The sequence below is a fragment of the Euphorbia lathyris genome, chromosome 8 (genome assembly GCF_963576675.1).
Source record: "Euphorbia lathyris chromosome 8, ddEupLath1.1, whole genome shotgun sequence".
Classification (NCBI taxonomy): domain Eukaryota; kingdom Viridiplantae; phylum Streptophyta; class Magnoliopsida; order Malpighiales; family Euphorbiaceae; genus Euphorbia; species Euphorbia lathyris.
The window spans coordinates 54,709,674-54,781,762 of NC_088917.1; the positions used below are offsets into that span (position 1 = coordinate 54,709,674).

The following is a 72,089-nucleotide window of genomic DNA, read 5'->3' on the forward strand; positions in this document are numbered from 1 at the left end:
TTCTAGAGATAGAAAGGAGAGGCTGAGTACTCGGTTTTAGTACTCAGCGAGAGATTAGGATTGAGTAGAGGTATAGAGGAAGGTACTCTTATCATACTCAGTTGCTGATATTGTAAAAGGTTTGAGGCTCTACCTTTAAAGAGCTCAGTAGAGGATTCGAAATCTCGGAACGTGTTCTGGGGACAGGACGTAGGCTTAGAAGAAGCCGAACCTGGATAAATCTGCTGAGTGAAGTATTTCTTACCTTTAACTCCTTATTTATATTGCCTGCTTAAAATAACCAAAACTGACCAAGTAAAGAGGTCAAGTTGAGTTGTGCGTGTTGAACGTCTGAGCTCAGGAATAGACTCTAAGTGCTATCTCCTGACTCAAGCTAAGAAACTGACCTAGTCACCAGTTGACTAAGCCAGTATCTTGCTGTTTACTCAGCGCCGCTGTTAAAACCTTTTTCCTTAGAAAAAGAAGTCTTCCCTAATTGCAAAAAAGTTTAAATAGTTCCTAACCCCCCCCCCCCCCTTGGAACTATACTTGCAACCTTTCAAGGGACCAACACAGATAAGCAAAGAAAAATGCTAAACTCGCTGGAAACAACTTGTTTAGCTAATGCCAATGAGGAGTGGAGCCTTACTGTGTCCAGCGGTTAAACGCCGGATTATCCAATGACGGACAGCGACAGATCGTTGGTGGCAGTGAAAGGAAAGCGACAGGAGGGGCAGGTGAAAGTGTGTGGCGATGGGATTGCCCAAAGTAGCATGATGATTTGAAGTCTCACCCCCTTGAGTGTTCAAGGGTTAATCTAAAAGTTAATCATTTCTTTAGTTTGATAATTGTAGTAAGTAGTTGACTTTGTTGTAAGAAGGGTACGAAAGTTGTACCAATTTTGGACAGTCTCGGTCTTTTCCCTTTAAATAGGAAAAGCAGAGAAGGTTTAGGGATCGGATATTTTTTTCTTAGCTTTAGTTTTTTAACAAGTAGAATAGAAGGAGAAGAGAGCTCTCATGGAGTCTCAAGCTGTAACAACAACCTTCCTCTGCTCACTGCTCGATATGAGTGAGTAGACATTTTGAACGGGCACGGCATGGCCGGCCCGGTGATGTAAGTTTTACAACGTTTTAATGATATTTAGTATTTTGCCAATGTTGTGATCAATGAGGATTTAACTTTCTTGCGTAAGCATGTATGTATGTGTTAGATGAATGTTAGGACACTGCTTTCATCTTCACCGATATCTCTATTGATCTCCCAACTTCGAAGCTGACAAGTTAGAAGGTTGTGTCGAGGGTTTTCTCATCTAGAAATGCAGTTTTGTTCTTAATGCTAGAAAGAACGTATCTTTAGGACGCTAAAGATGTTAGTAAATCTTAGGAGTTTGAGAACACACGACAGTTGACTCAAACTCACTCGAAAACTGATACTTTGGCTTCGTTGGCATTATCTTTTATTCATCGAATGTTGTAAGATGTAACACACCGTGTTCGGTCATGTAAAGCCTGTTCTTTTCCTTTAATCGTTGAAAAGTAACCTTATTTCCTTGATTGAGTATCCTGCCTGAGTCACTAAAACAACCAATATCAAACAAACAACCATAAAGGAAGCCACTTGTATAACACACACTGTTTAGCAACAATTTCTCTTATTTATTTGTATCACAATCCCTGTGGAGACGATACTCACTTATCACTTTATTACTTGTATCTAGTGCACTTGCTAGAGTCTGTTTATAGGACAACACTGGTTCGAGTGGGCGCTGTTAAACAGTAAGAGCAACATAAAAGATTGGATGGAACTTTTCCTGGTGACCTGCTGGCTTATATGGAAATGGAGGAATCTCTTCATGTTCGACAGGGCCGGTGAGATTCCCATGGATAAAGTTAGAAACATTCGCTCTACTACTATTGACTTCATCCATGGCTGGAGGGAGGCAGATGCTGTTATGGAAGGGAGAAGAAAGACTAGAATACTTGTCGGGTGGAACAGACCGCACACAGGGTGGTGGAAATTGAACACTGATGGGTCGAAGGCTTCGAATGGAACTACTTCCGCTGGGGGGGGGGGGGGGGGGGGTTGTCAGAAATGATCTAGGTGCCTGGACTGCGGGCTTTATGCAAAATATATGTATTGGGAATTCGTTTGACGCAGAAGTTTGGGGAATTTTGACTGGAATCGAGATGACGAAAGAGTTGGGTATTAGGAGGCTCGAGGTGGAGTCGGATAACCAAGAGCTGATTCGCTCTATTAACGCTCATTCATCCCTGTTGGGTAGTACTAGAAATATAATGCAAGGGATTAAGCGGACTGCTGCTTCCTTTGATGTTGTGACTTTCAAGCATGTGTATAGAGAGCAAAACCGAGTGGCCGACAAACTCGTGGCGGACGTGCAGTGCATCCCCATTGGTACTTCAAAGCTTCGCTCTCCCCCACCTGGTGTTGTTAATCTGCTGCAAGAAGACTTGCGCGGGGTCTATTTCGAAAGACTTGTTTTAGGTTAGGTTTCCTGGTTGTGCTGTTAATTTTGCTAGTCTGTTTTCTTTTCTTCTTGTTTTTTTCTTCTGGTTTGTAATGTTGCTTGAGTTATCAAAAAAAAAAAAAAAACAAAACCATACAATACAATATATATCATAAAAAACAACTTTCAATAAAAAATAATTAAAAAAAGTTTAAAAGAAATAGAAATAAGATTTCCCAAAAATACATTAGCTCATAATTAAATAAATTTGGGTAAAACCAAACAAAAATGAACACATGTGTACCTTACAGCTCTATCCGATTTTCTTGTTATCACATTTACTAGAATACTTAATCAGTAGCATTATTGGGTAATTTCTTATGTTTGATATTTTTCTTAATTTTTTTTTATCATAAGCATGCAATTCTTTCAACGACTCTTTCTTCTACTTCTTTTAAAAAAACTCATCACTCTTAAAAATATTTTTCTTTTTTTCCAACACCAGAAACATATAAAGGAATATACAAATTCTTCATCACATCAACCAACGTTTTCCCTTCAAAACTAGAAGAAGTAGAGCTTCATCGAATTAGAAGGAAGATTTAAACGAATTTTTTTACTGCATTTTGTCATTGGCAAACTCCAAAAACCAAACAAATCTAAATAACGAATGACAAAAAGAACAAAAACCGTACACACCGAATCAACTGAACAAAAAAGAAATAAATTACTTGATAAGAAATAATAAACACCAGATTCAACACCAGTCAACAAAAAAGAATAGAATAAACAAGAATAAACACGCGAAATGAAGAAAATGTGTGAAACAAAAAGTAACATTAAAAAGTGTAAAAACTAGATAAAATTTTAAAATAAAAGCGCATTCAACAATAAGAAAATTATGGACAAAATGTCTTTTTTTAATGAAAATTCGTATATCATTCCATTAGATGAAAAAAAAATATAAGTACATCAAGCAAACAATCACAAACAAACGATAAGTTATATACTTTTCGCAAATTCAAATTTGCAGGAAAGTAGCCGAACATTCGAATATGGTTAATTTCTTTTATTACAACAACATAGATTTTAATCTATGGACAAAGATTAATCGTTCTTGCTATTGCTAAATCCGAAAAAGATACAAATAAAAGAATAAATAAAGCAGATACATTTTAGACGGATAAGATATGATAAAAATATATCACTAAGATCTAACATAGATTTTTTTTTCTTTAAGAACAGAGAAACCACTTTTAAAAAAGGGAAATTTACATAGAAATTCACTTTTAAAAAACTATTTACAACTATGTCAAATTATAATTTTGAATTATGTCAAACTAATAAAATCATTATTTTTAAATATTAAAGTTTATAAATTAGAGGTCTAGAATATATTGTTAAGAGTTTAGGATTTATGAATTGAGGTTTAAACTTTTTAAATTAGGTGTAAAAACATATTTTATTTAGTATATATAGAAACAAATGACATATTGAGAATTAAGTTTGATGATATGATTTAGTTGTAATTTTGTAGTTAATTATGATATTTATGTAAGAAACCGTTTACAAAAAAACCAAATTAGTTCATCTGAAGCCCAACAGCTTAAATTATTACAGTAAAACATCTATATAGGAATACACTTGAGACCGGACTATTTCTATAACAATTGGAATGTTATTACTAAATAGAGTTTGATATAATAAAATTTCTCAACACATAAAATTTTAAATTTTTATCATAGGTATGCATGGTTTATATATAATGTATAACGATAGACATTAATAGAACAAATTAAATATTTAGAATTTCAATTTAGAGTTTAGGTTTTCAATATATAAATAATTGGAAGAGTTTTACGGAAAAAATGTAAACACCAATAAGAATACTAAATATTTATAATTTCAAGTTATAGCAGGTTATGTTTCCAACTCATAGATAATTTCAATAATTTTTTTATAGGCATAGGCCATGTTTGGTAAAGAGCGTTTTGGGATAAAAAGAGCGGTTTTGACCAACTTTAGAGGTTTGACCACTGAAACCGCTAATTGGAGTGTTTGGTGGAGAAAGGTTTGAGAGAGAGTTTTGGGATGAAAACGCTAATTTAGAAAAAGCTCTTAAAAGGAGCTTTTTCAATTACCGTTTTGCAATATTAAAATTAATGGACTTCTTTAACCCTAATAGATAGACTCCCTCTTCTCCTGCGCCAAAATTAATGCCCTTATTCGTCTTTTTGCACAAACCGCTATTATCAATCAGCTAATTTTTACCAAACAGGTCTACACAAATAGCTAATCAAATCAGCTAATGTAATCAGCTAACAGCTAACAGCTAATTTCCAAACAGGGTCATAGTTTATAAATGTTGGACTTAAAAAGTGTATAACAAAAACGTTTGAAAGGTTATTCCTATTTATTTTTTTGGTTTACATGGAAGGCGCAAGGCCCGAGAAGGGGGGAAGAGAGAGAGAAAAAACTAGACACGAATAGTTCTACTAATAGTCGAACCCTGACAGTCTTCACTGAGGATTCCCTGGAGGCCTGCAGGAGGTATATCAAATTCATGAAAACCTAAGTGGCAAGAGCCTGCGAAGTTCGCCAACCAGTCAGCGGCACGGTTGCCCTCACGATAAGTGTGTTTGAACATGATTACCCAGCTTCTCTCACGTAACTCTTTACACCGAGTTACAATCCACGCATAAGGGTGGGAGGTTCCCATCTCTTTCGTTAACAGGTTCATAATAACACACGAATCAACTTTCACAATCACTTTTCGGAATCCCTTGTCCCACGCGTGATTCATTCCGTGGAACAGGCCCCAAAGTTCTGCTAGTGTCACTGTGCACTAGCCAATATTAACTCCGAATCCCCCTAGCCATTCACCGGATCTTCCGCGAATCAAACCTCCAGCGGCGGCGCTGCCCGGGTTCCCTTTACAGGAGCCGTCTGTATTCACTTTCACCCAATCCTCCTCGGGAGGCTCCCAATGAATCCAGACTGTTTGAAGGGTCGTCATTCCCGAATCCTTTAGCAGGGTCTGAGCTTGCTGAAATTCAGTGCACTGCTGCATAATGCGATCCGCTCCTCTGTACTGGCTACTGCTGCCCCCAAAGATCAGTTTATTCCTGTCTTTCCATAGTTCCCAAACCGTCTGCGTGAAGACACTCGGCCAAGGCACATTCTGGACTGAACGAGTGCAACAAATGTTCCGAGATATCCAATCCCTCATATTACCATAGAAAAAAGTCGTTCTCAGGTTCCAGGGAATAAGGCGGGCCCATACTCGGCGAGCAAGAAAATAATCCCGTAAAATGTGAAGTTCTGTTTCACGCTGTCGACAGCTTTGGCAATCTTCAGAGCTAGCTATGCCTCTTCGAACTCTATTACTATTACAGAGGATACTATTGTGCATAGCCGTCCATAAAAACATTTTGACCTTCTCTGGAACTGACAGTTTCCACATTTTGTCCCAAATCCGATCCTCGGTCTGCTGCATAGCATTTACTTGAATATCATACCCGGATCGGACTGAATAATTTCTGGAGGCACAGTGAGGCCAATACCAGACGTCCGGCTCGTGCCTATCCGGACTCAGCGCATACGCTGTGACTTTCAGCAGGTCCGTCGAAGATAACAACCTATCAAGTTGATCCCAATCCCAGCTGTTTCGCGAGGAGTCCCAGTAATCCCTCACTGTTTTATCTAACTCCTCTGTCCTTATACCTGCTGTATTATGTGGCGTCAGTACCCCTAGTCCGCACCAAGCGTCTTTCCAAAACTTCGTTTCGCTTCCGCCATAGACTAGTTTAGCAGCTCCTTGCGTAATAATTGAGCCTCCTGCAACGACACTCTTCCATGTCGCTGAGCTTGAACTTTGGGCCTGTAGTAGATCATGCCCGAGTCTGTTTCCACCATATTTAGCACGAATTACACGAACCCATAGTGGGTCAGTATCCGTGAGCGCAGTCCAGCTCAGTCTTGCAATCATTGCTAAATTGAATTCTCTCATTCTTCTAATCCCCAATCCACCTTCACTTTTCTTCTTACTAACCACATTCCAATTGATCAGATGCATCTTTCTCTCATGCCCCACTGTACCCCAGATAAAGCCTCTATTAAACTTGTCAAGCCGGTCACAGATGCTTTTAGGTAGGAGTGTAGTTTGCATTGTGTAGCTCGGTACTGCTGTCATGACTGATTTGATAAGCGTCGATCGACCAGCCAGGTTCAGAGCTTTTGATTTCCATCCTGCCAACTTGGTTTGAACACGCTCCACCACTGAACCATATGTTTCCTTGCTTATTCGTTGGTGAATAACTGGCATTCCCAGGTACTTCCCCAAATTTGTAGTTTTTGCAATTCCCAACGCTCTCCCAATTTCTAGGCTAGTTGGATCTGAAACATTGCTTGAGTAGAAGACTCGAGACTTTGTAAGGCTGACTTTCTGTCCGGAGCAGGCAGAGAACTTACTCAAGATATCCCGAATAACCATAGCTTGCTGTACTGACGCCTCTGCCACTAACACAATATCGTCTGCGAAGAAAATATGAGACAAGGCAGGTCCTCCCCTTGACAGCTTAACTGGCTTCCAAGCTCCCTCACTGACTGCATCCGAGATCAAGTGATTAAGCCGTTCTAAACATAGCACAAAAAGATATGGCGACAGGGGATCTCCTTATCTAAGACCTCTGGTTGGATGAAAAGCCGGTTGCGGTTCACCATTCCATAAGACACTCATGCTGGGCCCTGACACACAGGCCATTATTAGATTAATTAGATTGATGTCCAAGCCAACCTCCATAAGAGTATGTCGCAAGAAATCCCAAGAAATTCTATCGTAGGCTTTCTCCAAGTCTAATTTCAGGACCATGAGCCCCTTACGGCCCCTCTTCTTCTTGAGAGAGTGAATAGTTTCCTGCAGTAAGATAATATTATCAGATATTTGACGTCCAGGAACAAAGCTACTTTGAGTGGGGCCAATAATAGTACGAAGCGAGGTCTTCAACCGATTAACGATACATTTCGTCACAATTTTGTACAAAACTGAGCACAAACTGATAGGCCGGAACTGAGTGATCTTGTCCGGGTTTGCATTTTTAGGAATCACCATGATATGAGTGTCGTTCCAGCTCGAGGGAAGCACACCTGTGTTTAATACATCCAGGACCGCATTAGTAACTTGTGCACCGAGAATAGGCTAGAGTCGCTGATACACCCCAGCTTGAAACCCGTCGGGACCGGGAGCTTTAAAAGGACTCATAGCAAACAGAGCCGCACGGACTTCAGTAGCGTTGAACCTATCATGACTCTGAAGAGAGGCAGGTAGCGGTGGAAAAGTACAATTGGTAGTTAGAAGCGGCCGATTTCTCATTTCCTCAGTAAAGAGTGTAGTAAAATGAGTTATGACATGCTCCTGAAGCATACCACTCTCCCATATCCATCTCCCCGCTTCATCCATGAGCCCTTCAATCTTATTTCTCCGCCGTCTGATAATGGTTGATGTATGGAAGAACGTTGAATTTTTATCCCCAAACTGCAGCCATTTAATCCGCGATTTCTGATACCAAAGAGTTTCCTCCTGCAGAAGAGTCGAATTCAGTTCCGATAAAAGTTTACTTTCCAGCCTAGCAAGGCCCTGAGTGAACCGGTTGGCCATGAGCTTTTGAACTCCTGCGAGGCGGTGGTAAAGCCGCTGTATTCTGTGGAAAATATTACCAAAAATATTGCGGTTCCAGCTTCTTAGCTCCGGAATAATAGCAGCCGTCCCTTCCGTGATCTGAACATTTCTCTGCCAAGTTTGTCGGAAGAAGTTCAAGAAATCAGCATGCTAGAGCCATGCAGCTTCAAACCGGAATGGCTTATTAACAGGAGTGGTGCTGTCGAGGTTCAGGCTCATCAGGATGGGGGCGTGATCAGATTTTATGCGGGGCAGATGACGGAGACTAGCATCGGGGAACCAACTATGGAAAGTGGTGTTGCACAGAGCCCTGTCTAACCGACATGCCACTCTAGTTCGCACTGTTGAACCTCTGTACCAAGTGAAGATCGGGCCTTGGAACCCCATATCGATTAATTGCATATTATTAATCCATTGAGTGAAGAAGGAGCATCGATCAAGGACCCCTGGGGCACCTCCTTGCTTCTCCTCACTGCTCTTGATACAATTGAAGTCCCCTAACATAACCCAGGGACCCTGAACCTCACTGTAGATTGAAAGCATGTCTTCCATAAATTCCCTCTTGAAGCTCATTTGGGGTCGGACGTAAACAAAGGTAGCAAAAAAAGATCTATTCTGAAGAGCTCCTCCGGGAAAGGTAATCTCAGTGTGTAAGAACTGTCTGTTTCGGGCAACAATTTGGATGCTAAGTCTGTCATGATTCCAGAATAACCAAATACCTCCACTGAAACCTTCCATGTCAACTGTAGCTACATCGGAGAAGTTCAGTTTGCGACGAAGATCCTCAGCTCGAGTCGAAGGAAGCCTTGGTTCCAGCAAAACTAAAATCTCAGGCTTATGAATCGAGAGCATGTGACGGAGAGCCCGGTGTAGCTCATTACCACTGGCTCCAAAGCAACTCCATGACAAAATCATAACTAAAAGGAATAGCAAAGCGAAGGAACCTCTACTTACTGAGGCGGAATGACAAAGCCAGAACCCTGGCCTATTTCTTCATTTATCACATAGCTGTCAATAGTGGATAGAGGAGACCGATTAGCTGAGCTTGGTCTGCTTCGCTTGTTCCTCCCTGGGGGCTCCGTGGCCCTTAAGCAATTCTCATTTCCCAGTAGGGCTGTAGCTAGATCCGTCGCACCATCACTGACATTATCCATCAGAGTCCCAAAGGCATTGGAATTTACATGTGTTTTTCCTCCATTCAGGCGTGCCTTAGGAGCCTTTCCCCGGGTGCCTGAAGAGTTGAACGCAAAGCTAGGTTCCATATTACTTCTGCTGGGTTCGGCTGCCGCTTCCTGCAACTTAGTAATCTTTTCTGGTTGTAGAGGTCGAGCATTTGTTGGGAATTTGGATTGAAGAGAGCTCGCAACTTGCTTCAGACGAGGTGTGTACTTTCGTTTGGGAACACATAGCCACTCCCCATAGTTTGCTGGGCTGTCATCACTGTTTGTAGCTAGGCTCGAGTCATTCACTGGTTCCGAGTTACCTCTACTTTGTTGCTGTTCCCCCTTATCTTGCATTACCTCATCTATCCCCTTATCAGTAGATTCCAGCTCATGCGTTTTCGACACCACTGAGCGACCGATCCCTGGGTTCCTGCAGCCTTCTTTTTCATGCCCATACAATCCGCACTTGTGACACGCTGTGTATAACCCTTCATATTCAATATGATAGGTATTTCCATTGAGGCGGAATTGTGCAATTAAAGGCTTGCTAAGGTCAATCTCAACACAGAAACGTGCGAACTTTCCTCTTGCCTTTCCTGTGGTGTTCTTATCAGCTCGAATGGCCTTGCCAAAAGAATTTCCGATTAACAGTAGAGCATCCTCTTGATAAAACTGAAGCGGTAGTTCAGGGAAATGAGCCCATACCAGCGTTTTGTCAACCGAAGCCGCTGAAGGCACAAACGTAGGTGACCACTCCCTAACTGTCAGATAGTGTCCTTGCACCAGCCAAGGTCCATCTTGAATAACATGATCCCTGTCAGTGCTCTTATCAAAATTTACTAGGTGAAATCCATGTCCAAGATCGATCATTGTAAATTCGCCTTCTGTCTTCCAGATTTCCGCAGCTCTGTTTCTCAGGGCTATATACCCCACGTTTCTACCAAGGATCTTGATAATCAACGCGTTTGACCATACTTGGGACCATTCTTCTACAAGTTCCGGGGCAATATTAATGTCAGGGAAGAGGGGATCGTTGTTTACAAGGCTGATGGAGCCCTGTCCAGAAACGCGCAGGTCGACTGGGGTTCTTCGGGGTTCTGACATCGAGACGTCATTGAGGATATCCCTGAAGGAGCGGTATCTTGTTGGTGAGTTAATGGGTTGCGAGATGGGTGTATCAGGTGGAATCGGGGGAGGTGGTGGTGGTGCGGCGGCAGGTTGCGGCTGGGTCTGAGGTAGGGTTTCGAGCGACATATTTTTTAGAATATAATAATTTGGATAATTTATTTAATGCTGTGGGATGGGTTACTTAACTTCAGATGTAACAACCAATAATAATAATAATAATAATAATAATAATAATAATATATCTATATATAAATAGTAATAAAATTTTACTTCAAAAAAAATAGTAATAAAATAAAATATCTACTGACAATATAATACAAACCCTTATCACTGTAAAAGTGGCTATTAAATACGGGTGTTTCCTTTTAAAAAAAATATAAAATTAATAATAATAATAATAATAATAATAATAATAATAGATCATTATTGTTTATATATACGGATGAGGAAGAGGAAGAGAAACAAAAGAAAAAGAAAAGATAGGGAAATGGAAAAGGAAGCTCCAGATTTTTGGGTTTAGAGGAGTCAGTGTATAAATTCTATAACTTGTAAGTTGATCCTTTTTTATTTCTCTACTATTTTATAAGTACTATTTTATTTAAAAGAAATTTATGAAAATCATAAATTGACGAGGAAAGGTGCTCTTGTAAATTATGATTTGATGACATAAAAATTTAGTTTTCATTATATATAATAACTACATATTTTTAATGCTTCAAAGCTAATAACCAATAAAACATAAATTTTGGGGTATTATAACTTCTAGATTTATATCTAGTTAAACAAAAAGAGACTTGTTTTATAAAGTTGGTTTTTAAGAATTTTCTTTTTGTATTCTTTCCAAATGAATTTTTTTTATTAAATATGATACATACTTACACATGTATATAAACTCTACATTATGATGATTTCCATATATGCAATTTCAATTTAATTAAAAATTACTCATCATATATAAGTTATTCTATATCATCCACCTAAATTCAATAATAAATTAATAAGCTATTAATTAAGGATAATATATATTAGGTGATAGGTTATTAAGTGAAACTAGAATTTAGTAACGTATCTCATTATACTGTCAAAATTGAACTTAATTAATCTGTTATGTTTAGGCAGTAATGAAACAGTAGCCGGATAGCGAGCAGAAGTTAGCATTTTGTTGGGGTTCAGGTAAGTGATAGTTGATATATATTTGGTTGACCGTTGTTATGCCCTATATATCCATGTGTGTATCTTTTTTTATTTGATTATTTTAAAATACGGGGAGTACCAAAAGAAAAAAAAAATTACAGTCAATTAATTAACGGTTTGCCTTAGATGTGGTATACTCAATAGTGGTTTTGGTATTGGTATATATGATTAAGTTGGGATATACTTTCTAGGCGCTTTCCCTTGAGGCTAGTGTCAGAGTATCTTGGACCGTGGGAGATACTCTGTGCTGATTTGCTACGCACTGCGGTGGTGCGGGGATACCTAGAAAGAGAATGGTATCCTGTGATGCTTATAATTTATAGGCTTAATGCATACCCAACCCCCTAAAGTTGTCCTTTTTATTCATTTAACCCCACCAACTCAAGGGATATTCCTTTAACCCCCTTAACTCACTAAAAACACTAGTATTAGCCTCTTTTAATCCTACGTGGCATTGACTTGGTCGATGTTTGGGTTTCACGCATTGAAGGCGCATGAAAGCCTATTCTTCCCTCTCCCAACAGTAAAAAAGGAAAAACCCTATTTAATACCCCTATCTTCTTCATCAACGGTTAAATCCCTAAAATTCCTTTCTTCCTCTTCTTCTTCTTCAACTGTGATCATCTTCTTCACATCGGATCTTCCTTTTCAAAGCGTCTCTTCTTCACATCGGCTCTTCTGCTTTATCCGTTCTTCGTCTTCACCTTTTCCTTTCTTCTTCACGTTTTCCTTTTTCTGGTTTTTTTGTGTTCTGAAATCGAAATCGATTTCGATTTTCATCCGGTCACCTATTATTGAAAGCAAAACCTGTTCATCCGGTCATTGGGTTTAGTGAAATCAGAATCTTCTTTTGTTATCTTATCGAAATCGAAATCTGTTAATCCGGTCACCATTTCGTTCAATTCTAACACTGTTCCGTTTGTCTTGGATATCCGACACCGATGGAGAGAGACCATGTGTGCTTCTGTGGTGAAGTTGCATACATGAGAGTTTGTCGGAAACCTCCAAATCATGGTAGATGTTTTTTTTATGTCCTAATTATGGCAGTGAACTGTTTTGTGGTTATTTCAGGTGGTATGATCAAACCACTAATTTCCAGACGAAGAATATGGGACATTTCAAAAGGTTCAAAGAAAAAGAAGAGAGTAATTCAAGAAACAACTCAGTGAAGATGGATGAGAGTGGAGAGTGTACACAATGGCTTAAATTGATAGGGATTTTGTTGTTGGGATTTGTTTTAGGATTGTTGTTTAGTTCTTGAAATGGTTAAGTAATGAAATGATTTTGATTATGTAATCAATTGGTGGAATGAAGTTGTAATGCATTATTGTTGATTATGTAATGGCAATTGTTGGAATGAATTTGTAACGATTGATTATGTAAAGGCAAATGTTGTTGTTGATTATGTACTGCTACAAAACAGACCAGATATATGCATTTAGCCAAATGAAAAGGTCCAAAAACTGGACCAGAAATATTCCTACAATCCAATACAAAAAACACTAAGCCAGAAATTGTCTAAAAACAGACCAGAAATATGCATTTAACCAGCTGAAAATGTGTCCATACATAATTGTCCAAAAGTAAGGCATATTCCTACAATCCAAAAAGCACTAAGCCAGAAATTGTCCAAAAAACAGACACCAAATATGCACTAAGCCAGAAATATGCCATAATGTCCAAAAAAAGGCATATTCCTAAAAACATGCATTCTAAAAAACATACATTTTAGTTAAGACATTACAAAACACAGACATAAGACTTAAGGCATCCATCGAACAACATTAGGTTGAGAAGCTGATCAAGCATTTGCTTGTTGAGAAGCATTTGCTGGTGGTTGAGAAGTCATTGCTTGTGGTTGAGTAGCAGTTGCTTGTGGTTGAGAAGCAGTTGATTGTGGTTAAGAAGCAGTTGTGTGTGGTTGAGAAGCCCTATTGAATACAAAAAAGGCAACCAAACAACAAACTTAAGCTACCAAATACAAAAAAGGCAACCAAACAGCAAACTTAAGCTACCAAATACAACAAAGGCAACAAAACAGCAAACTTAAGCTAACAAACAGCAAACATATAATAACCAACTAAGTCCAATTGAATAAAATCAACAAATGCATATATAAGCTACCAAATACAAAAAAAGGCAAGCAACTAAGTGAGCAAAATAAACCAAGAAATAACAAAATTGTACCTTCTACATGTCACTGACAAGTATAAAGCCTTGCCCTTCATCTAGCTCCAAATCTGCCTTAACCAAATTAAGGAACCACTTCCAATAGTGTTTAGATTCTACATCAACAACTGCCCATGCAATAGGATACATCTGGGAATTTCCATCCTTGGTAGTCATAGTAAGTAGCTCTCCTTTGCTAACTCCTTTCAAAAAACACATATCCATACCCATGAACTTCTTGCATCCGAACTTACAACCTTCTTTCATCGCCTTCAAACAGACATAGAAACCTCTAAATATGTGTCTAATGGGTATATCAACTGTATCAACAAGCACAACACATGTTGATCCCGGGTTTGACCTTAATATCTCGTCCCTGTAGTCATAAATCTTCTTGAATTCCTCTTTGTAGTCACCCACTAGCTCATCTAAAACCTTCAATTTGGCTCTTCTACACACTGACTTCCCGACATAAACTTCAAACTTCTCTTTAACCATTTATTGCAGTCTCCAAATCCTTATGCTAGGATTATCAATTATCTTGTCCCTCAAATACTTGGCAATGAATTTAGAGTCACATTGCATGTTCTTGTTTGTCTTAAAGCAATTGTGTGTTGGGTTGTAGGTTCTCACTACAAAATCATGAGTTTCTGTATCTAAACTACCAAACAAATGCCATTTACATCTTTTGCATCTAGCCCGAACCCTGTGGAAATCATTGGGCTTAGTCCTCAAACTTGCTCCCCTCTTAACTGAATACTTTGCAAGTGCATCTCTAAACTCATAAACATCCTTAAAAAACCATCCCAATCTCAAAAACTGGCATCTCTGTGTTAGGATCATAGTGAACTCTTCTCCCTCTTCTCCTCTGTGGACAATCTTCATTTTCACTCTCAGAATCAAAGCTATCTACATCTGACGAGCCAATATATTCCTCATCATCTCCCAACAGACCTTCCCTATTTTGCCTAGGGATATAATCCCTTCCATCAGCTCCTTTGTTAGTTCCTAAAGGACCTAGTTAAACTTTTGCTGGAGGTTCATGTTGGAAATTAGGCTAAGGTATAGCAGCGGAAATATAAAATTTTTAGCCTACTTCCTTTTAACCAGAGGATCCGTTAATCGTTATTTCATATAAAGAGGGATAAGAAGAAATACCTTTTGAAGAACAATCTACCGTTGTTAATGAAGTGCCCACAACTCTTCTCCGAGTTCCCAAGCACAAAGTAAAACACGGTGAGATTAAGTTAGAATCAACCGTATGAGATGCAACCAAAATAGATTGCCTCTAATTAATCAACACAAGATCAAAGAAAAAGGAGATAGATGAAATTAATCGATCGATGGAAGCCGTATGAATTCTTGTCCACGAACTAGGGGAGTCGAATTCTCTTTCTCTCTCTAACTTGCAAATTTCGAAAATCACAAAGGGGAGTAATAATGGCTTGGTCGAAATTCTCATGTAGTAGGGGGTATATATAATCACTTGTATCTAAACCCTAGTTAGATAGGAATAGGTTACTTAATAGGAATTCAATTCGGAATAGAATTCCCAATTATTATCTCACTATATATCTAATATATCTAGGATAATAATAAATAACCTAATTGGATAATAATAGGAGTATATTAATCTAATTAAAACTCCTAACTTAATTATCTCTTAATTAATTTAATTAATATTCCTAATCAAATTAGGATTAATGGAATTAAAATAATTCCTTACCAATTATATATAAATTTCGGCCCCCTTAATTAAATGGGCCTTACTGGGCTCAATTGGGCTTCCATCAATTAATAACATTCATCTCTCTTTTGGTTCCAAGTCTTATGTGTGATCCATTAGGTTCTTACTACTTCTGGCCGTATGCAACTATTAAATTAATTTCTTCAAGAATTATATTTAATCTTTGCATAACGGAATGATGTACTGAGTATGTTATTGGCAAGTCTGTAATCATTCCCTCAGAGTCCGTTAAGAAGACAGGTTGATTCTGTCGTTAACCTTTCCGTATTAGTTACAGTATAATTCGATCCTTTATCAACTACATCCTTGAACTGAATCTTATGACTATGGATGATGTCAAGTCACATATAGCGAGACGTTCGTTTTACTTGTTCAGGCCGAGTCAATTCAAAAAGATAGGTTAAGTGAAATCTGTATTTCTTACTCTTAAGCTATCACCTTGCAAGGATTTAGAGTCGAGTCTTCCACAAGCGATCCTTGGATGTATCTCCCATTTATCGGGAGTGATAAATGCTCAATCCAATGTATAACTACCCTGACATTACCTCCTGTGACACCCAACCTTTGCTGTTCACACCCCAGAGTCATCTCTGTTAAGGATCGTGGGACAACAGGATCAAAGTCTCACATTCAGTAATTCAGGATGACCAATTAACATTCATTTGAGTCTGCGGATTAGTTATACCTATTAATACCAATGAGATGAACAGGTGACACGGATGAATCTACCCATCCTGTTATCTCAAATCGGATCCCCAATCCTAATGAATAACTTTTCATCGGATCTACGTAACTGTCCAGATATCTGTATATATGAAGCTTGTGAGATCAGCTTTCTGTCGGACAGAAGACATTGTTACATACAAGTCTCAACAGTGATATATCAATCCTAAACATATCACTTGACTTGGGGTGGTTTTAAGTTTATTAGTTTATTATAAAGTTTTGTCTCACTTCATGCTTGTATGAACACTTTATAATCACTTTAAACAAACTTACAGATTTCCTTTTATTAGACTTTATTTAGTGCTTAAAAGGGATTGTCTTTATATAGTTATAAAACATATATCTCATTAAAACAAATGATATAAAGAACAATTCATTTACATTAAGTTTGTATCCTAGAACAATTGTCTATAGGACACCAAAACCCCAACATACTTCCACTTGGACTAAAGCTAATTGTTTCTAAAACTTATCCCAGTAGAAGTTAAATGACGATCATGTACTTTCTGGGTTAAAGGCTTTGTCAACGGATCTGCAACGTTGTCCTCTGTAGGTACTCTTTCTATTCTCACATCTCCTCTAGCCACAATCTCTCTAATGATGTGGTATCACTTTAGGTAGTGCTTGGATGCAGTATGAGACCGTGGTTCCTTTGCTTGCGCAATGGCTCCATTGTTATCACAGTACAGAGTAATGGGATTGACAATGTCAGGCACCACACCTAGTTCTATAATGAACTTTCTAATCCAAACTGCTTCCTTTGCTGCTTCCGCAGCAGCGATGTACTCTGACTCGGTCGTAGAGAAAGCTACGCTTCCCTGATTGGAACTCTTCCAACTGACCGCGCCCCCATTCAAGATAAACAGGTATCCTAATTAGGATTTAAAATCATTCTCATCTGTGAGATGACTAGCGTCTGAAAATCCTTCTATTTTCAGATCTCCTTCTCCGTACACTAGGAACATATCTTTAGTCCTTCTCAAGTACTTAAGAATGTTCTTGACGGCAATCCAATGCTCGTCTCCCGGATTCCCTTGGTAACGACTCGTTACAGATAACGCGAATGCTACGTCAGGTCTAGTGCATAGCATAGCATACATAATCGAACCGATTGCGCTGGGATAAAAAGAGCGGTTTTGACCAACTTTAGAGGTTTGACCACTGAAACCGCTAATTGGGGTATTTGGTGGAGAGAGGTTTGAGAGAGAGTTTTGGGATGAAAACGCTAATTTAGAAAAAACTCTTAAAAGGAGCTTTTTCAATTAGCGTTTTGCAATATTAAAATTAATGGACTTCTTTAACCCTAATAGATAGACTCTCTTTTCTCCTGCGCCAAAATTAATGCCCTTATTTGTCTTTTTGCACAAACCGCTATTATCAATCAGCTAATTTTTACCAAACAGGTCTACACAAATAGCTAATCAAATCAGCTAACAGCTAACAGCTAATTCCAAACAGGGTCATAGTTTATAAATGTTGGACTTAAAAAGTGTATAACAAAAAGGTTTGAAAGGTTATTCCTATTTATAATTGGTCCAAGTTGTGATCAAATTTTTTTTATAACAAAATAGATGTTATTTCTACGTAAAATATTCCTATATATATATATATATATATATATATATATTTTTTTTTTTTTTATATATAGGTTTTACTTAGCACGGGTATATAATATATAGTTCTTTTTGTGTAAGCTTTATTGAGTTCCCACTTTTACAGATGCCAAACGCGTCTTTACGCTTCAGTCTTCACCCAAAATGCTGAGAAGAAAACCAAGCAGAATCGAAGTTGAAATCGAAGACAAAGAAGAACTCGAAGAAGCCCGCAAGCGCAAGGCCGCCACTTCCGCCGCAGTCACCTCTTCCACCGCCGCTACATCGCTCTTTCACCTCCTCGATCGCAATCAAACTAATCCCTCCTCTAAATCCCAACGCATCGGCCTTTCCCCCTGAACACTTTCACCTTCATATCATGGAAGTGGAAGTGAAATTGCGTCTTCCAGATTCAACTAATTTCGCCCGCCTCAATTCCATTCTTTCCCCATTTCATCTCAAAACCCTAAACCAGCACAACCTCTTCTTCGATTCTGATTCCGCCACTCTTTCCTCCCAACGAGCTGTCCTTCGCTGCCGTTTCTTTAACCAAGACTCGCGTTGCGTTCTCTCCCTCAAGGCCAAGCCTGTTCTCATCAATGGGGTGAGCCGAGTTGAAGAAGATGAAGAGGATGTCGATCCATTGATTGGTCGTGAATGCGTGGCTGATCCATCAAAGTTAAGTTCGATTGAATCGAGGATTTTGAATAGGTGCAAAGAAGAGTATGGAATTGGGGGTGAAATGAAATTTGTGTGTTTAGGTGGGTTTGAGAATGTAAGAGAAGTTTATGAGTGGAGAGGGTTGAAGCTGGAAGTGGATGAAACGAAGTATAGCTTTGGGGTTTGTTATGAGTTGGAGTGTGAGACTTCTGATCCTGAAACGGTCAAGAAAGAGCTTGAGGAGTTTCTAAAGGAGAATGAAATCGATTATAAATACTCAGAAATGTCAAAGTTTGCAGTTTTTCGATCTGGCAAGCTGCCTCAGTAAGTTAATTTTCTTTTTAATTATGTTTTGTGGATGTGGTGAAATTTGATTGTGGGAACAAGGATTTGATAGCAATATTAAGTAAATGGCTAATAATTAGTGCTCTTTCATTGTTGCATAACTACTGTTGCTCCCGGAGTTGTCAAACCTTGTAGTATTAACACTTCAGATTGGTATTTTGGACTGGTATTTGAGTTAATGTGTTGCATATTCTTGGTTGAATTTAGATTCTCTATTCTAATGACAGATCTAGCATAGTGTAGTTTTGTTCAGGAATCAGCATTAACAACTCTGAGATTATTGTTTTCTATATTAGCTTGGGGCGTCACCCTGCTTTTAGAGAATTAAATCTCAAGAGCTCTGTTCATGGAAAACATTTTATTTTCCCATTGTTAGCATTTTGTACCATTGGGAAGTTGCTTTATAATATCACCATAGATTCTAACTCACTTTGATGGTAATTAAGAAGTTAATTCATAATTTAGGTGTGATGCATTCAGAAGTGATACTGATTCCAAATTACTGCAAGTTTAAAACCCTACTATCAACTGAGGAATGGTAGTAAAGTAAGTAATGCACTGTGCAACTTAGGAATGGTAGTAAAGTAATAAACATGCTTTTGCTGTTCTTGAAATAAAAGTATTTCTTAGAAAGACATTCTTTCAGAAATGGGGGTAATATAAGGTTTAGGTATTAAAAAGAAGTTGAACAATCATTGTATAAGACCATTTATTTCTCTCAATTTACCATAGTTAAAACCCTATTCTCTTGAAACTGCCTTCCAACAATTGTAAAACCCTAATATCGTGCTTCCTCTCTCATTCTTTATCTTTCCTTCCTACCTACTCCCTCCGATGTATCTACGGCTATATGCATTTTTGGTGCTCTCCGTCCCCTATCCTGTGATGCCAACTCCGCATCCTTCGGGGTTTTTTTTCACGCTTCTTTGCCACTCAAACCTGGATTTCCTCACTTCTTCCCTCTAAGTATCTAAGTGAGTCTTATATTGCTGGAACCAAATTCCTGAAATGCTTGTGGTTGTAAAGAATTTGAAAGGTACTACTCCCAGAGATGAGATTATTGATACCTATGTCAAGACCCTTGCCATAGTTGTTGGCAAGTATGGATGTTTAAAGTTTTAAAGTTGTATTTAGGCCTAATACATCATCAGCTCCCCCAAGTTACCCAAAAAATGCAACTGACCCCTGAACTTCAAAACGTTACAAATAACCCTTCAAATGCCAAGTGGCAGCGCATGATTGGAACTTCAAAACGTTACAACTAACCACCACCTGCTATCACACGCTGCCACGTCGCATTTGAGGGGTTATTTGTAATGTTTTGAAGTTCAGGGGTCGGTTGCAGTTTATGGACAAGTTGGGGAGCTGGGTATGTATTATGCCTTGTATTCATCTATTCTAATCGATACATATACACTTTGTTCTTATGAGTCCATTGTTGTTATTCTTAGATGCACTCTGTTAAGATGGTCATACCTGCTATTATAATGAATGTTTAACATGGGTTATTAATTTGCTTGGAAGGTTACCAAAAAAAAAAAATTTGCTTGGAAGCAATGGGTAGGATATACTCTGTTTCCACTTATTATTTTGCTTGTGGGGGAATTAGTATATCCTACTCCTCCTAGCTTACTCTTTGCAAACAGGGATATAATAATTGTTCTTAGAAAATAATGAATTACCATTTTATTCATTACAATGGAATTTCTATTCCACAATTGTTGGAATAGGAATTTTTTTAATTTAACCTAGATATAGCTATTCCATAACCAATATTTTCTTTAATTCCAAAATTACCTGTCATATCTATTTTTTTTAAAGAATAAACAAATCGATTAGTGAGTAATTGTGACCAAATCGTTACACCCTAATTGCTAAACTGGAGCGGGACAGTCATCGATAAAAAATCATCGGGTTATCCGTGTCAGTTGCCCAATTGGCAAGGGAATGTGCTGATTTCCTTCTCTATATACAAATTGAATTGAGCACCTGTTAAAGACAGTAAACCATGTTGTAACGTCTTCGTACTGGAATCGCATCGATGATAGAGGGAAAGTACAAGATTGGAATGCCCGCACGACTACTTGCACATCTGTTTTGACTATGATGTCGTTGAAGCAGCAATCTCGGGCAAGTAAGAGTCCCTGAAGTACCGCTTGTAATTCCGACGCCTCCACCTTTGAGCAATGGCCAATGGAGATCCCAGCCGAAGCCATCACTTCGCCTATCGAGTTCCTCGCAATCAGACCTACCATACACGTATGGCCATTTTCTCCGAATTTAGCGTCGCAATTAATTTTCACGACACCGCTCGGTGGAGGATACCATACATTTGTAGGATTGTGGTTCGATCTGCTAGGACTATTTGTTTGGCATTGTGACAGATGTCTCTATATTGTAGTAACCTCAAGCTCCCCTTTGTGATGACAATCTTCGCATCTATCCATTTCCTTTCGTGGATGAAGGTGTTTCGACAGAACCAGATCCACCACATTAGGATCACTGCTTTTCGAACATCGGCGGCCGATAGGTTTCCCATACACAGTCGCAACCAGCTTTTGGCATGGTTCTATTTTGTTCATAATTACTAACCATAGTTTTTTATTTTATTTTTATGTATGAGGGAGCGTGCAAGAGTGTACGTACTAGTGTTGAGAGGACTGAAGAGTTCCCGATTACGATTCCACACTTAGCCCATTTCTTTTTGTCATCGTTATGGATGAATTAACGAGTTCACTTCAAGATGGTATACTATGGTGTATGTTGTTTGCAGATGATATTGTGTTGGTTGATGAGACGAAAGAAGGCGTGGAGAGGAAGTTGGAACTATGAAGACAAACTTTGGAATCTAGAGGCTTTTAAGTTGAGCCGAAGTAATACAGAATATTTGGAGTGTATAAGTTTATCTGTGATAGGAGTATGGAGGCAGGGACTATCACCCTGGATGGAAGAGTTGTTCAGGGCTCAGATTGCTTCCGGTATTTAAGGTCTATTATTCAAACGAATGGAGAAGAAGATGAAGATGTTGCTCATAGGATTAAATCTGGTTGGTCGAAGTGGAAGAATGCTACGGGTTTAGCGACGATAGGAGTAGGGAGACATGGACAATCACCCTGGATGAGAGAGTTGTTCAGGGCTCGGATTGCTTCCGGTATTTAGGGTCTATTATTCAAACGGAGGGAGAAGTAGATGGAGATGTTGCTCATAGGATTAAATCTGGTTCATCAAAGTGGAAGAGTGTTACGGGTTTTCTTTGTGATCCCGACATGCCTAATAGATTAAAGGGAAAATTTTACCGCACGACAATTAGACTTGCATTATTATATGGTACATAGTGTTGGGCAGTGAAACACTGTCACATTCATAAGATGTTGGTGGCGGAGATGCATATGTTGAGATGGATGTGTGGTCATACGAGAAAGGATCGGGTGAGTAATGAAATAATTAGGATAAAAGTAGGGGTTACATCTTGAGAATAAAATGAGGGAAAACCGACTAAGGTGGTCTGGCCATGTAAGACGAAGAGCGCTTGATGCGCCGGTTAAGAAGACTGAAGAGTGGCAAATGGATGTAGTGGTGAGGGATAGGGGAAGACCTAAGCAAACTTGGAAGAAGGTGATCGAGAGTGATATGAGTTTATTTGGGATTGAGGAAAATATGGTAGTGGATAGGACGGAGTGGAGAGAAAGAATTTATGTCGTTAACACGACTTGATTTCACGGTTTTGTATGATGGCTCATGTTAGCCGATCCCGAATCATTTCGGGACTAAGACTTTGTTATTGTTGTTGTATATATATACAGTTTTTTGCGTTGTTTTTTTTTGTTTTATCGTTTTTCGTATTTTTTACCGTTTTTACGTTTTTTTTTTGTGTTTTAACTGTTTTTGTTTTTTTTTTTTTTTTTTTGCATTTTTTCGTGTTTATTGTTTTACACGTTTTCCCTTATATAAAATATTTTGGATATTTAAAAAAACTAATGGTTATGAATAAAATTTTAAAATAGATAACAAATTATACTTGGGGTAAAGATATAAAGTTGTCCTGTAAGAAATAACTGAAATAATTATTGTTTAACAATGTAGTTTGATGAATAATTAAAACATATAAACTTAAAATCTTCTAAGAAAAATAAACTTGATATGGCTAGTTATACTAAACTATGTAGTGGGCATATCAATTGTCTGACTTTGAATTATGGATTTGGTATTTCTAGTTGATAATTAAATAGTTGTATAGGTAAAGGTATGATCATAATAATAGTATAATGGGTTAAGGTGCAAAAAATACCTCTAACATTTTGGGTTATGAGCAATTTTACCCCTAACGTTTGTAGCCAAGAGCAATTTTATCCATAACGTTGATAAATTGGATCAATTTCAGATACTATTATAAAATAAAGTCATTTTTTTTCTTTATTTTGCACCAATTGCATATCAATTTGTTCTAAAAAAATAATATAATGTTTTTTATAATTTAATAATAAAATTGGAGATTAATATTTATAAATTCGGTGAATTTTTTGAATTTTTTTTGTCTAATTCGTACAAAAGACAGTATATTTTTAATATAATTTTCTTATTTTTTTTACATCCCAACATATGTTTTGTTAAGAATAATTGAAATTACGATAAACGAAAATAAGCAAACACACAAGAATTGTTTACCCAGTTCGCCACTTAATATAAATGACTACGTCTGGGGGCACTACCAAGCCAGGATATTTACTATAATGAATGAGATACGGATTATAGAGAAAGAGGTTACCTTTATACTCCTTAAACCATAACCGTCTGAAACCCTAATATATATTAGTCTCCATAAGCCCAACATGTTTGTGATTTGTTACTGATAAAATAACGCATGTGTGAAGCGTAGATGAATCTCCGAGAAGACAGTTTGATGAATTATTTCTCAAATTGACTCAATTTATCAATGTTAGGGGTAAAATTGTTATTGGCTTCCAACATTAGGGGTAAAATTGCACCATTTTAGACGTTAGGGGTGAAATTGCTCCTGACTCAAAACGTTAGGGGTATTTTTACACCTTTTTTTAAATAAAGGTTGGGTGTTATTAAAAGCAATGTTTTCAGAACCGGACCGGACATCGAACCGGATTTATATTTGGGTCAGGGGTTACTTGGTTCAACCAAATGACTCGGAATGGTCGAACCGGATGACGTAATAAATAATTAAATAAAAAAATAATATATATTAATTATATATATATTAATTATATAAAAAATACTTTAAAAACCTTAGCAAAAAAAATTCATTATCTAATGTATGCATACTTCAACAACAGTAGCAACACCAAAAATTTACTTCAACAACACAAAAGCACCATCAACAAAATTTTTTTTATGTAATATGCTGCACTTCAACAACATTAGTTTTTGTCTTTTTTTTTTCATATGGTTTGTTTCTTTGGAATTGGAAGAGTTTATTACGTTTAATTAGTTTTTGTCTTTTTTTTTCATATATAATTAAAAAACCGGAGTCAATCCGGTTTCCGGTCCGACCGTCGGTTCCCGGGTTGACACCGGTTTTACACGGGCTGTTGTAATTTCATAAACCCACATCCACCCAATCCGGACAGCAATCCGGTTCCCGGTCCGGCCGGTTCGACCGGCCGGTCCGGTCCGGTTCTGAAAACATTGATTAAAAGCAAAAGCAAAATTTAACAACAGAGCATCTAGAAAACAACTAAGCAAAACGGAAAAAATCCCTACCTAAAGCATTATCGCGAAAGAGAAAAAAACAAAAATCAGGAATTCCATCCCACCAACAAAAATCCGAACTAACTCTACCAAAATCAGCCAGCTTATCCACAACTTGATTACCTTCTCTGGACACATGAGAAAAAAACTACTTCCATCTGTAATATATGCTCCAAACAGTTCTGCCAATCCACCCTAATAGATATATTTTTAATTTGCTTATGTTTTGCCAAGTTTGAGATTTCTTTTTAATACCATCAATCTGGGTTGTGCCTGACTCTGAATTGAAAGTTCAGAGGTAGAAAAAGTTGGATAACCTAATTTTTCTAAGTCCTATACAAACTCTTTTCTCATTAAGTTTTTTATAAGCATTCAAATTACTGGATAAAGATTCAAGGATTTAATTTTTTTTAGACCTAAAAACCCATATACCTATCATGCTTTTAATTAATAATTTAAACACCAAAATAATTAATTGAAATAATATATAGGGTTGAGGATTTTGAATATTCTTGAACCTGGCTTAATATCCAAATGAAACAATATTATTTTGGAGATTTTCGAATTCTTACTAATATGTTAGAGTTGAATATCTACATAAAAATATCTAAAAACCAAATTAAACCGGACCGAATCGTACCATTATTTCTAATTAGATAGAATTCTAAAGATTTTTAAATTTTCGTATCTGACCGAAACGATCTCACACCTATTACAACCCAACGTAAACACATCCAAATTCCGACCTAACCTAAATACCACTAAAGTAACATATCATAACCGAGATACTTAATACTCTAAAAACATTGAATAACGTCAACATACTAAAATTACTCTTAAAACAACGAAACGAAAAGTATAGGTTTCTAAAATACTGGGAATGACGTAAAATAAAAGAAATTCAATCATAAATATCAGAAATCAACAATTCTATTAAAATAAATAAATATGCAGATCTCTATGTTATCTTTCAATTTCTGGTATCATAGTTTCAATTTCTTCCAATCTTCAACAAATTCATGCCAAAATATGGTTATCTACATGCTCCCAATTAACTGATCGGAAATTGCAAATACTTATAAAGTGTAAACCTTCAATCCATCACCAAATTCTTTTCGATGGAAACAATATCCAACAAAATCTTCCACCTCAAGTTTGAGGTACAAATTAAAGTTTTGTACTAGTATTTTTTTTTTTTTTTTTTTTTGCGGTACATAGAATCTAACAAAGGAAAGTTAATGGATACATTTGTATTGAATTAAGTTAAGATGAAAGACAGTGAGATTTTGTTCAAGTCTGTCTTGTATGAGTTGCAAAGAAAAATGTGGATCTTTAAATGAGCCATTATGAGGTCGTGTCCCCAGATAGAAGTGGAATGCCGAACCCCTAGTCTTTCTAACTCAATCTATAAATGAATCAGAACGTTACAAATCATATACACTGAATTTTGAGTTTTTGGACATGTTTAGTGCTTGCAATAAAGTAAAAATTGAATGCATTGAATGAGGCAGAATTAGTACAGGTTAAGAGTAACAGTAGTAACCCCCAAATACAGAAAAGCATAAATAGGCCAAATTCCATCAACAAAACACACAATCAACAAAGTAATAACATAGTAAAGAGATGGCAGCATTAGCAATGAAGAAAATTGAGATGATGATTGTGATAGTCATAGGAATTTTAGCCACAGCAGTATTATCAGAATATGTGGAAGTAACCCCAGCGCCAGGCCCAAGTATATGGACAGAGAAAGCAGCAGTATTATCAGAATATGTGGATGTAGCCCCAGCCCCAGGTCCAAGTATATGGACAGAGAAAGCAGCAGCATTATCAGAATATGTGGAAGTAGCCCCAGCCCCAGGTCCAAGTATATGGACAGAGAAAGCAGCAGTATTATCAGAATATGTGGAAGTAGCCACAGCCCTAGGCCCAAGTATATGGACAGAGAAAGCAGCAGTATTATCAGAATATGTGGAAGTAGCCCCAGCCCCAGGCCCAAGTATATGGACAGAGAAAGCAGCAGTATTATCAGAATATGTGGAAGTAGCCCCAGCCCCAGGTCCAAGTATATGGACGGAGAAAGCAGCCGTATTATCAGAATATGTGGATGTAGCCCCAGCCCCAGGGCCAAGTATATGGACAGAGAAAACAGCCGTATTATCAGAATATGTGGATGTAGCCCCAGCCCCAGGTCCAAGTATATGGACAGAGAAAGCAGCAGTATTATCAGAATATGTGAATGTAGCCCCAGCCCCAGGTCCAAGTATATGGACAGAGAAAGCAACAGTAAATGCAGAAGGGGGAAACGAGTGCTGGTCAGCTCTTGTAGGCATACCAGGATGCCTTAATGGTACTCGTAGTGGGGAAGCAGCCATCTTTAGCACTGCTTGTTGCAACGAAGCTAACAAAATCACTGAAGATTGCTGGCTTAAATTGTTCCCTTTGTTTCCATTCATAGCCCAACTTCTCAAGAACTTCTGCTCTCTACTCCCTTCCCCTCCCCCTTCCGTATGATCCTTGTTTTCTTTACTTACTAAATATATGTTATCCTAATAATAATAATTAATCAAATAAAATGTTTATTTATGCTTTCTCCTTTCAATTTCATTATCCCATACAAGTTATTGAAATCACTACATTCAGAGATATTGAAATCAAACTCTTGTTATTCATTCTCAATAATTAAAATTAAAATCACAGTATTCCATAAAAAAAGGTAAATTGCTATTTGGTAGAGCAATAATGGTTGAAGGAAGTAGTAAATAGATGTAGAGAATTTGGAAAGCGGAGAAAAACAGGAACCAGACATTGATAAGCCTCAGCAAGTCCTCTGCAACATTCAGAAGAAATCTCCATTTTCTGAGAAATACTATATGATTTAGCAACCGGATGAATGCAACGTTCTTGAATGCATATATCTCTCATACATTTATTAACTTGAGACTCGAAAGGCGGCTGCTGATGATGCTCGTCGACCTCTAGAAACGGATATCGTTGGTGCAATGGCAATCTTTGCTGAGAATACTTCGCAGTAATGTCGAGAGCAGCTAGACCTTGAAGAAGACATGTAACAAGGATCATAATTCCGATTACTTTCTTCATATTGCTTTTTTTCTTTTTATGTTTGCAGCTAATCAAATCCAAAGGAACTCCGGTGCGGCTATTTATATAGGCCTCTCACTAGAAAGTATAATTCAATTAGAATTCAGTTAACCCTATTTACACTATCAGAACAAGATAGGGATTAAGTACAATTAAACTATATATTCTTTTATCCTTTCACAAATATATATTTTATATCATAAATTCTTACCTTCAAAAGGTCATAATTCAGTCCAGCTCCAATATAAAAAACAGAAAGAAAACATACCATTGCTATTAAATTTATGAAAACAAGATACTACTTCCCTTATAACATTGAACTAATGAGATAAATTAATTCAACTAAATAAGAAAATTCTTTTCTACCAACAACTAAAATAATAATCGAAAATCTTCCATTAAACTATAAACTAACAAACCCTAACCATTACCAAGAAATACTAATTTAGAACTCAAAACGCCGAGAGCAGACCAAATCACCGGCAAAATCTAAAGAAAACTCTGGCAGCCATGGATCAGAACCATCCCTCAAATGATGGAGAAGGAGCTTCAGAAGGAGGTTGAGGTTCTTCCACAAGCGGAGGTTGAGGCTCTCCGACAAACGGAGGTTGAGGTTCTCCGACTAATGGAGCCGGAGGATAAGCAGAGGGAGGTTGAGGTTCTCCAAAAAACGGAGAGGGAGCCGGAGGAGAAGCAGATGGAGGTTTTACAGCATTAACATTAGAGCAATGATTCTTCAATAAATGAAAGAAATCAGGAGTCTTAAAACGGGCAAAAACAGGAGAAACACAATCATCAGTCATATTATCGACAGCCTGACAACATTGAGGAGAAAGATCGAGTTTGTGAGTATAAAAAGAGATGATAATCTGACGATTACAAGCTGCTTCAATCCTTATATCTCTAACACATTTAATCACTTTTGGTGGAATAGGAAGAGGCCTCCTCCATCCCCATCCCCATCCCCATCCCCAATGCCATGGCCATCTTTCTTCCGATACTTTCATTGCCTCATTTTCATTATCTGCAGCTACGCTTTGGATGATGCATCCCAGCAGAACAATTGCTGCAATTACTTTCATTTTCATCATTTTTTTTAGAGTAAGACCAAATGATAATCCGGCCATTTTTATAATTGAAATCAATCTCTAGAGATTGATTTCAATTATACTTCTCCTACTGTAATTTCGTTGCTTAGTTATTTGATTTCATACTTATCTTTTTTTTATATATAATTAATTAGTTACTCTTTGATTTATATCATATTTTCTTCATAGCTATCCCAGAGATTTTATAATTATTCCTTTCTGTTTATCTAATAAGTGTGTGTTGAAATTTGAAAACTGAATTTATCCGGATTCATTATGTTTAAATAAATACAATACTTTCTGAATTATATTAATTATGAGATAAGGACATGTGAATTGTTATTGTATTTTTTTTTTTTTTTTCAACGATGGATTTTACTGATTTGGAATTTCCCAAGATCCTTCTAATTCTAATTGATACTATCCTAAAAAAAATAATAATCTTAATGAGGAAGCATATTCCACAAAACTAGGGGTATGTATCGGTTCAGTTTAAACCATATACCGAATTGAACAAATTTAATTTGGTTTTTTTGGTTCGGCTTTTTTGACAATTCGGTTTGATATAGATTTTAGTTTTAGATACATTTTGATATTTGGTTTGATAAAAAAATGTAAAGAGACCGAAATACACCGAATTGTACGTATTCTACATTATATATAAAACAGTAATCTCTGCCCTATCAGAAGGACCTATACCGGTCTCCTCACTACACTTTCTTTATTTGGATATTCTAGATTTTCTTTCTTCATTTTCAGTTTGCAATTTCGCTTTCATTCGTCGGGAGGGAAATAATGTGGCTCATTGTTTAGCTAAATGGGCACAGAATATCCCTTCTACAATAATTACCTTAGGTGTTGTTCCCGTTCACATCCGATATGCCCTGTGTAAGGATTCGATTTTGATTTAATATATGTGATTCTTTCCCTCCAAAAAAAATTATATACATATAATTCTACAAGTTTAGTTTTTTTATTGTTAATATATCTTCTAAAAAAAGCCAATATAAATATATTTTGAAAGTATTTCAATTATTTTTATTATTGAGGTAAATTTTTTTTGTGGGATTTGTGTTCACGGGGATGATGAGGCCAAAGAGCAAGATGGCAGGAATGAGAAAGTTAAGGACCAGGAAGACGAGGTCGAGGATTGTGATAGTGGCCCCGATGGCCGTGATGATTTTCCTCGAGCATCCACACATTTTGGCAAACTTGTATTTTGGCAATTGCGAAACAACTAAATCACAATAGGTAATTCACAATTGTGATTAGAAGTTCACAATTCCTAAAACACGAAACTCAATTTTTCAACTAGATGGCAATTTATTCAAATTGTGAAATAATAATGTTAAACGTTAGTTCGCAATTGGACTAGGATGTTCGCAATTGGTAATATGCGAAGTGAAGAAAACTAGGTTAAATTGCTTTGTAATTCAGGAATTGCGTAGTAAGTGTATATAAATTGTGAATTATATTTTTCGACTAACTTAGAATTAACTTCAACTACATATAATTACCAATTGCAATTGATTATTATGTATTTAAAATCAACAAAAACTTACATGATGTTGGAAATCAACAATAAGCTTGGATTGATTCTTGAAAGTGATGTTGGAGATGAAGTTTGAATGAAATGAGATGAGAAAATAAAGAGATGAACTTTGGATTGTGATTTTATGTTGTGTTATTAGTTATATATATGCTAAGGGTATTTTTGAAAAACATGTATTGTAAAGTGTGGTGCCTTCTATGGTTACTTTGTTTTTGACAAAGTATCATTACTTGGTGTGTTTTCACCATTGAATGATGGATTAAAAAATTAATCCAATGGTGAAAACACACAAAGCAAGGCTTACTTTGTTAAAAACAAAGTAAGCATAGCCTTTACCTTGTAAGTGTGTATATATTTAGTAGCATGTGCTGAAGACCTGTTCATGGCCGCATCCAACAGGTTTTGTCTAAAAATACTCAGTCCAGATCCAGCACATCCCACTGTTAATTTAGGTGGGCTCGGGCTCAAAAATCAAATCCCAAGCCCACCCAGTCTACTGTTAATTTAGGCGGACTCGGACTCAAAAATTAAATCCCAAGCTCAGCCCATATAAGCCCACTTAAATATATATTTATAGTTTTTAATAATAAAAATTTAAATTTATACTTAAAAATAAAAATTAATATATAAACATATAAATTTTATTAATTAATATAAATAGGCGGGCCGGGCTGGACCGTACCATGCTATTTTTATAAATATCAAGTCTGTCCAAAAAAGAGGCAGACATTAGCGGGCCTGGACCGGGTTGGACCTAGAGACAAATTTTCATGTCCAAGCCCGGTCCACGAGTATTTGGACTTGTGAACATGTCTAGTTGAAATGAGTCCAAAAATCTAAATCGATCTCTTCATTAAGTTAGTTTTGTAAATTTCCCTATTATTTACTATAACCAATAACTTAAAATAGTTTTTTTAAAATAATTTATCCAATTTTTCGGTTTGAGTCTCGTTAGGCATCCTTTAGGTGGATCCTCTTCTAATTAAACTATGACATAAATTCGAGATCTAGCTTAAGCGACTTGATGCACTTAACTACTCAAGTCAAATCCCTTAATTGGTACTTAAAATAGTTTTTTAAGTGCAAAATATAATTTAATCACTAAAATTTGAAATATATTAAATTTCATATGATGACGGAGAGAGGGAACAAGCCTACCAAATCATGGTAAACAAAATGAAAATAGGTTAACTAATTGAGGAATAAAGGAGAATTGACACTTTAAAAAAAATCTACTTAGGTAATTCCTAACAATTATTAGTCATTATTAGTCTCGAAGAGATTTGGATCCTAATCTTTATTGGATAAGAAATCTCTATCTTAATTCTAATTTCCAATTGAATTAGACTTGCTAGCAAGAGGCTATATAAATACACACATCAAGTCTCTTGGAGTTGATTAGCTGCAAACATCAAAAACAATATGAAGAAATTAATTGAAACTGTCCTCCTTCTTGCATGTCTCGTTCAAGCTCTACCTGCTCTACGTAGTGAGGCATATGCATTATCGATGTATTCTGAGCAATGATTGTCATTGCACCATCAATATCTGTTCCAAGAGGTTGGTGAGCCGCTTTTCGAGGCTCAAGTTTATAAGTGTTTGGGAGATATACGCATGCAAAAAGGTTGCACTCATCAGATCGCTAAATCATATGTTTCCCATAAAATGGAGCTTTCATCCGAATGTTGTAGAGGAATTGGTAAGGTTTACGATTGTGCGATTTCTCTTTTTCCCCACTTTCCAAACTCTCTATTTACTATTTCCTTCATCGACTATTGCTCTACCAAATAGAAATGTTAACTCACCCATTAAAATGTTTATTTGTTTAATTATAATTATAGGTTATCTATATATATCATGTATAAAAAATAGTCAATAATAATAATAAGTATTTTCTTATATTATTTTATAAAAAATTTAATGTATCACATATCACATTATCAATAATTTAATATCGCATTACATATTATTAATAAAAAAAACACATCTCAATAATTGAGAAAGTTTATTTATCCGTTACTACAAATGGCTTATAAGATTTTTTTTAAATATCACGTTTAATATCATGTTATTTATACTATATATAATAACGGAAGCAAAGAGAAATAAGGAGAAGTGTTTTAGAAGCCTTTTTGATGAGTTGTCAATGTAGTAAAAAATCAAAATTAAAAAGATTTAATTAATTAAAAATAACAGATTTATATTTATAATATATTAAATAATTACTAGCTCATTAATTAAAATAATAAAAGAAAGTAAGAGTTACAAGAAGATTAAAAAACATAAATCCAAAAGTCACAAATAAACTTCTATATAGAGCATGATAGATAGTATCACACCATTATATTCATTGGTCATGATAGATAATATTATGTTTCTGAAGGTAATTATTCGATTTTTTTTCATATGTTGTAGTTATTTTGTTCTCAATTGTGTTGTTGTTTTATTTTTATTAAACAATAGTTGTTATAGTTTCATCTTTCAGATCCATTTCTACAGTTACCCAGGTTCTATACTTCTCGCTACCTTATCCATATTTTCTTTTTTATTTGTCTTTTTTTTTCCAAACTGATATCTTCAATTGAAGAAATCTGATAGAAATATTTACAAGAAATTCATATGTTTCTCGAGGTAATTATTCAATTTTTTTTTTCATATGTTATAGTTATTTTTGTTCTCAATTGTGTTTTTTTATTAAACAATAGTTGTTATAGTTTCATATTTTCAGAGATGAAATTTCACTTCTGTCGTTACCCAGGTTCCATACCTCTCGTTGTCTTATCCATGTTTTCTTTTTTATTTGTCTTTTTTTTTTTCAAAATGAATAAACTAAAGATTTTGTATATTTGCATTCTTTTTTAGTATATGTTGCTAGGTTTTATCGTTTCGATTGTTAACTCTAACTATAATTTAGATTTTCGGCTTTATATGAACTCAATTGTTAGCTTTAATTGAAGTTAAATTTTTATCAAAAAAAAATTGAAGTTAAATTAATTTTTCTAATTTGGAACCTGTTGAAATTCACTCATTTTTTTAGTTTGAGTTTATCTAACTGATATGGATTGTATTTTTTTTTTCATGCATTTTGCTACAAATAGATATAAAGTTTCACACAATAGTCATTCATTGAAGTAAATATTAAAGAAGTATTGAAATATTATACTTACAATGAAGTTTATTTTAATTATAAATTATGTTATATCATTATTATTATTAAGGAGTTATTTTTTCCCAGTTCTCTCGACAAACGTCTAATACACTTGATAAGATGTTTATTCTCGAAGAATTTGGATTATGCCAGATACGAATTCAAAAGGTAAATAAAAATAAATTTTGATGCTCAAAATCCAAAAAATGTACATTAATTATGGGGTATTAAGATAATTGCTTTTGCAACATTGATTATATAGTTTTTAATTATTATATTGTGGTTTATACAAAACTGTTAGTATTTTAAGAGTTTTTAACAGATGAAAATGAAACATGAGCATAAGACAAGTTGTTGTAAAATATTAATTAAAAAATATTATTATTTGAATCTCTTCAAATTCTCGAATGTTGAGCATAATGATTCTAATTAATAGAATCAATTTCACATATTAATTATAAAATGTTTTTTTTTGTACTGAGTGGTTACAATTGCGATTTAATTCTATTTAACTAAAATTAATTTATGGACTTAATACTTCATTAAGAAAAAATAAAAATTTAATTAATGGACAAAAAATATTTCCACTCTCCTCTTTATATGCTTATATCTTACATTCTCTCTTACTTTCGAAAAAAAACGAGAGGAATAGTTCTCTCCTAATTATCTTTTTTGTCCCTTTATTTTTGTTTTCTATTCTTTTGTTTGTTTTTCTTGCTTACGAAATTCAAGAATATATAATTATTAGAAAATATTAATAAATTCAAATAAGTGATATCTTCGAGCGTGACTGATATTCAATACAGTGAAAGAATGGAGTACAAATTGATTGAATGTCTTGATGAGATATTATGGGATAAAAAAAATAAGACAAATCATTATCTTAAATGATTCAATTGGATATGTTGGATTATTGTTGGATAATGAATAATTGAATTCGAATACTTGATGATCATGAAATTCCACCAAGCAAAATGATTATCATCAAGATGAATTTGTGACTAATTCTTATGAATTTTATTTTTTTTATATGTAACATATAGAATTGATAAAGTTTCTTTATATGCAATATTAGAAATGTAACGCCCGTAAAATTTATTCGTATTTTTAAAAAAAATTTATTTCTTCTGGGTTATCAATTGACTTGTGATATTATATATTACATATAATCGACTAGGTATTTTATTATCGGTATTGTATCCTTAAATTTTAATTCTAAAATAATTAAAGAGTTAGGGTAATAAAACTAATTTAATTTTTAATAAAGTGTTATTTATATTAGGAAATAAAGTAGATAAAGTAAACGAATTAATTTAATTAATTACCATATATATATATATATTGCTATTAATTAGAATTTCGTGAATTAGTTAGATAATGCCTTGTATATAAAAAGAAATGGAAGTAACTTAATCTTAAATTATATAGACATACAAAAAAGAGAGGACACGTGATTAAAAAAATAAATAATAATGTTTAGGGTTTGAAAGAAAACTAAACCTGGGAAATTAGTATAAATAGAATAAAGAGGAGACTAATTTATTTTTTGGGAGGGTGGTTCTGCCGCAAAACCACGGGAAAGAAATATTAGAATTTTCAATTGCTTCATTTACACAAAGAGTACGAGAAATCAAGTCCACAGTTAAAGCATAAAAGTTAGATGCGTAGATAATTTTCGATTGGAATTTAAGGTAAGTGGTTAATTAAATATATAGTATGTGTTATTGTTTGTTTGGGTGCTATATTTGGCTTGGTGTAATAATTGCTTATTGATTGATTTATATGATTGACATGTATACTAGATATATTTATGATGACTACAGTGACGTGAATGAATTGAATTTTGATATTGATGGTTGTGAGGACATGAATGGTTTTTAGATCGAGATTTATTAGGGATCGAATGGAAATTGATTATGATACAGTTGATAAACGTTGGATAATATGAGAGACTGGAAAATTATGAGAAAAAGCTTATCTAGGATAGTATATTCAATGGTTGCGACTGAATTGAGAAAATCGAATTGTATGATCATGTGAAATATTGACACCGGGTATTTGTTACGACAGGGTGTTAAGGTACCGGGTATTTATTACGACAGGGTACCTAGAAGACGGGATACCGGGTATTTGTTACGACAGGGTATCCCAGGATATGATTTTATTGGCCAAGCAACCATTGGGTATTACTAGACTAGAGTAAGCAGGGCCCTTTGAATAAATTAATAACAATATTTATTTATTGGATATTTTGCTTGATAACTAATAATTATTAAATGCATGTAAATTGAATTGTATGCGTGTGTGGTTGTGCTATGTATTTAATTGGCTACCTTACTGGGCCTCCCAAGCTCACCCCACTCTCCATCAGTTTTCTTGTCAGGTTAATGTCATGAAATGTTTAGCGATGCTCGTATGGATCGGCCAGTATGTGGAGTCGTCAGTCTTTAAGTGTTTGCTTTTATTTCATAAATGATATTATTCGGGTTGTGCCCATCAATTTGAGGATACACTGAATAAAATTTTATTATTATCTATATGGTTATGGTTTGTAAAAAAAAAGGGTGTTACATTTAATTGGTATCAGAGCCGACTCTCCACATACGATGTGTGGTTCGGGGACGAACCAGGCGGAAGCTGGTGGGCCTATAACGACCCGGTCCGGAGAGGGTGGCGCCGGGGTAGAAGGCCTGAGCAAGGAGCGGCCCTAAGGGATGGCGATGGGGGCAGGAATGAACTGAATCCCACATCGGAAATGGAGAGGGAGTGATTGGGGCTTATTAGTAAGATGTGAATCCAATACATGCAGACGCGTTTTAAAGCCGTGAGACCCAATGTGTTGGAATTGGGCCAGAGCGGACAATATCTACATGATATTGGACCAGGGTGTTACAAGAAAAGTATTGATGCTAATAGTTTATAACATAATATATTGATGTTGCTTCCATTTTAATATACATTGTAATTCTTTTGTATCGTAGATATAATATATAATTTTAATTATAGTTTAATTCAATTTTTGTTTAACATATATTGTAATTCTTTTGTATCATAGGTATAATATTTAATTTTATTTGTAGTCTAATTCAATTTTTAGTTTTTTTATTATATTCTAATATATTTCTTAATGGCCTAATGCATATCCAACCCCCTAAAGTTGTCCATTTTGTTCATTTAACCCTCTCACCTCACGGGACAACCCTTTAACCCCCTAAACTCCAAAAAAATGCTACTTTTAACCCCATATTTTAGACTGCCGAGATATAATGTTGTCCGTGTGTATCACGCGCGTGACACGTGTGTATCCCGCATTACCCAGCCCCCTAAAGTTGTCCATTTTGTTCATTTAACCCCCTCACCTCATGGGACAACCCTTTAACCCCCTAAACTCCAAAAAACGCTACTTTTAACCCCATATTTTAGACTGTCGAGATATAATATTGTCCGTGTGTATCACGCGCATGACACGTGTGTAACGGGATATTCCCTCACATGCTCGGCGAGCAAGAATGGGTGTGCTCGGCGAGCACCTTGGGGAAATCGATTTCCCCACTTCATCAGACACTCAGGGCATCGACCAAGCGAATTAGGAATTCTGCTCGGCGAGCAAGAGCATATGTGCTCGGCGAGCAAGAGCTACCTTTCTTGTATGCATTATATTGTGTAATGGCTACCTTTCTTGTTTGCTGCTGTTCTTATCTTGTGTATGCATTATCTTGTGTAATAGCTACATTTCTTGTATGTATTATATTGTGTAATGGCTACCTTTTTTAATATGATGAAATAAACTTGATTTGCTCTTTTCTTTCCTACTTTCTTCTTTTGAAAGTCTTTAATATTGAAAATTTGCTATAAATATCATTTAGTCATCACTTCTCTTCCACTGTATTCTATACTTCATGTCAAATTAGATTTTAACTCTTCCTTTGTATTGCCTTTCACTGTATCTATATACACTGTGGTCATAATTCATACAAAGTTAAAGCATTTTTTACAATTCCAACGTGGATTGAGACCAAAAAAAGCACCAATTAAAAATTAAAAAGACACCAATTAAATCTTCTTTATCTCCAATGCCCGTACTTGAGTTGGAACTAGGAGTTTTTTTGGAGTTTAGGGGGTTAAAGAGTTGTCACGTGAGGTGAGGGGGTTAAATGAACAAAATGGACAACTTTAGGAGGCTGGGTATGCATTTTTTTTTACCGTTGGAGGCAAGAACAAAATCCTCCCACGCGCCTCCTGTGTTTGAGACACAAACGTTGACTAGGTCAATGCCACGTCGGACGATATGGGGTTAAAAGTAGCGTTTTTTTTTAGTTTAGGGGGTTAAAGGGTTGTCCCGTAAGGTGAAGGGGTTAAATGAACAAAACGGACAACTTTAGGGGATGAATATGCATTAGGCCTTTCTTAATTAATCTCATATTTTATTATTATTGTTTCACAGAATTTCAATTATAAGAAAATATGAAAATATATTAAAATTACTAAAAAATAGGGTTAAGGTGTAAAAATACCCCTAACGTTTTGGGTCAGGAGCAATTTTACCCCTAACGTCTAAAATGGTGCAATTTTACCCTTAACGTTTGTAGCCAAGAGCAATTTTACCCCTAACGTTGATAAATTGGGTCAATATCAGAAATAATTCATCAAACTGTCTTCTCGGTGATGAATCTTATCATCTACACTTCACATGTGCGTCATTTTATCAGTAACAGATCATAAACATATGCTGGGATGTGAAAAAAATAAAAAAAGAAAAAAAATTTATACTGTTTTTGGTACGAATTAGACAAAAAAATTCAAAAAATTCACCAAATTTATAAATATTAATCTCCAATTCTATTATTAAATTACAAAAAAACATGAAATCCTTTTTTTTAGAATGAATTGATATGCAATTGGTGCAAAATAATGAATAAAAATATCTGTGTTTTATAATAGTGTCGGAAATTGACCCAAATTACCAACGTTAGGGGTAAAATTGCTCTTGGCTACAAACGTTAGGGGCAAAATTGCACCATTTTAGACGTTAGGGGTAAAATTGCTCCTGACCCAGAACATTAGGGGTATTTTTGCACCTTAACCCTAAAAAATATAAATCATTGAATTTTGTAAAAATAAATAAATTATTCACCTTTAATTAAAATTCTATGAAAAAAATTAATCAACTATTTTTAAAATTAATTTAATTTGATTTGAATTATCAGTAAAAAATATATATTAATTTCAAATATACATAATATAAAAATTTATCATTACTTAAAAGTAAATATGTCAATTTATTTATTTATCTAAATTATATAAAAGTTTCGTATCTCGTGCATCGCACGGGTTTTCGACTAGTTTATATTTAAAATTAAATGTTTTACATATATCAAAAGTTGTTTTCGAATGGTTAAATTTAATTCAGTTTATCAACAGAATTTTATATTTTAAATTTGATTTTCATGAACACTCCGAGCTTAAATAATAAGCAACAAAAAAAAAAAAAAATTTATAACCTTTTATTTATGTTTGAATAAAAGATGACGAACTTGTTATCCAAATCAAAAATCAAAATAAAGAACTTAATCCACTAAAAAAGTAAAAATGAAATATGACTGAATGCTTTTTGACAAAAGAAAATAAGAAGGGATATAAATAGTTGAGTTATTTAATTTGGAAAATACAAAATATATTTTGAAATAAATGTTGAAATGTATGAGATATATCTTTTCTGTGTTTGTCTTGGTGTCGTCGGGATCGGTTGAAATGGCCATTCTCTCATCCTGTGCATAATCTTCCAGTCAACCCAACCCAAAGCATCTCCTTCCTCTCCTTCCAACCAAAACCCTCATACGCCTTCCTTTTCTCCGATTCTTCGTTTCCAGTTTAATTGAATCATTTCAATTTCTTTTCTTTTTACTTTTCAATTAAAGAAAAAAAAAACAATTAAAAAGAATTCATATTGGAGAATATGTCGTCGGAGATCGAGGTGGTGGAGGAGGAGGTGCAATACAATGAAGGGGAATCGACATCCGCCAATGAAGCCAATGGGATCGCTAATGGTAGCGCTGTTGGCGAGGAGACTTTGAAGAATGATGTTTATACCGCGGCTGCCTATGGGGATATGGAGAAGCTTCAGAGATTGGTTGAGAGTGAGGGTTGCTCCGTCTGTGAACCTGATGGCCTTGGCTACTACGCTTTGCAGTGGGCCGCTTTGAATAATCGGACTGCTGCTGCTCAGTATATCATCGAGGTTTTTCTTCTCTTGCTTTTTTTTATTGGTTAATACTTGGAGCATCTTGGTTTTCTTGTTTTCCTTCGTTCTTTCTGTTTAGCATGTGATTTGGGGTGGATTCTCTCTTTCCCATTGAGGAGTTTATTGCATTTAATTTGATAGCGGGCTTGGGTTAGGTATCGATTTATTGTTATATGGAGGCCTTTCAGTGGATTTCTTGAGTTCCTTTAGTGTAGGGTATGAGGGAAGGTTGGGTCATTGATATCTGATATGAATTGGGTGAGTAATATGATTTTCAGGGTCTATAGCACTTGTTAGGTGATAAGAAACACGAGATAAAAGAGATGGAGGTGGTTTGAGTTTAATAATACTTCAGGTTGGTTGCTGGTTGTAGAGGCAACTCGATGCCCACTCTTTAATCTGGGAAAAAGTTGTTATAGTATTAGGTCATGCATAATTTAATTTGATGGGACTTTCAGATTTTCCAAATAAGATAAATCTTTATTGGAATTGTGTTAACTAGTATGTCTTACACTTGGTATTCTTAATGCCAGCATGGAGGAGATGTAAATGCCGCAGATCATATTGGGCAGACAGCGTTACACTGGAGTGCAATTCGGGGTGCAATCCAAGTAGCAGAACTTTTACTCCAGGAGGGCGCTCGTGTGGAAGCTGTAAATATGTATGGCTATCAGGTTCGTCTCACATTTGTTATTTTATAATAATTATACTTCATTCAAGAGGAACTCTGGCCTGATTTACTTGCTCCTATGTTGCACAAAAACGGAAGTGGAAACGGACACCGGGAAATATAATTTCTATAAAACGTACAAAACGGAAACGGTGTAAATATTAAAAATGTAGGGGTATATTTATAAATATTAAAAATATAATAATATATTTAAAAAAACAAGAACGTAGAACAAGATGAAGAAAGTCCAAACTCAATCGAGATTCAAGAGACAAGAATTATAGGAGAAACAAATATAGGTAAGTTCTTTAAAGTGAAGGAATACAAGGAAGGAATTATCAATCAAATTGGAAGTTTCAATTTTCCTAATCTTAGACTGAATAGGAATTGCAAAATAGAAAGTTTGAATATCCAGCATATTTTGGGCAATTACGGAAACCTGTCGTATCAGTTTCCCACATCTTCCAGAAACAGTGAAACGCTTGTCATGATGAGTTTCCATGCATGATAGCTTGCTCGTAGTTGTTGGTTAGAAATGCCTGGTGAAAGGATTATTTTGTCTAAATTTGTTATCCACTCAAAATATTGGATCGCATTTTGGATTCTGCGATATTATGGTTTTTCCATTTAGTTTTTCTGGATATAATACTCTTGACATGATTTGCAGAAAGAATAGAATAATGTGCATGGGTGTGTGATTACAACTGATCCAATGATGATAAACTTTTCTGCACAAATGCTAGTATAATATAAGCACAAATTGATGTTCAATTATGGGGCTTTTCTGGCCATGTCTTCTTAACCATAGTGTTTCAATCTTAATATCAAATTAAATAAGAAAAACTAGGATGACAATTACGAAGAAGCTAGGTGTACGGTCCAACAGTTCTTGGCCAGAAGAATTTCAATCCAGTTCCAGCCAAAATGATAATATACAAAATTAAATATCAAGCTGCAAAGGACAATGAAGAAGATATTGAGGATTTGATTTTATTTCGTGTATAATTGCAGGATGCTGATTAGTATTATAGGAGTGTTTGAGTTACTTGGATAACATAATTTGGATTAATTATTTTGCATGGTTGCAGGCAACACATGTTGCAGCTCAATATGGCCAAACATCTTTCCTTTATCACATTGTCTCAAAATGGAATGCTGATCCTGATGTTCCTGATAATGATGGAAGAAGCCCTTTACACTGGTATTTGATAACTTCCCCTGGAACCTTAATACTTAATTATCAACGTGGTTATCATGTCTGCAAATTGAGATACTTCTCTTTATTATTATTATGTGCAAGCATGGTTATGCTCAAATACTTGTGAATTTTGATGTTCATGTTTTGCTTGGAAGAGTTTTTGTATCTATTATATACATACACCATCCCCCCACGCTTTTTCATCTTTTACTACCCTAGTAGATAGCCTTATGATTGAATGCATTTGTTGACCTTAAACTGTATTATATTTGTTTAGTAGCCTGGGCAATTAATATTCTGATGTTATCCCAATTAAACTAGGTTTCAACAGGATATATTTACATGTAGGACGACATTGTCAAGTGGGTTAATGTTGATGGATAGCCTTGATGCTGAGAAAGAAAATTAGGAAAGAATAGCTAATATATTGATACTCTAGTGTGGTCATAATGTAACTGTTACAGTCTAATGCTAAGCATCTTTTTTTTTTTAAATTTGAAAAACATTTAGAACTGATAAATAAATATTGAAAGAGTTTACTAATACTAAGAAATGCAATTACCTAAGGTACACAAATACATCTAACACACATTACATACATGATTTATTGTCATCATCATCAAAAAACTACAGTAATTGCTAATTACTGCAAACGCTTGAGAGACCTAAGCAATTAAACCATAAAGAAATTGAGTCTATAGTTTACAGTCATCAATGTCAATCAAGTATATTGATCACTGCTAAAAATGGAGCTAGTAGTTGTAAGTAAGAATCAAAATACTAAATGTTAATTTGGAGTGACTATATATTACATGAAGAACTTCAGGAAAAATGAAGAAAGCTTAGTAAGAAAGGAGCATAAAGCTTATTAAGTCTCTGCTGCCTTTCCATTGATGTAAACAATTTTTGTTAAAGATGGCAGAGGTGCTTTCCAAGGAACCTAGGCGTGGTGATGTAAGGCAAAGCAGTAGTGCCTTCCAACATCCTGGGATTGGTGCCTTCATTTAGGCATTGTCTGGGTGAGCGCCTTCACTGAGACACACAGTCCAGCCGTTAGGCAAAAAAGCGCATGCCTTAGATATATTTTGACATTTATGAAATTGTGAATTGCTAATTTTAGAGGGAAACATCAGTAATTAAAGGGCTTCGAAAGGGAAATTCCACTTAAATGTAAATCAAATATTTTGGTATTCAAAAGGATTTTTTTTAGTTTTCAGAACAATTAACCCTGGTCAAGAGAAGGCATAGAAAGAGTCAGCATGCAGTAGATTAATTGGAGCATTGGACAGTTTTTACAATAGACCGTATATACCCTGCAAGCTTCATTGCTGTCCATTGTGCCAAAAATAGAATTTAAAAACCCAAGGGAAAAACTCAGCTTTTATAAGAAAAATAATGAAAAAAAGAAGCTTAGATGGAGATGAATTCTTGTTGATAATTATAATTTATTTGGTTTTGTAAACAACAGTTTATATTGGTGATGCTTCCAAGAAACCCTTATATTTAAGTGGATTGTTCCTGTGTTTGACCTTGGGATAAATTTTTCGGTCCGTTATATGCCCAAATGTTTATTTTTCTATCATGATACCAAAACATGTATTTATATATTATGTGCTTAAAGGGTGGCCCGGTGCACTATGCGTCCCAGCTAAGCGAGGGTCCAGAGAGGGGTCCCACCACAAGGGTGTACTGGGGGCATGCCTTCCCCTGCCAATTTTTTTGGCAAGAGGCCGCTCCTAAGACTCGAACCCGTGACCTCTCGGTCACAATAATTTAGCTTCCTCGCTTGTCATGTTCAATTGTTTGTCAATGATTTGCCATATGAAACTGAAATAGGTTTTTGGAATAAATTTGTGGCGGTCTTTATTTGACTGGAGAACCTATCCCAAACAAGTGATCAACTCTAAGATAAAACATGAAATGACCCTAAAACTTAAGGGTTATAATTGAGATCCAGTTGGAATGACACAATCATGTTAATTTTGAGAGAAAAAGTGAATACACATTTTTATATGTGTGTGTGTGTCTGTATATATATATATATATATATAAATATATATATATATATATATATATATATATATATATATATATATAGAGAGAGAGAGAGAGAGAGAGAGAGAGAGAGAGAGAGATTATATATAAATAAAGGTGAACTTTTAATTATAACTTTATGTAGGATAGCTTTTGAAATCAATTAACACGAAACTGACAAAATAAATGACATTTTTTTATTTGATTCATGAGTTTAACACAGAAAAATTATTGGATATATAAACTATAATGCACGGAAACTCTTCATGACAAGCGTTTCCCCGTTTCCGGCAGATCTGGGAAACGGAAACTCTCAGAAACTGATACGAAACGTTTCCGGGCACGTTTCCGTAATTACCAAAAATATGAAACGCGTCTCTCAGTTTTTAAACGGTTTTCCCTACCTATTTCGATTAAAATTCTGGAAATTCAAACTTTCTATTTTGCAGTTCCTGTTTAATCTAAGATTAGGAAAATTGAAACTTTGTATTTGAGAGATAATTACTTCCTTGTATATTTCAATTCAAAGAACTTATCCATATTTCTTTCTCCTATAATCCTTGTCTCTTGAATCTTGATTGAGCTTGGACTTTCTTCATCTTGTTCTTCAATCTTGTTTTTATTTAATGTATTATTATATTTTTAATATTTATAAATATGCTCCTATATTTTTAATATTTACACGTTTCCCCCACGTTTCCGTTTCCTATGTTTTTCAGAAATAACGTTTCCCAACATCGTTTCAGTTTCCGTTTCCGTGCAACATAGTATATAAACAATATTATTCTTTTACCTCATTTGGTATGTCCACAGCTTTATAGGGAAAAAAAACTTTTCACCCAATTTTTTGAAAACTTATTTAATGTACAACTCCTTCCACAATCAATTTGAAAGTCAACACATGTAGTCCAATTTGATCTGAGTTTCTTTTTGATATAAGACTTACTGAGTAACCTGGTGATTTCAACACTAGAACATCACAAATTGAACCCCTCTAACCCGACTTAATTGCCACCTCTGATTTATATCATATTTTCCGGTTACTAGTGATTGAGATGTTGATTTTTATTTTGTTCATTTGTTTCTTTTTTGGAGAATTTTAGGGCAGCATATAAAGGTTTTGCCGATTGTATACGCCTTCTATTGTTTCTGGATGCTTATAGGGGGCGGCAGGATAAAGAAGGTACATGCTCAATACTTCAGTTTCTTGACCCAATTTTGTTTTATCTAATGCATAAGTTCTTAAATTTGTAGAAAATATCCTTGTTGATGATCTTTTTGATCTGGAATTATTGTGTATCAGGCTGCACTGCTCTCCATTGGGCTGCAATTAGGGGTAATTTGGAGGCATGTACCGTGTTAGTACAGGCTGGGAAGAAAGAAGACTTAGTTGTGACTGATAATACTGGCCTTACACCAGCCCAGCTTGCTTCTGACAAGAATCACAGACAAGTTGCTTTTTTCCTTGTAGGTGCTTCATAACCAAATTACTTTAAATTGGTTAGTAAGATTACTTGAACAGATAGTTTCTTGTTTATGTTGCCATTTTGTTATGTCAGCCTAGGTTCCCATAGTTGATGGCTTGATGTCAAAAATCAGTGATTGTGAATCCTCATGCTAATGTTTGGCTTGAATAAATTTTGTTTCTATTTACTATCCACCGCTTCAGTTTCTCTCTGTGCTCAGTTTAAGAGATTATCTTATTATCTTAAGGATTACTTCAAAACAGCATCCTTTGATATGGTTCGAAAGAAAGGTGTGAGAATTGTGTGCTCCAACCAATCATAGCTGGAACTTGGTTCAGTTTGTTCTGTTGGATTCAGTCTATGTTATATGGACTCAAGTAAGGGTATTGACTGTAGAATAAGAATATGTTGTTTGCGCCAGGCTCATTGATTTCCAAATTATTTCTTTGAATCTTTACTTTTGCCTGAAGTTTCAATTTATGATACCTACCTTGGAGCACAGTTGGTTTAGAAGAAAGCTTGTTGCTTATATGAAGCATTCACTTGCATTTTGTTCTCTATGGGAGAGCTGCATCCTCATTTCTACTCGTAATATCAGCTAAGTTCTACCATTGTAGTGAGACATTAGTATGCAGATGTACATATTTTTGGCTATAATGAAACTTGGAACGATCTATTTTCCTTAGTATGCCGCTTATCTATTTCTTGAAACAATATTTGTTGAGTGTGCTGTTCTGTTTGTGGTATAAATTATTTTCATGTTTCTGTAAAGAAATCTAAACGGTCCTAGAAATATTCCTAAAGTTAGCCTGCAAAATAGTCTATGCTTAAACAAATATGATTATGCAGGGAAATGCTAGGAGATTGCTTGACAAACGGTGTGATGGGAGTAGCCGCTTGGGACGTTTGTCTAAACTGGGACTTGCACCTATACTTTGGTCTATAATATTTATACTCTTAGTCACATATGTGCAGTCTGTCATTATGGGTATATTTTTCTTACCTTTCCATCATAGAGGTTTTCACCATGATTCATTGAGATTGCACTTCCATGTTCCTTATCTCAATTTGTATATTTAATTAGTGTTGCCATTTCTTATAATTTTTTATTTTTAATTACTATGGTTGCAGATCCTGATTTACCAAGGTTAACAGCTAGCTTTGGCCTTATTGCCTGGTCCGGCTTCTTTTCAGCAACTGCTGGACTTGTAATGTTTTATAGGTGTAGCAGGTATGTGTTATGTAGTTCATTTAGTGATTGGTTCATCATGAGCTAAATTTTTGTTGGCTTATGCAATTTCTTCTTTCTGATAAAATAAACTAAAAATTTGTGTTATATCAGCCATTATGCATATGATTCCAATACACTTTTTTGACTGTTACATGGTACTAAGTGGGCAAGTACATATGGATGTACAATTAAGTCAATTTTCATAGTATAATACTATAGTTGTACGGCATTTAAAAATTGGACATTTTAGTTGGAAGATATGTGTTGTACCTGCAACGAAGCTAATGGAAATTGTTTTGTGAATTTTTCAATAACATTAAACTGCATATAAAGTTGCACTATGCTTATAATCCTGATGAGAGAATGCACCAGATCTTTCTCTAGTTTCCTTTGTACTTGGGACTTCATTTTCAATCTAAAATCTTATATTCGTGTCGTTTGACTTGACTTTTCTCTATCCCTCTCCTTGTTTCTTTGCAGGAAGGATCCAGGTTACATTAGAATTAATATGCATGACCCACAAAGCATGAAAGATGATGTGAGTTCTAAATTCTAACCCCAAGTATTTTAGGCTTGTCTAGTTTTAGAGAACATGCTGTTTTTCAGAAGTTTCTCTAAGGAAATGAAAATGAGATTTTATTAAAATTTTGTAGTTTTTTACTTGGAAAAAGGAAAACTTGGATAAGACTTGAAAATGTTTTTTAAACTAAAAAAAGGCCTTACTTTTTGTCAATCAAGTTCCGCCAACCTCAAGCTTTTCTGCTGTTGCCTGCATGTATGGGCACCTGCAAAGACAAACCATTAAAGATGCATTTGATATCGTGTAGTTTTTTTATATCCAAACTTTGTTGGTTTTTTGTTTTCCGTCTCAGGAAAAAGTCAAGGAGGTATTCTCTTTTTAACTGTATGTTTATATTTTCATTATGTTAGGAACCCCTTTTGAAGATTGAGATAAATAATCCTGCTTTGCTGGATGGAAATTGGTCTCAACTCTGTGCAACATGCAAGGTACTGTTTATTTTGTTGCTGGTAGACATATATCAAGTCAATATTCTACACGTTTTAGGATTATTTTGAATTTTTTTTCTAATTTTGTATTTTAAATGAAAAGCAGATTGTTCGACCTCTTCGTGCAAAGCATTGTTCCACATGTGATCGTTGTGTTGAACAATTTGATCATCATTGCCCTTGGGTATCTAACTGCATTGGCAAGGTGTGTATACATTGTTAAATACGTAATTATTTTCTTATTGCATGAATGCATATGAACATTTTTAACTTCCATTTTCATACCAACTCTATAAATTGTGAGAATAATTTATAATTCATCTTACCAAAAAGATCAAATAAGAAATTGAACACATTAGTCTACTCTATTCGGGCAATATGTTATCCACTCTAAGCTGCTGCAAGTGTATGAGTGGTTCACTCATGGTGGTAGACTGCCCATCTAGGAGGCACTCGGCAACTCGCAGAACAGTTTCCACTGACCCCGTAATCCATCGGCAGCAAGAAACGGCTTTGGATTGAATTATGTTGTGTGTTTGTATGTATGTGGTATGGCTTGAATAAGTTATGCTGAGTTGCCTTGACAGAATGACTGTTACTGGCAGTTATAGTTTGCAAGCAGTTTGTGTACTGAGTACTTATCTAATTAAAAATCTGAAAAGAACAGCAGTTAAGTTCCGATTTATTAAATAATTTTCAGAGATCTGAGGTTGTCCCTTAATGAGCCTCAGTTAACCAGCAAATGTAGGTCCTAAGGGGAGGAAATTGAACCACAAGCCTGATTTGAATTGGAATGTAACTGCTACTAATTCCATAACTCAGGTAACAGACTTGGGGCCACCATAACACAATGGGGATGAGCAGACTGGCAGGGTAGGGCTTAAGCCTGGGTTTTCCAAAGACCGTAATGCAACCTATTAGAAAGTAGTAGAAATATGTTATATGTCCAGCTCAGACATATATTTGTACACTGTACAAATATTTGTACTTTTGATCTCTTTAGTTGTAAATCAATCCATAATTCTTTCTCGCATAAAAAATGAAGAAAAATATATATAGTAGATGGTTTGCTACCCTCACTGTCACTACCCACTCTCAGCCTGAACTTGACTGAGGTTCTACTGCAAATAACTGCTCTGCCCATCTATTGAATGCGGTGTCTTTGGTCAAATGTAGCAGTTGGTATGATAACATCTTTCGTGACGAATCCATTGTGAAGATCATATATGATGCTTTTATGTGTAAAATGAGAAGCCGTAATGCAACACATGCAGTATTGACCCTCCACACTTGAATGCATGAGATATATATATATTTTTTTTCCATGTTTGTTTCAAAAAATTATGGCTGGAGAGTTGCGTTAATCAATACACAAGTAACTTAAATTTTTGCTAGGTAAATCAATTTATCTTTTTTCATGCCTCTGGACAAGATTGATATTGTGATGCAACTAATCAGCATTATTTTTTTAATGTTGCATCTGATGCAGAAAAACAAATGGGATTTCTTTCTGTTTCTTGTATTAGAGGTTTCAGCAATGTTGATTACTGGTGGAGTGGCTCTTACAAGTATGTAACTAGTTTAAATTCAATCCATCTTTTTTTCTTGGCTTTGCTGATACAAATGGTTTCTTGGATATAGGAATTCTGACTGATCCATCGTCACCCTCCACATTTGGAACTTGGATAAACCATACCGTGACTCATCATGTTGGCGCCCTTTCATTTGTGATTGTCGACTTTTTCCTCTTCTTTGGTGCGGCAGTACTAACTGTTGTTCAAGCTTCTCAGGTTAGTCTAGGGTTAAGGGTATAACTTTTGCCTGCATGTCGGACTCTAGTGTGATATTGGATTTTGCATTTTCCTTCCTTGGCACAGATATCACGCAATATAACTACAAATGAAATGGCAAATGCAATGCGTTACAGCTACCTTAGAGGGCCAGGTGGTCGGTTTAGAAACCCATACGATCATGGCATCAAAAGGAATTGTTCGGACTTCTTGATCAAAGGTTACAACGAAGATGTAGAGTATGTGGAAGAAGAGTCAGAGAATTCGGAGGGGATTGGAATGATGCATATGACAAGGAATGGGGATTCCCACCCTCATCATGTGAACGGGAACGGTCATGGTCATGGTCATATCGCAATTAACGTAAAGTCAGATGCAAAGACACGTGAGGGACATGTGCATTCACCAAATTGCAGCCACAGTAAGCAGCATGGAAAGGATAGCGTTCCACTGGGTTTGGGTATTGGGCTAGGAAGGAACACAAGTAGAAGTTTTGCAGGTTCATGAAGTAGTATGGTGGTGGTAGTCGGAAGTGATGTGTATTGTACCATAACATTTTGTAATTTAATTGATTGTTGCATTAGCATTAGCATTTCTTGTACAAATTCAACTCTTTCAAACAGTTTCTTATTTCATTTTTACACTTTGTTTGGTAACTGTGCATCAAAGGAAACCCACTGAAATTCAGACTTCTTGATTGTTTATAAACAACTTATCGTTTCACCTAACAACTGATCCAAGTTTTTTTATATTTTATCATAGTAATAACTAGTTTTTGACCGCATGGATTTATATTGAGCATGTAAGTATTTTTTTAATTTAATAATTAAAATTAATGATAAAAATAAAAAGGTGTTGTCTAAATTAAATTTATTATTTTATTTTTTCATTTTCTTTAAATAATATTTTTATAGAAAAATATAGTAATATAATTAAAATTAATATATTATATATATGTTATTATCATGGTTGTTAAAACCGGATCGGTCAAATAATCGGAAAAGACAAAGGGTCAAGGGTTTGAGGTTTAACCGGAATCCAATCGGGGTTCAACCGGTATTCAAAAATCATGTGCAAATTATATTTTTATTCATATTTAATCTTATAACATATTACATTAGTATAATTTTTATGATATCAAAACATTTATTATAACATTTATTTAGTATCAAAATATGATATCAAATTAATAAATTTAACATGACAAATAAATATAAAAATTAAAGAAAATATATACTTTTAAAATTAATAGTGATTATTTTTTATTAATAACTAACATGTAAATATGCTAATAGGATATGTGTTTTATTATTTTTTTGGTAGGGAAATAGGATATGTATTTTATAATTCAACTTAAATTTAAATTTATTAGATTTTTAAAATTTATTTGTATATATTTAAAATCTAAATTCTAACTAAACTGTATTAATATTGAGAAAATATAATAATTTTTTAATGATATTTATCTAAATAGAAAAAAATAATACTAAATCAAATTTTAATTATTTAAGTTATAACATTATTATTTATTCTTAAATAGTTAATAATAAACATAAGTGAAATGGTAGTGTAGTGGTGAGTATTAGAGTCTATAAACCAAAGGTCTAAGGTTCGAATTCTACCTTTGTCAAAATTTATATACTTTTTTTAAGTAAACATGTCTAAAAGCAAACTGGACTAAACCGCTTAATCGGCATTGGGTCAACCAGTTCATGGTTAAATCGACCGATTTGAGCGGGTCTGAACAGTTTTCAAGGATTTAACAACCAGACCACCTCCGACCCGAAATTGTGACCGGTTCTGGTCGAACCGGGTTGGACCGACCGGACCGGTCCGGGTTTGATAACCTTGGTTATTATTAAAAAGGAGAGAAAGTGACACCTCATTTCCACTGATATTGTTTTATAATATGTATAGATCTTATTTTAGAGGAACAATGATATCCTGACATAGTTTTACAAGCTAAACGGAGTGCGCATTACTTAATAGCTTAATGTATTTTTTAGTTTGAATAATTGATCAAGAGTGATTAACATTTATTATAAGTATCATTTTATTAGTTGATAATATATAGTATTATATTGTTCTTTATATATAATTTAATTATCTTTTGCTACTTTATGATTATCTAGTTTTGTTAATTTCATATTATTTTTTTTTAATATGATGGGAATTAGAGAGATTTTAGGATAGAATTCATGGATTAATCTAAATTTTACAAAACTCTTAAATATAATATTAATAAATAATATTTTTTTATAGATACATATAAAAATATAATTAAAATTAATATATTATATATTATATTATATTTTTTTTACAAAAGAAAGTAACAACTCAACTAGATATATACATTGTTACTATTTTAATATATATATATATAATACATAATATTAAATTATTATCTATATTACATGCAAGTGTCTTATACTTGTCAAAAATATTTCAACAATATCAAATAAACAGTTTTTATATGAATAGACACATCCTTTCAAAAAGGGATAAATTAATTGTTTGGATAAAATAACAACTAAAAACATGATTTCTGATATTTTAAAGGCCTAATGCTTCCCCAGCCTCCTTAACTTGTCCAAATTGGTCATTTTACTCACTCAACTCATCGAATGTCCTATTTACCCCATTAACTCCATAAAAGTGGTATTTCTCACCCTCTATTTACCCCATTAACTCCATAAAAGTGGTATTTTTCATCCCTTACAATCCGTTATTGAACCCTAAATTGATAACTTTTTTTAAACGTTAAACCTATATTTATGCTATTTTGTAAGTGGAACCTAAATTGATACTTTTCTAAAAATCATAGGCCTATTTTGGTACATTATCGCTACATATAATGTATTTAACTTGTTTATATTAATGTTCTTGTTATTTGTATTTTTTATTCGTTTTTTCTCTTCTCAACTTTTTTTACTACTGTAAAGGAATAAGAAATATCATTTTTATGGAGTTAAGAGGGTAAATAAGATCATAAGTGGTGAGAAATGCCACTTTTATAGAGTTAATGGGGTAAATAGGATATGCGATAAGTTGAGAATGGGTAAAATGACAAATTTGGACAAGTTAAGGGGGTGAGAAATACTATTTTTATGGAGTTAAGGGGGTAAATAGAACATTCGATTAGTTGGAGGGGTAAAATGACCAATTTGGACAAGTTAAGGGGGCTGGAGAAGCATTAAGCCAATTTTAAAATAAAAATATCATGTGATGATAAAACACAAAAATAGACGGTCGTTTATTGTAAAAAAAAAATCAAATGATTTTTTTTTTATGTAATTTCCTCTATGATTTAATTATCTTTTGCAACTTTATTATTATCTAATTTTGTTAATTTGATATTTTTTTTAAATATGGAGAGAATTAGAAAGATTTTAATAGAGAATTTTAAGAATTAATCTAAATTTTGTAGAACTCTTAGATATAGTAAAAATAAAATAATCTTTTTATAGATAAATATAAGAATATAATTAAAATTAATGTATTAATTATATTTTTTATCAGTAAAAAAGGAGGAAGCGACACGTCAACTCCATTGTTAATGTTTTATAATATATATAGATAGATAATAATAATATAATAATAAATTATTAAATTTAAAAACACAACATTGTTAAGTTTTTTTTTCTCGAGAGAATGTCTAGTAATAACAATTAGTGGAAGCTATTGCTCTTCGTCACAGTTTGGTGTGGCTCACTTCGTTGAACATCTACCGGATTATAATTGAAGTGGATGCACAATTGATTGTGCAAAAGCTTGGATCGAGTCTTCATAATATCTCAGAATTAGGAGATATAATTCAGGAATGTCGAGATATTTTAGATCATCATTTAGATTTTAAAGTTGTTTTTGTTCCTATGCAAGCAAACAAGGCTGCTCATACAATTGCTAGGCATGCCTTGTCTTACGCTAGTTGCTTTTATTCGGTAGGCATGCCTTCTCTCTCTCTCTCTCTCTATATATATATATATATATATATATATATATATATATATATAGGAGATGACTCTTGTGAGAACCATTTTTTAGGTGAGGACACTTCCTTATGGTGAGAACACTCAAAACTACGTCGTTTTAAAAATCAATAAAAACGGAATACTACTAGTGGGATTCAAACTTTGGCCACTTTACTTATACTCCATGTTACTTAACACTAAGACAATTGTTTTTCTTGTCCATAATGGAGCGCTGCTTAATATACCATTGTCCATGTAGCTTCTATTGTTTAATATTTGACACATGCACTTATTAATATCGATTAAATGTGCATAATAATAAATTATTAATAGAAAAAAAAAGAAATGTGCATAATAATGAATTATTAATAGAACAAAAAATCCAAAAACATGCTGCAATTTCTTATTTATTTAATTCCTCTATATTTTTTTGTAATTTATGTTTTAAAATGTTAAGAACGATGTTCTAAATAATGTTACATATGTTCTAAACTTAATAATTTGTGTTCTAAAAATTAAGTATAATGTTTAAAAAAATCAGTAAATATCTCGATCATTTTTGCATTTGTTCTATAATATAATTTAGAACTCATGTTCGAAAAAACGTAACGCATGTTCTAAAAAACATAACGTATGTTCTAAAGTTTATAGTTTGTGTTCCAAAAATTAAGTATAATGCTCTAAAAAAAATCAGTAGATATCTGGATTGTTTTTTCATTTGTTCTATAATATAATTTATAACTCATGTTCGAAAAAACATAACACATGTTCTAAAAAAACATAACATATGTTCTAAAAAATATGTCGTACGTTCTAAACTTCATAGTTCGTGTTTGTTCTATAATATAATTTATAACTCATGTTCGAAAAAACGTAACGCATGTTCTAAAAAACATAACGTATGTTCTAAAGTTTATAGTTTGTGTTCCAAAAATTAAGTATAATATTCTAAAAAAAATCAGTAGATATCTGGATCGTTTTTTCATTTGTTCTATAATATAATTTATAACCCATGTTCGAAAAAACATAACACATGTTCTAAAAACCATAACGTATATTTTAAAAAAATATGTGGTACGTTCTAAACTTTATAATTCGTGTTTTAAAAGTTAAAATATATGTTCTAACGTATGTTTTAAAAAATATATTTTCTTATATAACATAACTTACAAAAATATAAAGGAAATAAATAAATAAGAAATTAGAGCATGTTCTTGTATTTTTTTCTATTAATAATTCATTATTATCCACATTTCTTTTTTTTTCTATTAATAATTCATTATTATGCATATTTAATCGATGTGCCTTCTATGCTTACTTTGTTTTTGACAAAGTAAGCATTACTTTGTCAAAAACAAAGTAAGCATAGCCTAACCCATTTAAATCGATATTAATAAATGCATGCGTCAAATATTAAACAATATAAGCTACTAGCACAATGGTATATTAAGCAGCGCGCGTGATATAATGCACAAGAGAAGTAATTGTCTCAGTGTTAAGTAGGGTGGAGTGTAGATAGGAGAGCCTAGATTCGACTCCCACTAGCAGCATGAACTGAACCGCTCATGAGCGGCTCGATAAAAGCTCGATCTTGTTCCTAACGAGCCGAGCTTGAGCTAAATGCAATACTATGGGCCGTTCCACTACTTTGGACTGCAGCAGACCTATTACTAGCTTGGGAAGGGGAAGAGAAAGGAGTTCCGCTTGATCGGCTAGTAGCTCCTCTTCGAGCTTCGGAAAAGGGACTGGGTTCTCAACAATAGATGCCACTTGGGAAGATAAAACTACAATTAGCAAGCAATTTCCATAATTCTATCATTCTTGGGGATAAGAAGGTGTTAAAGAAGGGTATTGTCAAATACAGTAGAAGGAAGAAGTAAATTAGTTATTGTTTATTATTATTAGCTTTTATTTATTATTAAGTTTTATGTCATTTGTCTATTTTGTTATATCTTTGCTTATACAACAGTTGTTTTGGACTATTGTGCAAGTTGTTAGACCAGCTGTTATATCACACCTGTATTTCGTAAGTCTTTATTTTCTTATCAGAGTCTCACCTTAGACTATATAAGGTCATACCTATGTAATGAGAGGTAACAATTGAAAATATTTAGAATTTCCTAACCTATTCTATTCTCCTCTCTATTCTTCTATCCCTAACCATGATTCTCCTAATTCTGCTACTCCTGACAGTCACTTATGTGTTACAACAAGACAAATGAATAGTCTTATAAAAGCAAGTCTAGCATTTGGAGAGAAAGTCTCTGAATACGAATCCACTCCGCGAGTCTGAAAACATACAAGGAAGATCGAACAATTTCTTGCTTAGAATGAACAAAGAGGGCAAACAAACTTGTATTATTGCAGCTACTTCACAAAATGAATGAAGAATGTAATATCCTGCTATAAGACATTAGTGTTGTGTTAGACTAAAATGTTTATAAAGGCGGACAGGGAACAATGTTGGTGAACAAAACAGAAATTGAATAGCTTGATCTTGTCCCCATCATGAAACAAGTAATATGTTACGTCCTATTTTCTGATAATATTGCACACAATACTATCTGGTCCTATGTTTCCGAGGCTGAATCTGCATCTACCGTGTACACCACAAGAAACCTGCAGATCATGCAATGAGTTCATCCATAAAATTTGCCATCAAACTGAATCCAACATGTTATAAGAAAATAGCAATAACTGCATGTAGCTAAATAATAAGACAAAACATAGAATATGCATGACACTAAGCACTCCATGACAAAATGATGCCTGAAGAGGCAATCCAATTTGGCAGTGAAGATGACTCTTATCTGAACTTTTAGCCCTAAAATTTTGGAGGCACAGAAAATAACAGAGAAGACTCTACAACTCAAATATGAACATGAACCCGGGAAGGTACTTGAAACTCTCGTGCATTCAGAATATTTAGTTTATCATTCATGTGATCTCCACATGACTACTGTCTTTACTTGTAACTAATTCTGTTATCTGTTTTGCCTCATTATTCCTAATATAATTATTTAGTTGCACCGTTCTGCTGATACACTACAACGTTTTTCTTCTTATTTTACGAATTCTTGCATAAAACAAAACACATAAAGTGAATTTGTTCCCACCTATTGTTTTTTATTTACATTGTTGGTACTTTGACATATTTCCATTTTGATACAGTTATCCTATTGCACATAATTGTAACAGCGTCATCATCAATACTCATAGATCACTTGCTTATTAAATGGTATTTTCCTTCAAAAAGAATCAACAATCTTAAAGCAATAGAAAGTTAGACTAGGTAAACCTTACAATCACAACTCATGCCATGTCCTTTTGGTAACATGCTATTTGACGAGAAACTTGAATTTGTTTACAGTTTGGCGCTTCCAAATGAATAAGAAAATTGAGCAGCCTTTACGATGATGGCTTGAGGAACAAAAACAGCATGCACAAAGGCTACAAAAGGCCTCAGTAGCCTATAGCAATAATGGCAGGACATTTATTACAAGAGAACAGCCATTAACAAGGCGTCCCTATTTTTCTTTTTTCTTTCGATGGGGAATAGCTCTTCATTGAAAACTCAAGGAACATGGACCAAGTCCAACACAATACTATTGCTAATGACAGAAGGCAAATCTTCTAACACAATGTCAACCTCATGGACAGACAAAGCATATTTGGCTAGAGCATGGGCAACTGAGTTGCTATCTTTCTTGATATCATGGAACCAATTGAACTAAAAGGTTAAGCTTATAGTTATGGTCCAATTCATATTAATATCTGACACACCCCGCACGCAAATGCTAACTGGGCTTGAAGGTGCACAACACAGCTTACCATGTCCTGAAATTAAATCAACAAAAGAGGTTGATAGGAATCGAACCCTTGATCACTTGGTCAAAGAGGCTCTGATACAATGTCATGAAACCAATTTGAACTAAAAACTTAAGCTGATAGTTAAAACTCAATTCATATTAATATCTTAATATCTGACACTTGACAAAAGAGAAACAGATAGAGTTGAAATTGGAAGCAAGGTCTTTATTGTCTAGACAAATATTTTTCTAGTTGAAGTAGCCAGTTATGTAAACTAAACATCATTGAAAATGGTGGGCAAATCTATACTTTTATATGCATAATAGACAAGTGAGCCATAAAAAAATTGTGAAAGAAAGAGAGGTGTCAAGGTTTTCTTGTTCATGTACCTTAACATGCAATAAATATTGTTTCAAGCGTGATATAAGAACTCCAAAGGATAGAACTCAAGCCAGCTCTAAAGCATCACAAATTTTAGAACCTCGTCGCCGAAGTAAAGGTTCCAGCCGAAACGAGGGAATCTCACTGTGCCACCTTTTAGCTTCATGCATCTCATTCCATGCTTCTACTATTTCATCAATTTTAAATCCTACACCTGCAATCAAAGAGATTCACTTCTGAGCACCTTGAGATAATTAGTTCTGATGTATAAGTTTTCAGTAGTATTATGTTACCATCCATTGTACTATCATTTGAGACGTGGTTCTTCATCATAATAGCTATATCAGTTGAGGAAGCTCCAGCATGCTCAAACTTCTCAACTGCAACTTCCAAACTTTCATGCCAAACTGGAAGCTCTAATTTGAATTCCATGAGTGATCGCTCATAGAGTATGGTGCCCCATAGGAGATAAATCAGAGATCCCATTTTCTTAGTCTGCTCAGCAGCTTCTTCTGTTGATGTGTCTTTAAACAGCCCATCCAAACTCATGTTCTTTGCTTTAGATCTAACCTTGAGCAAACTAGAAAGTTCAGTTTGGCGATGCACTTCCGATTCTTCCCACATCTGCATGCCTCTTTCCATGTTCTCCTCTGCTCTGTTATAAAGTTGCATGACCTCATCGAAAGACCACGATTCTAAGTCAACATTGTTTCCAATTGCATAATACCAAGATAGTTTTGCCTGCTCAAACTGCTGACGCCCTTGAGCTAGATTGACTTCATAGAGATCTGATTTGATTCTTGATGCTGCTTCATATTTCTGTCCTGCTTCTGTATATTCTTTCTGTGCCCAATCATATGCTGTTTTTATCTGTTCAAGCACACACTCCCTTGAAGCATCTTCCGTGAAGTAAATCCTTTTCCTTGCCCTAGCCATATGAACATTTCCCCAATTGAACAGTGCCAAAGCAGCCATCTCTTGGAACTTCTCTGCTGCTGTGTTGAAAAGGCCTTGTGCTTCTTCACTGGTAACTGTGTCCTCCATAGCCTCAGAATATAACTTAATACCAAGTTCATGAAGACCAAGATACACATCAGATTCAAACCCCACATGATCCTTAAAAACCTTAGCAAACTCTACTACCCATTCATCAATATGGCACTGTCCACTTTTTGAGTCCACGCCTTTTGAAATGTTCCCATTTTTTATAGCAGTGTTCTCATTTCTTCCAATCTCCAGCTTGTCTATTTCTTTCTCAGGTTTCTCAAAGAACGGATCCTGCTGAGAATCGACCTTGACTAAATACAGCCTGATAGAGGCCTGCGATTCAACTGATGTTTCAGCCCATCTGAGTTCTTCGTCAGAGGTTATTGTAATCAAATCACCCTCTTGATCTCTGTACTTAATGAGAACTGCTCCTGAGTTTGGAAAACGATCAGACATGACTTCCCTGAGTTGATTGAGGCTACAGTTAACAGGCAACTTAGCCCATCTGATGTCTTCGCCAAACACCAGTTTTATGTTTTTCTTAGGCACCTCCATTGGAGCACTAATTTTCTCCTCGACAATCACCTTATCCCGAGTCTGTTTATCCTCAGTTTGGCTATCAACCTTCTTCTCCTCAATTTCATCCCCTGCTTTCTTCTCCTCAATTTCATCCCCTGCTTTCTTCTCCTCATCTTTTTTATTTTTCTTCTTGTGCGTCTTCTCTTTCACTGTTTTTGGCACAGTTGAAGTTCTAGGAGGCTCGACATATTCTGGAGGTAGTTCAATTACTGTACCATTCACCCTTAGACCTTTCTCTTCAAGTGCTTTTGTCACCTTTTCTGAAACTTCTAATGCTATAGCATTATTCGGCTCTATTTGTAAAACCATTTTAACATCTTTCAAAGCCAAATCAAGTCTATTCAAACCCTCGTAACACCTTGCCCTCTTTATGAGTGCTTTACTATAGTTTTGTGTGACCTCTAGAGCTAAATTACACTCACGAATGGCCTTAGGATATTCAGTTATACCCATCTGCATATAGCATGCAGCCATGTTACTCCTAAGATAGGATACATCTATATGATTCTTTGGAAGCAATTTAATGGCTTTCTCATACTTGATCCTAGCTTCTTCATAGCGCCTCTTTTGAAACATCTTGTTCCCTTCCTCCTTCCATTCTTGAGCCATGGAATTGAAAATCTCAGTGTCCTTATCATTTCCAACGTTATTACTGTCATCAGATTTCCCTCCCTCCCGTTTCTTGTTCTTCCCACTTTGTTTCCCCATCTAGAACCCAAAGATCCTAATTAAGCAAAACAACTACAGCCAAAAGAAAAATGCAACCAAATAATTCTGTAGCCACTAAAATCTCAATCATACAAGGAAACCAGCCAACCGCACAACCCAAATTGCATAACAACTCGTCCGATAGTGAAAATTAAATGTAAAATACGTTGGAAGTATTAGTTTCTCATAATTTGACCCAAAGATTTTTAACGAGGAAGCTCAAGTCAAGAGATGAAATATATAAGCACAAGAATATCAACTTGTGATAGAACAGAGTATATGCCAAATTTATATATATATATACCTCCAATGAAGTGCGAAAATCCACAATATCAACGCGGAATCTCAAATGTGCACTCGAGTACAGAAAGAATTGAAAGAGAAATAAATGCAATCTCCAAATCAGGATTTGTCAAAAGCAAATCCCGATTCGGAGAAGAAGAAGAAAGGAGGCTAGTTGGTGCGAAACTTATCTGGAAATGAAGGAATTTCAGGAGATGGAATAGAAATTTGGGGAAGGAAAGGGAATGAAAAAGGAGAAAGGTGTAATGGCGAAGATAGATAGATAGATATTCCCCGCTTCTTCACGTAAACGCCCCAACAAGAAGATTTTAATTACATGTTTTTCGTTTTTTCAGGAAAGCTTTTTATTTTACTTTTTAAAAAATAAAATTGGAGGTTGTGGGACCCGTCCACATGTTTTCTTTCGTGATTTCCAAGTATGTGGTGTGGTGTAGGGGATGTCAATGCAGTTTTTGCAGTTTATTGACTTAATTAATTATCAATTACGCTATTATTGGATAATACATTTGTCAAAATAAAAGGCTAAAATTTTTGGTTTAATTCGGTTATGAGATTTAAAAAACAAAAACAAAACTAAAATAGTTGATCAGCTCCCAAATTATGCATTTCGGTTGTTAGAAATAAAAAACAATATGGAGAAAAGATAAAAAAAAATAGAAAATTACATAGCATTTGATAACTTTGTTTCAGATTAAGTATTTGTTGGCGATATTTTCGAAATATCCCAATTTTCAATCTTGATACGCGTTTGCGGAGATTAAAAATGGTAAAAATAATGCGGGCGTGCCAGAGAAGCTAGTTCTCAAAGGGTAAAATGGTAATTGAATAAAGTAAACAAATAAAATGCGCCTAAATTACTTGAATTCTAAACGAAAAGCGATTGACGACCGTTACAATGACTGAAAATAAAAACAACGGTTTTGGGCCCCGACGTTACTTGACAGGTCGGTCGGAAAAACAATTTTTAAGATAAGTACTAAAAATAAAGGCAATAAAACAACACAAAGATATATATATTTTTAACTTTCTTTTATATTTTTATTGATTTTGTAAATATTTTTCAAAATTTTTTGTATTACAAATAATAATAAAGCGTGAAAATTACAACTTAAAAAGAAATAATAACTTTAAAGCTAAAAATGTAAATAAGTCACAAAAACAAATATGTACGGGATGAAATAAAATTAACCGATCTCTTTGATGTCGTTGGGATGCGTGAAATTGAGGATTGGACCTCCAGAAAATCGGCTCGGGGGCTGTTGCGTTGTCCGGGTAGTGCTGAGCGAATTTGAAGTAATTCGGAGAGTTCATGGACTTGAGCAGAAATTTACCACCAAGTCAACAGCAAAATGGGACTAAATTGATGCTTTTGTGGGACTTTCGAGCTCAATTTCGGGAGTTGTAGAGGTCGGATTATAGCGAGACGAATGCTAGTATTTAAAGTTAGTATGCGAAGGAAGGGTTTAGAACTGGAATTTCAGAAAAAGATCGAGTAAATGAATCGGAATAAATTATTGAAAATTGGGCGACAGAATAATTGTTTGATGGTTGGAAAAACCAAAAGCTTGATTCTGTTTCGTGGAGGGTACTTTGGGGGCGATTTAGAAGGCTATAGGATGTCGTTTTTAACGAAATAAAAATTGAAAGTTCTAGAATTGATGTCAATAAAGAGATTAAAAATAATTTGGGCTAAAATGATCAGCTAACGAACTCTAAATAAAATTTGGAAAGCGGCTCACCAGAAAGGTTGTTTGATGAATTTTTCAATGATGAAAAACTCAAAAGCTTGTTTCTGGGTCTTTTAATTGATTGAGATCAATAAAAAGTTCCCAAATATGATTTGGAATAGGTGTGTAAACTAAGAATGACTCGAAAATGAGGTTTCGGTGATCTTGGTTTCACGGAAAATGCTTGAAGCTTTGAAGAACTTAACAATGGCAAAATTTGGTTTAGACTAAGAAAGCTTGAACCGAGGATTGGGTAATGATTTTACTGACTTAACTAAGAGATTGCAAAAAACGATTTGAGAATTGGTTGATTAAACTAAGAGAATTTCGGATTTGAAGTTTCTGAAAATTAAAAGCCTTTGTGAGGAACTGAAGATTCAAGAACTAATTCTGGGAATTGAGACCTTGTTTAGACTAATTAGATGCTAAAGAACGATTTCTACGAATCTAATGATTGATAAAGAGGCCGATTTTGGCAGAGAATTTGAGAGAAAACTTTGAGTTGTCTGTGTTTTTTGATTGATTTTGAGTGGGTTTGATTGATTTTTGAGTGGGGATTGGAATGAAGGATTTAAGCTCTATTTATAAGATTTTGAGCAACAAATCCCATGTTAGTGGCCCTTATTTTTCTCAAACATGATCCCACTACCTTTCCATGAGTTAGAGAAAGAAAATGGGTGAGTGGGGAGTTGGAAATATGGAGGTAATGCCGTTGAATATGTCCTGGGATGTGAAGACAAGTTCAAACCCGTTTTTCTGCACTACTTCTCTTTGAAAAATTCTACCGGCTTCGTTTTAGCTTCGTTTTTGACATTCCGGAAAGCTAACATCCCGAGCTTTTTGAAAAAAATAATAGCTGTCTGATATCTTGCTGTTTCGGGGTCCGTTTTCATCGTCGAAGTTGCTGGACGGGTTACTGAAAAAATGGTGCAAATTTACCCCTGATTTTTATTATTTCTTTTTCTTTTCTTTTTATTTCTATTTTCTTTTTATAATAATCTTTTGATATTATTTTCTATTTTTATCACATTTTTATTTGATTGCAAAATGAATTTAATTAAAATAAAATAACTATAGACTAAAAATTATAACCTATGCTAAAATACAAAAATTTAATTAGACCCCAACAGTATTCAAATCGTGATGCTGATCCAATGTCGTGTTAGGGTCTGTTTGCTGTTCCTGTTTGCTGGTTGCTATTTCTGTTTGCTGTTGCTTTTGGAAAAGACTGTTTTTCCAAAAAGCAGAGATTCTCTGTTTTTGTAAAAAACTGCTTTTCAGCGGTAAAAGGCAAACAGGATGAGTCTAACCAAACACGTAAAACGCTGCCTTTTAAAGTGTAAAGGCAAACTGAAAGTGAAAAGTAAGTAAACAAACACCCTCTTAATCTTGCTAAACAGTATGCATGTTAGATGGAATCGAAGTCCGACAAATTCGCTCTAATGCCTAAGTCAGTTTCTGGTGTAGGACCGAATGGAAGGGTATGGACTAGTTTAGAGATAGTAGTTAACGTATCGAACCATGTGTCTATACCTGTCTATTTAGTGACATATTGGCAATTGCAGTCATCCTAGATCCATGTTACAAGCTTAGTTTTGTTCAATGGTGTTATAGAGAGGTGTATGAGAATGATGGGACTTATGAGATTATGCGTCTGAAAAATAAGTTGTACTCTCTCTTTAATTACTATTCAAAAGCAAATATGACATCAAGATCCGGCTCACAAACATCACTCCCACCGGAAAAAGTCATACCCAAGAAGTGCGGGATAAGCTACTCTCTATCAAACAAAAAAATGTTTTGAAGGTAACTTGTAACGCCCGTAAAATAAAAGAGGGTGTTATTATATTATTATATTCATTCACGTAAATCCTTTGAAATTAAAACTTTTAAAATAAATAATTACGATTTATCATTTTGATAAAAAGAAAAAAATAATAATTAATATTATATAATTATATTTGGAAATAGTATTTTTTATATATTAAATAGTTACAAATAATTAATTATTTAGAGGAAGCTAAGTATGTTTATGTAGTATTCTTTTTGAACAAATTTATGTGATAGTATCATGCTTAACAGAAATATATATATATTTATCATTTAGTAAAAAAAAAGTTTAATAATTATTTCATTTAACTCAATTTTAATTGGGATATAACTCTTTTTGGATATATAGAATAAAACCTAACTTTTGGGGGGGAGCCGCAAAAACCATATGGTGCTGAAACAATATTGAGTTTTCTCTCAAGATATGAATTTGATAACATCAGGATATTATCGCAAGGACCAAAGGAGATAATCGCCTCAAATATGCCACGTGGCATAAGAAACCGCCCGGCGGATCCCCCTGGGATAGCTCTAAGAGATCCGTTGGCGGATCTCTAAGGCGAATCTCTCCATTTACTTAAATAACGGCTAACCGTCAACTCGGCCATAACGATCATTAAATGAATCATTAATAGTCTTAACCCGCCAGGTTAAGAGTAACTTGTAACCGCCATTAAATGAGCATTAATGAAGACTCTCTGGTTACCTAGGAGTTACAAATCTATCTACTATAAATAGCCTACGTCTAGGCTATCAAGGTACATTCACTCATACTTACTTTTCACTAAGCTTTGTCCATTCAGTTTATTCGCCATATTTGTTACTGACTTTGGCATCGGAGTGTCCCCGGCCGATCCCAACGGCGCCTCACAGGGACGTGGTCCGATCAGAAGTTTCATTTGTGTTATCAATTGGTGCGGTGATCGTGGAATCCTTAACCCAATAAAGGATTTTCGGTCACATTGAAACATCATGAATGATGAAATACTAAATCCCTCCTCGGGGATCGAGTCACCAGCAATCACACCATCCAGTGCTGGGCACACGGGTACGACCGCTCCCACAATGAATATCGATGGAAATATGCCCCCAGTATCCTTCCTTGATATGTGTGTTCTGGATATCGAGGCGCGATATGGGATTGAAATTGGAGACCGCCTTCGAGCGTTCACAACTATTCCTTATAGTAGTACGGTTTCTACGTCAGTGGTCTCGTCTCTACCTCCGTTAAACTTTGGTCTAGGACCAGGGGCTCGTAGCTCTTCATTCCTTCAAGCTCATAATGTTGACTCTACGGTAACTACCACGGCGCCAAGTGGATCACGACCAGTTATGAGGGAGCTGTTTCCTGGCGAAGGAAGCCGTAGGAATGACGTGGTCCCCCCTGGCGGATCAGAAGTTCCAAGGTTTAATCTTGATGGGCCGAATGTACCCAGACGACCACGAACGAATTCGTCCCTTGGGGGATTTAAAGAGCCCATTCGCAAAAAGCACAGAAAGAACAAAGATAAGCAGCCAAGATCTCCTTCGCCCCGGCGAGCAAAATCTTCACGCCGTGGCAGATCTCCTCCATCTACTGGTCGTAAAAGGAGTAAGAGACCGGAAAAAACGTCTCATTTAGGAGGACCGCCACCCCATCCATCTTCGGGAACTGTTGGACACACTCTGACAGGAGGTCAACAAGGAGGAAACGAGCTGAATCCTCCAAACAAAGGAAGTGGGGGAGGAGGCAATGGAGGAGGAAGGGGAGGCGGACGAGGAGGACATTCGCCATCGGATTCATCGTCCGAATCGAGTTCTTCATCTTCTCCGAGCAGATCGCCACGAAGAGATCGTCCCAGGGCGGAGCCGGAGAATTTTGATGACAGAGTCAGAGCCCTAGTGCTTCAAATGAATGAAGAAAATGCTAGGCATAATCCATTCGCCAATAGGGATTCGCCTTTTGCGGCTTGGATTGAAGCAGAGGAAACTGAAAGAGCGTTTAAAATCCCTAATTTGGCAATTTATACAGGTAAAGACAATCCGGAAGCTCATGTTCGAAAATACAGAATCATGGCCAGACTCAATCGAGCCACCGAACCTGTGCTTTGCAAAATGTTTGTCACCAGGTTAGGAGGCCCGACTTATTTGTGGTTTCAATCCCTACCTCCAGGCTCAATAAACAGCTTCGATCAATTGAGCAGGGAATTTTGTGCTAAATTCGCCGGTTGCATTCCTGCAGTGGTGAAATACGAAAAGCTTTTTGAGTTAAAACAAAAGGCGAATGAATCCCTCTGAGACTATGTAGACAGTTTCAATCAATTGTGTATACAGATCGTTGACGTAGACATCTCCGTAGCTGTGGAATGCTTTGTGAGAAACACTACTTGTAAAAGTTTGCAAGAAGACCTCATCCGCAAGAAACCAACCAGCATGGCGGAATTAATGGAACGTTGCAAAGATTTTATAGAGGTAGATGATATTCGCCGAGGCTCACCATCATCGCCAAAGAAGGATCGAGGCGAATCCCGCTCTCGAGACCGAGATCGGGACAGAGACAAACGTCAAGATTTTCCTCGAAACAAACGAAGAGATTCCAGGAACAAATCAACATTTGTCACCTCCTTCACACCTCTTAATGCTTCTAAAAGTGAGGTTCTTATGTGGATCGAGAACAGCCAGCACAAACGGAGCATTTCATACCCCGAGCCAAAAGGGGGGGAGTATACCAATAAAGGCAAGGATCCTAAAAATTATTGCAAATATCACAGGAAAAATGGCCATGATACGGATGCTTGCTGGGAGTTAGCTCGAGAAATTGAACGACTCATTGAAAGAGGTAAATTGGATCGGTTCATCCAAGCGGAGGGAAAAGACGATGATAGATCCAATGAGGATTCAAAGAAGAAAGGAAAGGGCACTATTAATGTCATAGCTGGCGGACCTGGTTATCAGCCAGCATCAAAAAAGACAAAAATGATCAACCTTGATGGGATATCGTTAAATCGCCCTTTTTCAGACGCAGGTCCGGAGATTGCACCCCATGCGGATGCACTGGTCGTCACAATGATGGTTGAAGGCTGGGAAATTAGACGGGTGATGATTGATACGGGAAGTTCATGTAACGTCATCACTTGAGAAGCATTCATTAAACTCAAAGTTGATCCTGTCCAAGTGGAACCAACTATGGTCGATATTCTAGGAGTCACTGGTCATACCATTCAGACGAAAGGCCAAGTTATTTTGGAGTGCGAACTTGCTGGGGATGATCAAGTTTGGAAAGGAGATCTGGAGTTCTCAGTCCTAGATAGACAATTGGCCTACAATATTATTCTCGGACGACCATTTATCTCCGAAGTTGCGGCCCTTATCTCTATTCGCCATCTAACACTTTACATTCCTACGGTCAAGGGGGGAGTGATGGTTAGAGGTTGTCAAAAAGTGGCTCAAGAAACTTATTCGGCTTCGTTAATGATTCGCCCTCAATCTAAAAAGAAAACAGAAGAGGAATGCACTACAATAGCAGTGGATAAGGATGATGCGGAGGACAATACATTACCACACATGGCGAATCTCTTGAGCCGACGTGAACACTTAGTCAGAGAATGAAATGCACCTATGGTCTTGAGTACTCTTTTTTCTTTAACAAGCTTTTTCCCACGAGGTTTTTCTTGTTAAAGGTTTTAATGAGGCTCATTTGCAAAGACCTATTTCCTGTAATAAGGTGTTTCTTCCATTAATAAAGATTGTTGGTTTTATTATCCATTTTCTTTTTTATGATTCACTACTGCAATATCAATATTCCAGTCATAAAAAGGAGGCATCCAACACTCCTCACAATCACAACAGATCCGCCACTTGGCAGATCATGGTCACCAATAGAGTTAAAACGATCCTTGGACGCAAGGTCTTTACACTCTCTTGTCCTTCCCTAAGAAGGACTTACAAGTCCTACGGGCGGATCGTTTCACCTCAAAGATAGGTGGCAAAACGAACCCCTGGGCAGCTTTACTTCCTCTAAGGAGGAATAGAACAGCTTCAAACCTTCACAAAGGTTCATATGGTGAAGTATGGCTGGCCACCTACTTCAAACAAAAATCCTGAACATATTCACATTCAAAACACTATCGGGCACAAAAGTGTAAAAGTGAATTAAATAGCAATGTTTGGAATCATACTGGTTTTTACAAAAACTTATACAAACAAAAACTAAATGATAGCAGGGGCATCCCCTTTTACGCTTCCCTCACCAACAGGGCACACTGGAGGATCCTTTTTCTCCACAGTTGTAGATTCGCCACCAAGAGATACCTCCTTGTCTCCTTTTGGTTCTGAATCAGCCTTAGACGGTATCTCCTGAAGATCATCCTCCACAGCTATGGTAGAAGGCTTAGCCTCAGGCAAGGTTCCTTTCATCCATCTTCTTACATAATCGCGGAGATACCCCTTGGCATCAGGCATCTTCTTGAACCTCGCCACATCCTCCGGCTCAGGAACGGCGAACTCAGGATCTGTAAAATCGATTCCGGGATGAGCTAAGGAGAAATACGCCATAAGCATCTCGCCATAAAAGAATGCTTATTCGCCTGCCGTGTATTTCGCCTCCCCGAGAGCATCTTCATGATTTTTAGCATCGGAGGCTATCTTTGCCTTTAACTTCTGTATCTCCTTGTCTCGGAGAATCAAAGCAGCTGTGGCAGAGGCCAAGTTCGCGTTAGCAGAAGAAAGGTTGGCATTGACAACGGCAAAGGAAGAATTGGCATTTGCCAACTCTTTCTCCAGCTTCTCAACAGTAACCCTATCTTGAAGCAGCCCGTTCTCCAAGGTACGAAGGCGAGCGTACAGCTAAGAAAAGCAAAACAAGTTAGCCAAAAAGCAGAAACAAAGAAATCATCACGTTCTTCCAAAAAACTTACTGAAAGAAGCTCTGATTTCCCCTTTTGGACGTGGATCGATCTGGGGATTTGGTCATAGCCCCTTTGTACTTCTCCTACTTGTCCTAGAGCTTCGTCCAGGTTATTCAAAAGCGATTCATCCTCGAAAGTTCGTCCAGCCAACTTGGCGGACCAAGATTCGCCAGTACTGGGCTTCGCCGACTGCATAAGAAAGACCATACGCCACTTCAAAATCTGACAAGCAGGCAAAAGAATTAAGAGATGCATTACCTGAACCGTTTTTTCAGTAGTCTTGGCGGATTTAATGGCATCCGCCATTATCTTGGTACTCCCAACGGTGTTGGGCCGCCTCTTCTTTAGAGGCGGATCAGCAGTCGTCTCCATAGGGAGTTTGCCCGTATCAGTTTGAGGGATGGCCTCTTGATTTTTCTTGCGGGCTTCCTCTTCTCGAAATTGCCTGCGCGTCTCTGCAAAAGCACGATTTGCCTTAGATGCAGCCCTGCCAAAAGAAGATATCAAAATAAATTAAAGCTCCAAAAATAAATAAGATACCTTGATCAAATTGAGTTATTTTCGAGTAAACAAGTTGATCCTCCACTCGGCGGATCAAAGGAATGTCGCTCATCATAAAGGCTAAGGCATCCTCATAAGTCCAGGCATCCGCCTTAATTTGCTTCATGAGATCCGCCACAGCCTCATCACCAAGCGTTAAGATTCGCATGTCTCCCGCCATGTGTAGTGGACGAGAGTTCCAGACTAAAGGAAAGTCCAATGGCTCGTCCTCCTTTATCCTCACATAGAAGAAACTCTCATCCCAGCTGTGCACGTTAGACATTTTGTGGTAGAAGGGCGAATAAACACCAAATTTGGCGAATGTAAGATAGGACTCTGACTTCCTCTTAGAAGGTTTGTGAAAGGCTCTGAAGATACGGCCATTATACGTTACGCCTAAATTTGACGCTAGATAGCAATCCAAGGCCATATCGAGCCAACCATTAGGATGTAGTTGGCTGACAGCGATGTCAAAATACGAGAGGATATCTGCCAACATCTTGGGAAGAGGAAGGCGAAACCCTCTCTCAACATGACTACAAAAAACAGTAAAAAAGCCTGTCGGCGGATTGGAAGGGCGTTGATGTGAAGCAGGGAGTTGGGTTTCGTAGTTTTTAATCCATGGAAAGCGATCTGATAGGTTCGCCAAATCCGCGGCACTCATGCGAGACGAAGTGGATTCTGCTCGAGGTGTCTTCTTCCTAACAGGAACAGAAGAAGAAGCCATTGAACCCAGAAACCGGTTACGGGCACCGGCCGGAGCGAAACTAGAAGAAGGATTTCCAGAGGAACGAGTCCGATAATGGCTCTGCGCTGAGTTATTGAACTCAGCTAAACCAGAATTAATTTCTCCGGCGAGAGATTGGGAATCCTCCGATGAAAACGAAGACGAGGACCAACTAAAATCTACTTCAATGCGAGGAGAAGATGGCAAATTAAAAAGTTCTGAAGTTGACCCCGAAGACGAAGATGAACTTCTAAACATTCAAAAAATGATGTAAAAAACACTTACATGGAAATGCAGAAGCTTGAGGTTTCTGAGAAAAAGCTCCGAAAAACAGAAGAAAATGGAAAGCAAGGGAGAAAGAGAACTTCGGAGAAGGAAGACGGCTTTTTAAAACGCTCCTAGGGCAGTGTGATTACACGTGTCAACCATCAAAGAACCTCAAACAGAGCGCTCATTAATGCGGAAGCGTGTGACGGCGCGCAGAAGTCTAAAAGCCCTAAAGGACTTTAAAGGCATTTGGGGGGGCTTCTGATAACATCGGGATATTATCGCAAGGACCAAAGGAGATAATCGCCTCAAATATGCCACGTGGCATAAGAAACCGCCCGGCGGATCCCCCTGGGATAGCTCTAAGAGATCCGCTGGCGGATCTCTAAGGCGAATCTCTCCATTTACTTAAATAACGGCTAACCGTCAACTCGGCCATAACGATCATTAAATGAATCATTAATAGTCTTAACCCGCCAGGTTAAGAGTAACTTGTAACCGCCATTAAATGAGCATTAATGAAGACTCTCTGGTTACCTAGGAGTTACAAATCTATCTACTATAAATAGCATACGTCTAGGCTATCAAGGTACATTCACTCATACTTACTTTTCACTAAGCTTTGTCCATTCAGTTTATTCGCCATATTTGTTACTGACTTTGGCATCGGAGTATCCTCGACCGATCCCAACGGCGCCTCACAGGGACGTGGTCCGATCAGAAGTTTCATTTGTGTTATCAGAATTCATGGAGAGAATAGGTTGATCTATTGCTAATTAATTCGGTATTGGTGTGTGAGGTAAGTGGTTAATTATATATATAATTATATTGTTTATACGCCATTTCTTATCTGATTTCTAAACTTGTAATTGTTTGTTTGGTTCGTCGGTATGTTAGACTTGTGATAATAAATAACCGAGTGTTATTAGCATTTATTGCCATGAATGATAATTGAGATCAAAATATGATTGATGGTTGGTATGTAATTATCTGGTTATTAATTATATTAAGGTATATTAGATGAATTAATTATTTACGTTGTATTTGAATTCGATAAGAAATTTATTTGTGATATTTGTTCATGAGATATTGAATGTTTGGCGAAACGAATATTTAATGTGTTTGGTAAAGAAAGGAAGCTATGATGATTATAGCTTGTCTTGACAAATGTATATTCAATGGTTCATTCGTATGATGGTGTATATGGTTGAGTTGAGATATATGATTTGCTAGGCACTTGTCTTGAGGCTAGTGTCGGAGTATCTCTGGATGGAGGAGATATTCTGTGCTGTTTTTGCTACGCACTGGAGTGGTGCGGGGATACCTAGCAGTGAGAGGTATCCTGTGCTGTTTATATATAATAAGATGTGACTATGATTGAGATTGTGATATTTGAAATTGACCGGTGAACCATTGGGTATATCTCTTCTTGACAAGCGGGGTCCTTAAACAGATGTTAATAAATAAATAGTAAAAGTCGTGTTCTAATGCTTGGTCAGCTAATCATTATTAAATGTTTGCAAGATAAATTATATGTGAGTGTGGTTGTGCTAGTGTAAAATTAGCTATCTTACTGAGCTCCCAAAGCTCACCCCACTTTCCACCAGTTTTCTTTTCAGGTTGAAGGTACTAATTGACTAGCGGTTCAACTGTCAGGAGGGTCAGTGTGTTAAACTATGTTGTAGTCTATAGTTAAAATATAGACTTATTGTTAAGTTTCGAAATATAAAGCTTGGCATATTAATAAATCAGTGTGTTTATCATAGTTGTTCATTTTAGTTGTCTATAATGGTCCAATATTAATTAAAAATACATGATTTGAGGGAGGGTGTTACATAACTTCTATTCCATAACTTGTTGTATTCTTTATCTAATTTTTTTTTGTAGCTTATCTTATTGAAATTTTGTTTTTTGCTTTGTTATAGAACTTTTTTGACAATAAGGAGGCTGCCGAACAAAGATCACAGCTTGATCAATATTTGGATGAGCCAATGTTGAAAATTAATGACTTGGATGTCCTATCATATTGGAAGGCCAATTCCTACCGCTTTCCTGAAATTTCAGCCATGGCTCGTGATGTTTTAGCCATTCTGGTGTCAACTGTTGCATCAGAGAGTGCTTTTAGTGTAGGTGGAAAAGTGTTAGATCAATTTAGGAGTTCACTTACACATGACACGGTTGAGGCATTGATTTGCACAAGAGATTGGTTATTTGGGGAGCAAGGTAAATTTTATAACTTACTAACAATTTAAAATTGTATTTGTTGAATTTCAATTTGAT

General features: G+C 35.7%; 4 protein-coding genes and 1 long non-coding RNA gene across 6 annotated transcripts; 3 read left to right on the forward strand and 2 right to left on the reverse strand.

Moving 5' to 3' along the window:
- Positions 1-18,074: 18,074 nt before the first annotated feature.
- LOC136203521 (triphosphate tunnel metalloenzyme 3) lies at positions 18,075-19,068 on the forward strand. Its single transcript, XM_065994690.1, has one exon. The coding sequence runs from the start codon at positions 18,222-18,224 to the stop codon at positions 18,828-18,830; it is 609 nt and encodes a 202-aa protein (XP_065850762.1). The 5' UTR covers positions 18,075-18,221; the 3' UTR covers positions 18,831-19,068.
- A 7,110-nt stretch (positions 19,069-26,178) lies between these two features.
- LOC136203695 (uncharacterized) lies at positions 26,179-27,079 on the forward strand. The gene has a single exon (XM_065994896.1). The coding sequence runs from the start codon at positions 26,189-26,191 to the stop codon at positions 27,077-27,079; it is 891 nt and encodes a 296-aa protein (XP_065850968.1). The 5' UTR covers positions 26,179-26,188.
- Positions 27,080-39,148: 12,069 nt separating this feature from the next.
- LOC136202425 (protein S-acyltransferase 24) lies at positions 39,149-49,734 on the forward strand. The gene is made up of 13 exons (XM_065993032.1): positions 39,149-39,693; positions 40,230-40,370; positions 41,455-41,567; positions 44,702-44,781; positions 44,902-45,065; positions 45,914-46,052; positions 46,196-46,295; positions 46,776-46,833; positions 47,226-47,303; positions 47,410-47,508; positions 48,793-48,871; positions 48,945-49,093; positions 49,181-49,734. Exons 1-13 carry the CDS (start codon positions 39,412-39,414, stop codon positions 49,598-49,600), a joined length of 1,902 nt encoding a protein of 633 aa, XP_065849104.1. The 5' UTR covers positions 39,149-39,411; the 3' UTR covers positions 49,601-49,734.
- Positions 49,735-55,381: 5,647 nt separating this feature from the next.
- LOC136202802 (protein PHOX1) lies at positions 55,382-60,139 on the reverse strand. 2 transcript variants are annotated; one of them, XM_065993694.1, is made up of 3 exons: positions 57,549-60,139; positions 57,264-57,469; positions 55,382-55,683 (listed from the first exon to the last, which is right to left on the reverse strand). In XM_065993694.1, the coding sequence occupies exons 1-2, from the start codon at positions 59,527-59,529 to the stop codon at positions 57,321-57,323; spliced, it is 2,130 nt and encodes a 709-aa protein (XP_065849766.1). In that variant the 5' UTR covers positions 59,530-60,139; the 3' UTR covers positions 55,382-55,683; positions 57,264-57,320. The 2 variants fall into 2 exon arrangements, with proteins under 2 accessions (XP_065849766.1, XP_065849767.1); XM_065993695.1 differs by lacking the exon at positions 55,382-55,683 and adding an exon at positions 55,704-56,901.
- Positions 60,140-68,089: 7,950 nt separating this feature from the next.
- On the reverse strand, positions 68,090-68,569 carry LOC136202596 (uncharacterized). Its single transcript, XR_010674505.1, has 3 exons — positions 68,534-68,569; positions 68,285-68,464; positions 68,090-68,213 (listed from the first exon to the last, which is right to left on the reverse strand). It is a non-coding gene; the product is annotated as an uncharacterized lncRNA (long non-coding RNA).
- Positions 68,570-72,089: the final 3,520 nt, after the last annotated feature.

Bases quoted from the DNA above. Each gene is read 5' to 3' on its own strand.
- LOC136203521 (XM_065994690.1), top strand. From the start codon at position 18,222: ATGGAAGTGGAAGTGAAATTGCGTCTTCCAGATTCAACTAATTTCGCC.
- LOC136203695 (XM_065994896.1), top strand. From the start codon at position 26,189: ATGGCAGCATTAGCAATGAAGAAAATTGAGATGATGATTGTGATAGTC.
- LOC136202425 (XM_065993032.1), top strand. From the start codon at position 39,412: ATGTCGTCGGAGATCGAGGTGGTGGAGGAGGAGGTGCAATACAATGAA. The intron at 44,782-44,901 runs GTACATGCTCAA...ATTGTGTATCAG, and splicing joins GGGGCGGCAGGATAAAGAAG to GCTGCACTGCTCTCCATTGG. The intron at 49,094-49,180 runs GTTAGTCTAGGG...TCCTTGGCACAG, and splicing joins CTGTTGTTCAAGCTTCTCAG to ATATCACGCAATATAACTAC.
- LOC136202802 (XM_065993694.1), bottom strand. From the start codon at position 59,529: ATGGGGAAACAAAGTGGGAAGAACAAGAAACGGGAGGGAGGGAAATCT. The intron at 57,470-57,548 runs GTAACATAATAC...CTTTGATTGCAG, and splicing joins AAATGATAGTACAATGGATG to GTGTAGGATTTAAAATTGAT.